At 44.9% G+C, this 67,602-nt stretch overlaps 1 protein-coding gene across 1 annotated transcript; it reads left to right on the top strand.

Moving 5' to 3' along the window:
* The first annotated feature begins 26,443 nt into the window (after positions 1 to 26,443).
* DLEU7 (deleted in lymphocytic leukemia 7) lies at positions 26,444 to 38,005 on the top strand. The gene is made up of 2 exons (XM_075045842.1): positions 26,444 to 26,875; positions 33,743 to 38,005. Exons 1-2 carry the CDS (start codon positions 26,444 to 26,446, stop codon positions 33,947 to 33,949), a joined length of 639 nt encoding a protein of 212 aa, XP_074901943.1. The 3' UTR covers positions 33,950 to 38,005.
* The last annotated feature ends 29,597 nt before the right edge of the window (positions 38,006 to 67,602 follow it).

The raw sequence follows: 67,602 nt of genomic DNA, 5'->3' as shown, positions 1-67,602 counted from the left end.
TAAGCCAACAGTACTTTGGCAGTCTTCATGCTGCACTTTCCTTCCACAGTATCAATAATTAGAAATGTAGTATCTGTAAGGTAAAAAAACCAGAAACCATACCTTTCTACCACAGTTCATACACATGGATACATATACATATATATCTGTGTACACAGATGAAATCATTTAAAAAGTATATAGATATTTTCCATATAAAATATGTCTATGTGTATGTCTATCTGTGTGTTGTTCTGTGTACCAAAATGTTTCAGAAGTCTGTGTGCCAGTCTATTGGACCTGAGGCTTCGTCCCTTTGATATTGAGGAATAGAAGCCTAGATTTCTCAGACAAATCAGTGCTATTTATCCTAGAATGCTATCTATATAGTCCAGAAAATGCCTCTTCTTCTTCTCCTCATCCATCTTTAAACAGCTATAATTCCCTTTGATCTTCTGTGTTCCCATTTTTCCTCTTTGAGGAATTCTCTCTGAACAACCACTGTGTGTTTAATGGTTTAATTTCTGCCAATTTTTTTCCTCCCTGCTTTTTACTAACAGCAATCCTGTTACTAAAGCAACAATTTCATAATTCTAATATTCAGCAATAACTAAGACAGCATTCCATGCTCAGAAATCATTACAGAAGTCCGTCACGGTTAATTATGAAACTTAAATGGTTAACTTCTGCTTGCAGTCATGCAGATGTAAACTAGCAGACTGACCCTCTTGCAGAAAACCCTCCAGGTGGGATCTCAAAGAACAGAACTGTTTATAGCGCTGTCTTCAGAGAGATCCTTCCACACAGGCTCGGTTTCTTTCCTAGCAAATGCAGTGTACCAATCTGCCAGGCACAATTATCACCAAAGATGGTCATTCACGTGCTTCAACCCCCCTGCAGACCCACTGCACTTCTGTCACTGGAGCTGGCACAACAGTCCTCCTCTAGATCGGGTAGAAGGTCTCTGTCCTCTACCATGGACAGGGTGGGATAGGGAACTAACAGCAACAGAAAAATAATTAGGGAAGCTCAGAGTGGTGCTTATAGCCCAGTCTCCTAAGGGAGCAGGGCTTGGGGGAGCCTGTTGTGCGGATGGACGCGTGTCCGAGTCCTCCCTCAGTAAGTGCTCACTGACTTCAGCCACCTTTGATGCAGGCCCATATTTTATGAGAACACACAGCTAGGCTGAGGTGAGAAACCCCCTTTGGGTGACATTCAGCTCCTCCTAAACCAGCTGCCTATCTCTGGACAGCCCAGCAGCTCTCTCAGACCCACGGTGTTTATGACTGCAGGCTTGATTTGGTCGCGGCGTGGGAACACGTGGCCACCCACTTCTGGTCCTGCAGGGACCTGCTCTCCCGTAGGTCTTCTGTCGTATCCTCTAGCTCCATGCACATGTGTCAGATATCTTAAGGTGTCTTAGATGGCATTAGTGACCTTTCTGGAGGAGAAAAGGATTGTGAAATGAAGAAACGCAAATTCTAAATGCCTTAGCCGTGAGTATTTTGATGTTCAGGCCCCACAAGGCAGTGGAGTATCAACATCACAGCCAAGATTTCTCTCTTCTAAGAATTCTTTCCTGTCAAACTATGTGTGAGTATTCCTGAAGGCTTCCCAGCTATGAATGATAGCATATCTAAAATGGCTAACATCTGTATGGATCATCTGATGTCTAATAGGAACGTAAGCTCATGCCACAATTCAAAGGAAAGTTCAGTCAGCTATGGGACACAAATTCATTAGAGACTGGGCTTCACTGGTGAATTTGGAACTGTTGTTTTGTTGTTGTTATTCTAAAAGCCAAATTTATTAGGCGGGCTGATCTGCCTACTCTCTACTTCTATCCCATCTGTGGTTATGCTTAAAAATACCTCCGCAGGGCCAGAAATGTGGGTTGTGCGGTGGTTGTGGGAGAGCTGAACATTGCTTACGGGTGGAGGCAGGGGGATCTGTAAGCAGAGGGCACTTGCTTGAGCAGATTTAGAAATAGCAACCAGGTCTATAGCAGTTTGAGACACCTGAGTTTTAAATGCAAGGAGCCTAATGTAAAGCAGAACACAAACACTGCCCTCGCAGACAAAGAAATGTATTTAAAACAAGTTATTGGTTCCTCATTTGGTTCCATGCAGTTCTGAGGCCAGGATTCAGTATTTCCACTGTCAGAGTGGCCCAGTCCCCCAGGACACAGACTGCTCTGCCTGCCTCTTCCGTAATTCCTGGTTGTGGCTTCTTTGCTGTAACTGCGAGTGACATCAGGAAAAGTAAAATAAACAGGGTTAGAGCATGGCCTCAAACACTGTCCAGAAACTATCTGTATTGTGTAACTGGTAGCAACTCCCGGCACAGTCCTGTGCCAGCTAGTAAGCTCCCAGACATTGCCCCGGCACAATGTAAGGGACAACATGACTGTTCCCAATAGCAGTATGAACAGGGCCACCCTGTTTTGGGGAAAGAGTACAGCGTCAGCATCATGTTTCTTCCCTTGGGGCCATGGAAAGCACCCTGGCCTGATTTATTTACTAGTATAGACACAGCCATGCTTCAGGATGGCTCACAATGTGGCCAGTGAGAATTTTTGCCAAATAGGTCTATTGCAAGCAGGAATTCAAATAATAATTTATATTATATATATATATTTTTATATATATATATATTCAAATAAATCTCACAAGGGTCATCTGTTTCTAGGAGTTGTGGGTGAAGGTTGTATAGAGATGGCCAGTTCATGCACTGTGAGCCTGACATTTCTGGAAGTATAGGGCTTATTGCACATGCAGAAAATATACTGTACATCTGCATCTGTAATGTGTGCAAATAAACTGTATATCAGCTGCAGGCGAGTGCAGGTACTGGTGCATATGCACAGTGGCCATTCGCCCAGAACTGACAGCCCGGGGAAAGCTATTGCCATGGCTCAAAATGGACAGCCAGGCATGCAGGAATCCTTGACAAATGACCATGTTTTTCTTTTTCTGACAATATGAAATTTTGAGGTGGAAAAAGTTTGGGGTTTTCTTCCTGTGGAAATATGCAGATATACCTAAGATTATTTTTTTTTATACCTAAAAATTCAAGGTTTTCAATTGCTTAAGTTAATGGTTTCAGCTCCCACACTATATGAAACTTTTCATTTCACAACAGTTTTCCATTTATCTTTTAAAAGTCTTCTGAATTCATGTGTAAAATGAATCTTACTGGTAATTAGGTATTGGGTGAATTCTTAGCTTGCTGCACATGTTAATCACGTTGAAACTAGCTATATTCTAAGGTTACTTCTAAATCAGACTGAAAATCAGAATTCTCAGTTGAATTGTACATTGGCTTATGAAGTGTTGTGTCTTCACTAATGCAAATAAGTCTATTATTTTGTGAGCACTGCAAAGAGATTATATTGTTACTATACATAAAAATTTATTTCAGCCAAGTTATGTTCTCAAAGGGAATTCTAGAAGGCAAAGGGCCCTTGTTATTTGGAACATCATTAAGAGTATTTTGTGGCCTTCAAAGCAGATCATTAGAAAAATGACTTGTTAAGGTATATGTACCATCCATAGCTTTACTGAAACAAAGGGCCTGTGTGAGATGCTATATCAAAGATTCTGTACAGATCAAGAAGTGTTGTCTTTGACATAACCCTTATCAAGAACATCATACCAGAAATGAAGAATTGGCAATAAAACATCCCCTGTACTGGATTTGGGAAGTAACCAAACTGATTACAAAGAAAGATTGTAAATTGATTTAAAATGTGGAAGGGTAGTATTAAACTTAAAGACTGCTGTACTTGTTCCATATCTTTAGAAGTGACTGGCTGAAGACTGACTTGCCTATAGTCTGAAACAGACTTTTTATCATCTGTCTGCTGGGTGGAACAATAAGGCATGTTTCATTTATTTAGAAAATGGCCAGGGGCCAAAGAAAGATTAAAAATGTAAGCAAGAGTCAGTGCAATGGTTGTTCCTGTAAGAGTTAGGCATTTGGACTGCAATATCAGCAAATCCTCCCACAAAAGATATATTCCTACAACACAGGATTTGCATTTGATGTCCTGGAAAAGCAATTGGTATGGGACAGGCTTACCCGGTACTCCAGCAGTTGAATTTGGAATGCATTTGGCATTTACAAGAGTAAACAAAAGCAATTGACATACTTGAATAAGTTGTTTTGTGAGCAGCAGAACTAACGAATGCAAACAAGTTCTAAAAGGAACAAATGGTTTCTTACAGATTTCTGTCTCTGTTCTTCAGCCTCCCCCATCATAACCCCAGCTCCTCCAGATCTTCATTGATCTATAGGTGCCTAAGCCGGGGTCAAGCCTGCCTACCTGAGGGACCTAACTTGAGCTTAAATTCCAGAGAGCTAGGGAGCCAGCCTTCTTCCAGTGTTTCTGCCCCTACCACAAGGAACAGAAGATCATCGCTGCCTTTCTGAGACGAGGTATGTAAAGTTTGCAGACAAGGTCTGCCTTCAGAGACATCCAAAGGCGTTTACCCGTCTCCACTGACCGTAGAGGGAAACTTTGCTCCAGGAGGGCTTCTTCTCCAGTTCCCTGAAATGTTTGTTCGAATTAGGAACCTAAGATAAGATTCCAGTTTGAGCCTTACTCTTTCAAACTTGATTGAAACTGGCCATGGAGGTCAGGAGAGGAGGACAGACAGCCTGTCCCATTGCAGGAATTATGGGAAACCAGGCTAAAAGTAACAGCAATTAGGGAACATGTGTATTTAATATTGTGATTTATCTGCTTTAACATTGCTAAAGATAATGTAGAAAAATATTGCAAAGAATGCGATAAATATTCATGTAGTTCCATTAAAACTTTTTATGAATAGGTGACTACCGGTCCAAACCTTGTGTCTACCTGGTACAGTTTAATTCAAGAAACATAGAGGGGTTCAGTCCAAGATTTCGTTTCGGGTAACAGAACTGATTCTGCTACATACATCATAAGTGAGTTGAACTGAAGACTAAAACTTTTTGAACTCAAATTTCTGCAGAAAAGCCATACATTACCAGTTGAACTCAGGTTTATTAATATTCCTGAGTCTTCTGCATGTACCCAGACTGGTGGCTGCTGTGATTCCTCAACCTTTCTCCAAAATATGTCTTTAATTTTTCCTTGACACTCAGGTTCAGCAGAGATCCTTTGTTTTATGATTTAACTTCACTCAACTGTTTTGGAACACGTACAGGTCATTACACAAAAAAAGCAGGAGAACAGTTCAAAAGGACAGTAACAGAACTTGAAATAAGTCAATTTGAATAAAGTAAGAAACAGGCTGAGTCCGTATTCAAAAACCTCTCTGATTTCAAGCCGAAATCTTTTTCAGATTTGGATAAACAAAGAATACATTATGAAATTAAGTTTTGTGCCTTCTCGCTCTGTCGGGGTGAAGCCGGAGTGAGGAGGCATTCTGATAGCACTTCCATTGCTGTGCTAGGTCGGCCACAAATGTGACGGGGAAGTGGCTGAAGTCTCATAGAAAGCCTGTTTCAAGCTCAGTTGCACAGACAGAAGTAGTAAGCTGTTTGGGAGTGAGTGTACCTACTTTTGTTCAGGGAATGTCTGAAGACTTTATTAGAAGACCCTGAAATTCACAGTATGGAATGTTTGTCTATTTGTCCACCCATGCTCACTTTTTTTTTTTTTTTTAATTGAGTCCCAGTTTGGCCAGAGTATGCACTCATGAAAAGTGCTAATGAGTCTCTAATCGCCCGGGCTGGCTTTGTCTCAGAGACAGCATCCGCAGCAGCGCAGGACCCTCTTCTAGGAGCAGTGACATTGGCACAACAAAGAGCAGTTGTCCCTGCTACCAAAAACCAACCTCCCTTCAGAGGGCAAGCGGGTGAGTTCCTTTGGCTTCTTCCATTCACATGCAGTCAGCCCTTGCTGCTTCTCTTCTCCGATGTGCAAACATACTCAGAGTCAGCCATGGTCTGGCTCTAGACCCATCTGCAGTCACGTTTCTCTTCACAGAGATGAAATAAAACTTTCCAAGTCAGTTTTGCTTAAGCAGCAGAGGGCTGGGGGACTCAGAGAGAGGTATCTCGACTGAGGCACTAAAGATACCGACGTACTAAAACCATTATCTGAATGTTTCTGAAAAAGAAGAAAACCTAAGTAATATGGAAAACATCCCTGGTTTTATTTGTGCAATATATAATTTGTGAATTGTATAGAACACATCTAGAACAGTATCAATCCTCAGGAGGATGTCTTAGTTCTGCCTCACAGGATTTCCACATCCAATGCACTTAGAAGTAGAGTGGTAAACAAAAGCTAACACCTTTTTTTGTTAAAGACTTTTATGCTCTACTTTCAAGTGATTTAATGTGGAAATTCTGAGGGGCAGAAAGCAAAAGAAGGAAAAAGCAATTGGAAATAAAAACACAAGAAACAAGGCAAAGGAGGATAAAAAGATATGGAAAGAAAAAGAGAAGCGAAATATGTCTAGTGAGAGAGAAATACAAGGTAATTGCAGGGAACACCAGAAATTTCCTACCTGTGGGACCATATCAGTGGTCAGAAGGAAGCAGCTGTACCCAGCAGAGACCCAGATTTGTCAGAGAACCTGGGGCTCTCTTGCCAGAAACTGGGCCCAAATTCCAAATAGCAAGGAAAATGGGTAGAGACAAAGAGAGCTTTTTGCCTTAAATAAAAAGCTTTGCTTTAACTAAAAGCTTTCAAAGGACTGTCCCCCTTTCTCCTCTACTATATGAAAAATAGCAAACTTTAGCAATGGCTGTTGGGCTCTGCTGTCAAGGACTTGGTTCTAATGCCGCTTGGGCAGCCGTGGTGGATGAAGCCAAAGGGTGATACAAATGGAATGACTTTTTTTTGTTGTGTTTTGGTTTTCAGTTTTTATTAGAAAAAAGGCCTTTAGCTTAGGTCCCTATCTACGCTTTTTTCTTAACCTAAATAAAAAACAGTTTGGCTCCATCCTAACTGGCCAGCCAAACTGTGTTATAAGGTCAGGCCATAAACAAATTTAACAACTGTTGTTAATTAAATAGTTATTGTAGTATAGATGGGGTCAAACAAAGGGTATGTGTGGGAGGGGAGGGGAAGAGAGGGCCTAAGTGGCAAAAGGTGGGGGGAATCTTGGCTCCTGATTTAGAAGGCGTGAACAAGCAAGAACCCTGTGGAAAAGACCTCTGGGACATAACAATAATAGTTAACATTTCAAATTTTGTGCAAATATTAAGCAATTAATAGCAAAGGACAGCTCATGTTCCCTCATTCACGCTTTCCTATGCTCTGAAACCATCTTGGTAAGTAAGACTTGGCTTTCGTCAAGCAGAAATCCTTTATCTACCTCTATCAGTGGTATCATTTTAACAGCAGCTCTTTGACATATTAATGCCTCCCTGTGCCAGGATGTTGTCCAAGTTCTAGCTGGTTAAAAGAGTTGTTATGGAATGGGAATTCCAGTTGGAGATTTATAGAAGCGCAACAGGAAAAGAAAAAAGAAAAAAGGATTATATTTAATTTCAATACTCAGAAATGTGCTTTCCTTATCATGAAAGTGGAACCCTGCCTGCGTGTCTGCAGCCCGCCTTGCATACTGATTTTGTGTGTGCCTAGCTGTGATATGATCCGATTTTGACTCTACAGAGGAAGGCAGGAGGAGCAAAATTTATGTTTCAGGTCTGTAAGGCATTTTAAAGTTAATCGGGTCCTTTGGGTCTGATATAATTTGCGTAAGATTGCTGTTGATGATTAGAATAGCTATTTAAGATTTTTGTTAATAGTCTGTTACATGGACCCAGTGGAAAGATTCCAATAGCAGTCTGTTAGTTTTTCCCTGTCACATTCAGGTTACAGACCCTTCACAGATGTTGTAAATAGACATCAATACTAAAAGGGAATATTACACAAATTAAAATCATAAGTGTGCTCAAACTGCCAACACAGACATTTTGTTAAAAACATCTGTCACATAAAAGCAAACATTTAAGGCCATTATATTTATAACAATTGTTTTCATTTTTAATATGTACTACATATTTTTCTTTTCTTCTGTTATTATTGACTTGAATATTTTTTCTTAGACTTCAATACTTATTTTTTCCGACATTACTTATGTTCTTGACCATATAAATAATAATGACTTTTAATGAAAAGAAATAAATCTCAGTGGTTGGAAATTTAATAGATACTTGCACAATGAATGAGTCAACTGAGAATCCAGCACCATGTTCTCCAAAAAATATATAGTTATCAGATATTATAAAGACAAGTATTAAGCTGGATGTCTGTTCAATTACATCCAGTTATTTCATTCTGTTCTGAAATTAATTTCTCAGGTGAAAAGGATAAATTACATATAAATCATAGAATTGTTTAGCTTGGAGAAGACCTTTAAGATCACTGAGTCCAAGCCTTAACCTAGCACTGCCAAGTCCACCTCTAAACCGTGTCCCTAAGTGCCACATCTACACGTCTTTTAAATACCTCCAGGGATGGTGACTCAACCCCTTCCCTGGGCAGCCTGTTCCAGTGCTTGACAACCCTTTTGGTGAAGAAATTTTTCCTAATATCCGATCTAAACCTCCCCTAGTGCAACTTGAGGCCGTTTCCTCTTGTCCTATGTCCTGTTCTGGGCCTTTTTGTTGCACTACTGCTGAAGTAGCTGTTCTGGTCACACCAGCGTTCACCATCACCCTGAAGCTGGACACCCCTGGGGTCCTTTCTTCGAGCACAGCTGCCGTACTGGTATTACCCATCCCTTCCTTCTCCCCTTCCACTGCTGCTTGCAGTTGCTGGGAGATGTCTCACAGTTGCTCTGCGATATCTCTTAGCCCAAGGAGCTCCAGGTTTCTCTCACCAGTGTTGACCTCTTAGGCTGTTTCTACTACAAAGTAAAAGAGGGTTAGGAACCACCAGTGCCCCCACTTACCCTGCTTACAGCTCTTCTCTCTCTCTCATAGGTTTGATTTGGGGAGAACTCCTTGGAGCTAAGGCAGGAAAGGAGCTAACCGTGAAGAAGTGGGGACAACTGAGACCTTGCGCTCAACCTCACATCCTTGTCTCCTGCCAGTAGCAGCAGCCCACCTTCATACTTCCTAACAGCTCAAACATGTCACAAGATTATACAAATTCAATGAATTGTCACGATCAGGAAGACTTTGCTGCTCGCAGAACAACCATTTTGGTCTGGTTAAAATCAATACTTGCTGTTTTCTTTATCATCTGTGTTCTGAAAAACACTTAAATACACGATCAGCTTTAAGTTCACACTTGGCTTTTCCTAAAGTCAGTGAGGTATGCCTTGATACAAGGGCTCCATATAATTAGTCACAGTTGAAGTACAGTTGCAGTCTCTTGAGGCACTGATTTTTGTATGGCACAGAGGGTGTGCTGGACCCTTTACAAATGTAAATAGAGACACAGCCCATGGCCTGGGGAATTGTTGAACAAGCTCAGACTGACACAGAAAAGCCATGAAAAACGTAAATACTGGCTTCTGGTTCAACTCAAGAATGGAGCAGACCTCGTGAAGAGATTAGAAAGATGCTCTGTTGTGTAGGACTGAATAAGCCAGGCCCATAGCATCATAGAAAATTCAGTTGGAAGAGATGTCTGGAGGTTGCCTGCTCATCCAGTCCAACCTCCCTCTCGAAGCAGGACTGCCACCGGTGCTAGAGCAGCCTTTAGTCTGAAGGAACGTTGGGAAATTTTTGTCACTGCTGTGCATCACAGAGTATCATTACCCTTTAAAAATCTTATGTACAGCTTCTCCAGAATTATCCTGCACATCAGGATCAGGCCCAGGTGACTCACTATACACGAAAAAGTGCAATTATGGAGATCAAAGTAAAGCCAAAACGAGAAGTCACTGGGCTTCACTGAGCTGCAAAAACACAGTCAGGAGTCATTGTAGGTAGTAAAGGGTTATCCCTGCAGCATCCCGCTGCTGCTGCAGCAGGGTTCTGGTTTCCCATAAGTCCCATCATAACCGTCTGTCACGTCTGCCAGCCCTGCATAGATGCCTCCTTATGGTACCAGGGAATCTCAACTAGACACCTATATTTAGGCACCTGAATGAGCTCCACCGACTGTACTAAATGGATTTCAGCTGACTACAACAGGAGCTTACACAACATGCCCTCGGATAAACATCTGCATGTAGACACCTATAGGAGCCAAATCCTACCCTGAATGGCAAGTCAGGAGGTTTCTGGAAGAAAAGGAGTTTTGAACACTGCTTTAAAGAGCAGTATATGTTCATCACCCATCTTTATTGCGGAGATACATATCCCATACCCTTCAGGTTTCAAAGGAAGGGATCAGGAGGCCATGCCGTAAGAGCCTGGACTCAGTCTGTGCAGTAAACCAGCCTTACTCAGCCTAAAGCATCAGAATTTAAGCTTCTCTCATATATTCTTCAGGGTTTCTGTGCTAACTAACACTTCACTGTATAATCACTGTATTTCTTTATTTGAGTATTTAATAATATTTGTTCAGTTGCATTCTGTTGTTATTTTTCATGTAACAGAACATACCTGAGAGAAACAATAAGAAAAGATAGTGAACTTGCATAAAACCGATGAGCTATTACAATTTCCCCCACAAAAATGACATGATGTATTTTTAGGCTTTTTTGGTGGGAAAATGGGAACACAATGGGTCACAAATAAAATGTTGCTCTCAGCGTTACTGCTTTTATGAACTGCAAACCAGAACCACCAGGCGTTCCGGCAGCGTGTAGATAAGAACCATCAGCGTCAAGGCACTAAACTGACAGATTCCTCTAAAGCACGTAGCCCCTAGGTATGTGACCTGCATGGGATCCTGCACTGGAAAATAGACAATTCCTGCAAAATGTCAGTTCCTCTGTTTTCTGCTCATCTTAATTTTTGTGTGTATCTTACTTCGAGATCCTTTATTTGCTGTGCTCTGCATTAGTTTAGGCAATCATTGCTCAGTCTGCGTGTGTGCCTAGTTCCTTTATTTCCATTATTTTGCTCTGTGAACATAGTTACTACTGTTCACGGTATGAGTTCTGGTAGCATTGCTCGTCCTTGTTCCTTATGAGCTTAAAAGTGCAGGAATTCAGGCATTTCTTCACTTGTCCTTCTAATTTAATGCCAAATTAAGCTATTCTCTAGAATTTACTAGGTATGTCAGTAGAGATTTCAGAGAGCTGGTTTAGGGTGCAGGTAGATCCAAAATACTTATTTGCAGCTAAAGCAAAGGAGTTTTTCTTTTTGGGGGTGAATGAATTGGCAGGTTTAGCAGGAAACAAAATGTGAGAATCAAACTGCTAGGCTATTTTTTTCAGAAAGAATGAAGCAGTATTCTAAGTTGAGAGGTAGCTGAGGGACGGTGTAATATGTGTAGGGGTTTGGGAGGGATTTTTCCCCTAAGTGATTTTATGTTTAATTGCATTGCAGCTTTGCATTGCAACTAGATTCTGCTCAGACAAAGGTAAACTACCACGGGGAAGAGACAGTGTGCAAATATTAGCTGCAAATCCACTGACACATCAACCCTCAGTAACTCCATGTGCTCTCTTGCCTTGCAGAAAAGCGGTCCTTTGAAATTTCTTGCCTCTCAGTCAAAGACAGGTAGACAGGGCAACAGTCCCTGGGTACCAGCAGGGAAAGGCTCTGCTGGGCCAGCTGCCTGGCAAACCACGCGTGGTAACTGTGTGCAGGACCTGAGACGTCGGGAAAATGCAATCTCTGGTCTTTGGGGCTTGGTCTACGTCCTTCCAAAGCTCGGTAGGAACTTTTCATCGCTTTTTCTGAGTGCTGCCTGAGATAACCTATGCACAGATTTCCACAGTACCCCGTTCAGGTCCTACTTCATGCACTCCCCGAGGAACCTGGTTTTGTAAACACTTCGTAGCACGCTGCTTTGTGCTTAACTGTTGCATCCACGGCTGGTCGCTTCCTTTGAGCATGCAGCTGCACAGGAACCTGTATTTACCCTCGTATTCATTGTGCTTTCAACTGCATTCAGCTCTTACAAGTGTCTTCTATTTATTATTTTTCTGTTGAAGCCTTTGTTCACCTAAATCTTTGATCTCACGTATCCAAATATAAATATTCTCTCAAACACTGTACTCGGACGGCCAGAGGAAGGAAGAGTCTTTGCAAATACGCATTGTGTCAGTATCTCAAAAATCAGGGAAAGTCGCATTCATAAGGCCAAGCTTTATCCTCTGTTTATAAGACAGTAAGAAGTAGGGAAGCTTCTTATCGCTGCACGGAGCAGCTCTCCACGGGAGGGGAGAGGTCCCAGCGAGGGTCAGCCCCGTCCCGGTGCGGCGTTGTGGTGATTCGGAGGGGGTGAACAGAGACGTGGGAGGGCGAGGAATTCATGCAACCCTTTTCTGCTCCAGTCTCTTCCCCAGCAGAAGGCTGAGGTCCCTTACGACCCCCGTGCCGTGGCCTGGGGGTGGAAGCGGAGGGTGAGCCGAGGCCAGCCAGGTGTGCCGGGGAGTGCCGCGTCTCCCAGGTGCTCTGCGTGGTTTCCACAAGGGATGCTCTCAGAGCCAGCAAGGTCTATGGTTTCCCCCACAGGACAGCTCCCGCGTGGAGCTGGAAGGTAGGGATGTGGCTAGTGCCACTTACTTTTGCACTGTAAACTCTCTTAAGTGAGAGACAGACTTACAGTTTGTCTTAAAAATGCCTGGACACCCTGGGAGCTATGTAAGTGGTATGACTGAGCTCCCGTTTCATAGGGGAGGTTCCGAGGATGAGCTATTCCAGCCTCAGGAGTTCTGCTGTGGCACATTTATGCTTTCCAGTAGAGTGTCTCCTACAAAGATGACGTCCCGGTTTCTTTGGAATAAACAGAACATCAAATGTCACTAAAAGCCCACCCCCACAAAACGTTACCTGATTACTTCTGATATGATAATAAATTAAATGTTTGACAAAATTAATATTTGAAGCTTCATGTATGTGGTTTTTCATGCCCAGAAGCATAAGCTGAGATCTGTTTTGTTACAGATGTCTTTAAAATGGCTCAAATTGTAGACCCAGTCCCTCCTCTGGCATGAATCCCCACAGACGCTTATGCAAGCATTTCTGCTTCTATAAACTGTGGATCTGGCCCTGGCGTTTTAAAAGATGTTTTAATTGTGCAGCAATTAGAATATCTGTCCTCTCTGGGGAGATCCTAAATCCCTGGGGTTTATATGTTTTCAACACCTGCAGATTCTTTGTTATCCATGCCCCAGTAAAAGGGGAGAGGGCTCAGCGGCTGTGGTCAGAAGGCAGTGTTTGCAGTAGGCAGATTCTAGTGATTTTAATTTAGTTAAGAAAAAAACCCAAATAAAATATGATTATAATTTGCTTGGTGATGACAGTGACAACGGGCGTTAGAGGAAAAGGACTCTGGTGACCTCCAAGACTTACGGTTGTGGAGGGAATTCCCAAGGCTGTGTGCTTTTCTCCCAGGAGGACATAGCCCCACGTAAGGGACCTGCTGTCTCACGGAGTCTTCCCCAGCCACGACCCAGCACGCATGACCTACGGGGCAGTACCAGTGCACTAGCCGTGAGGAAACCAGTTGTCAAAGAGAAGCAAAATGTGTTTTGGTTAACACTATTCAAATTTTCTAAGTATGGCTGCTACAAAAACGGCTGTCAGCTGCTCGGGAGTTTGTCCCGCAAAGCGGGTAAGAAGTTCAATCTTTATTTTGTGTCAGTGTCCCGAATGAACTGTCTTTCTGCCATTACATATGGGATCCATAGGGGAATATGTTAGGAATCTGCATTGCCTGCCCATGGTGCCTCAACTCCCCTAGAGAATAATTTAATCTCTGTTCTGCCCTTATTCACACACTGCCATTCAGGCTTTCCCTGAGCACCGCAGCAATGGAGGGTAAGTGCAGCGCAGGATTTGGTCCTTTCACTTCAATTTTTACGGTCTGTTCTTATATAAACACATTTCAAGGAGTTTTACAAAAGCTGCATAATTCAAGACAGCTTTTGGCATGCTGATAAGAACTGAAAAGAGAGCAGAAAAGATCCTTTCACTCTGATTTCAAAACGAAGGAGTAAAAAGTGTCCCAGGCATCTGAGATGGGAAGGTCCAGAAAAGACTTCTTAGCAGCCTCCTATCTACAGAAACAGTGAGACAAATGAGCGGTATGAAATGCTGTGAAAAGCCACGGTAACTCCAGCCTGTACTTTTCAGGGTCTCAGAGGCTGAAAAAACCCCACCACTTTTTAAACCTGGAGCTTGTTGGGAATTTTGGTCTTGGGCTGACCTTCCAGACAAGAAAAGGTACTCTTTCCAAAACCAACACTGGAAAACACAGGTTTTTGGGGGGGGGGGGGTGTGTGTGAGAAGAAGACCTTTTCTGTTTGGGAAGTTCTAGTTAAATATTTCATTTGAGGTTATTTATTTAGCCAGTTAAGAGTTATTTAAACTCATTTGGAAAACTTAATTGCAAGTCCCTGTAGAGAAAACAGTGAGGAGTCCAGGTCGCTGCTGAAAGCTAACGGTGCCACGGTGCCTGGGATGTGCTGCTGTATCTCACCTGGTTTCCAGCTGCTGCCCCAGCCAGGCGCTGGGCTGCCGCAGCCCCGTGCCTCGTCTGCCAGCCCGGTGGGATGTCTGCGGTACTTTACAGCACCCCGTCCTCCTCGGAGGCTGCCGCTGACCCGGGCCGTTTCTTCCTTGCCACCTTTTGGAGGCGCAGAACTGGAACTCATTCACCAACGGATGTTCTGGGGAAGGCAAAGGTGAAGTCAGAGAAATCTGGCATCCATCTGGCTGTTCTGTCTGGTTTCCCATTTACCTGCTGAGCTAACTGCCTGGTCTGGATTGGGAGCCCTGTGTAGCTAGCTCTAGCTCTGCCATGAGAATGACCTACAGAATTAGCTTTACATATATTTCACAAGCTCTGGATGGAAAATTCAGAGCAAAAGCAGACAGATACCTGGATGGGGTCCCAGATCTTTGAGAGGGGGAAGGGGGGAAGATTTCTGCGATTTTTTTCTACTTGGGAAGAGATAGACCGGGTATTGTATCCAGTGGACATGTCTTTTTTTACAAATGTTCTTGCATTAAGTAAGTATAACCATCCATAATATAAACTCTAAATAACCCATCACATGGTATGAATCTATGGGTAAGTAAAATTAGAAATGGTTCAAATGAAGTCTGCCAGAACCTAAAGTTTCTTTTTTTTTTTTTTTTTCCTGTAATGGAAAGTAGAAAATTACACCCCTGGACATTTTACTTCTTCCAACTAACTTGCAGTGTGACCATGGGGCATTCAGGTGAGTGAAGATACAGAGGATTCATTGTAGAAGGTCCAATAGCCCATTACAACTTCAAACATGTGTGAGTGAAGACCTACACAGGAAAATTAACCACTTCCTCCAACTATTTAAGAAAATGATAACATCTTGCCTATATGAACAGGGCAAAAACATGTATATGTGTTTTACAACCCTGTTACTACATCTAATAGAACCTGATTCTTTTGGGGCACATTGCCTTAATAGAATCATAGAACAATAATGAGACATTGTGTTTTATCTAAATTTCCACACTAAGGAACTTGGTGCTCTTTGGTCAGGGACATACCTTAACTGTGGCAGTTTAGTTGAGTTACATTTTTTAAATGCTTACCTGCCCCAAACATATTACATTAAACTAACAGAGCATCAAAAAGAAAATTAAATTTGGGTTAATTTTTATGTTATAGTAATGGGATGTTAATTTACAATGACATTAGAAAGTAAATCACCTACAGCAAGCACCAGGAAGTTGTCAGTAATTGAGATTTTTTTTTTTCCATTTCAAGGACTATATCGTGAGGTACTTTGAGGGTCAGATATAGCTCTGATCTGGGTGGGGGCCAGTAAAGCAGCTACACAAATACTCCCATGTCACTCTGCTCCTCTGGCCGGTGTTATCGACAGCAGGACAGCCGTGACATCTTCACCCTTCCTTGGAAGCACATGCCTGACTTCTGCCATCAAACAGATCAACACTCTTGGGGTTTGGGTTTTTTAATTCACATTCTTCAATTTGTCTGTAGAAATCGCACATCTGATTGTCACACATTTGATTGAAAAACGCTGTGTGAGAACAGGTAATGCTAGATTTGGGGAAGGGTTTGCATGCGCTTCCATGGGTCGAGGCCCAGTCCTGCAAACTGCAGGCTTTTACTTAAGAAGCCACACTGAACTGAACTGAACAGCAGTCCACGGCAATGTTTGCAAGATAAGACCATGCACTGCACAAGCTCCTCTTTCTACAGAAATTAGCTTTGTATTTATGGCCTCTGCAAAAAAGCTGTAGTCTTCATTTTTACTTTTGGAAGAAAAAACAAAAACAAAACCTGAACTTCAGTATTTCCAGCAAATCTCCAAGGAAACTCCCGTCTAAATTATGCAAACCATCAAGTTTATGGCTATGGATGTTAAACTCAGTTGCTATCTAATTGTATTCATGCTTCGTCTTGAGCTGTGCGAGAGGGACTGAGCCATATTTTAATGGGATTAAAAATATAGTGTGCCCCGTGTAGAGACCCTGGTCCTCTCCCAGGACTAGATGACAGAGGGATTTGGATGGAAGTGAACAGGCTGTCATCACTTCTTTCTGTACTGAAAAACTAACTGCAAATGTAAGACTTTTCTCCCAGGCTGACCCTATTTTCTCTTTTCTGGAGCTTCCCCAGCTGGGCTGGTTGAGCCCCCCAGCCCTATGCAGCAGTCCCCAGCATCGCCCCAGCGGTAGGGGCTGCCATACGCTCCCAGCACCGACACCGACCCAACTCCGAGGAAACCTGGGGTTCACTTGGAAAGCACCCTAGGCTAAGGGAAGTCCGGGCACCATCTGAAAGTGGGAATAGACGTCACCTTTCCCAGTTCCTGTCGATCTGGACCCCGGCACAAGGTGTAGCTGGATTAATAGTGCCCATTCAGCAGGCACCGCCTGGCTTTCGTCTACGCTGCGTGGGACAAACCTCCTCCTGAGCAAACGGCACCCGTACCCCTCGGCTCAAGGTCTCCCGCAGACCTCGTGTGGTACGCCTTGCCCTCAGGTGTCATCGTTATTCTGTGTAACCTTTTCATTTCAAAGCCTCTAAAAGAGTGCAGGCCAAGGCTGCAGCCCACCAGAGTTATGATTTTACAGCAAGACCGTGAGGTCCATTATTTCACGCCCTGGATCGTGTGACATAGAAACATATGGGGGAGTTTGAGGATGGAAAGCCTGCTGGAATAGCATTAGGGAATGGTATAAGATGGAGAGAAGCAAAGCTGGCACAAGCTTGACTAAAACTATGCTTGGGCACTGTCTTGGACAGAGCTATTTGGAGAGATCCGAAACAGAGCCAGAGAGAAAATAAACCAGTGGATAGTGTGGGTAATAGAGGGTGCAGTACTGGAGCTCACTCCTGGTCCTCCTTTCCTTAGCACCACAGAAATACCCAGCGACGGCATCGCGCAGCTTGGGTCTGCTGCCTGCGCTTAACATCTGCAGGCAAGGACAGTCTGCCTACAAGTGACACTGCGCCAAGTGCTCCACGTCACTGCGAAATTTAAGAGGTACTGCTCGTACGCGGGTATGAAGAGAGCTTACGCTGCCTGCCGAGTGTCCCGTGCTGCCCTCCCAGCTCAGAGCGGTTCTTCAGGAGCACGGGTGGAGGGGCACACAGTAATTTAGCATCTCCCTCTGCCTGAAACTGCGACTGCAAGTAGGGGTGGTTAGTTATCCGCAGGATCCCACCGGTCCACGTTCCCCAGGGCCAGAAGTTCAGGTGTGCACCCGCTTTCTTGCTGCTAAGGCTCCCCAGGGCTTTCCCCAGGGCGCGTCGGCTGCGAGTGCGGACCCCCCTTTCTGGCAGGAGGGCTCGGCAGCAAGTGTGACACAACCCACACCTCCTTGGCTGAGCACCCGGTTAGCTGCTGGTGGTTTTGGTTTTCATCTCTGCTGAGGGCAGCCCTAGGGTCGGAGGGGTGGGCACGGCAGGATTCGGGGGCTTACTGTGTGCGTCTGTGGAGCGATAATCTTCCTTCAACCCGTTTCTGTGGGTTCAGGCAGACACAGCATTTGGGCACTCGCTGCCAACAGCATCACTTTTCTACTGCCTCCCTGTTCCTTCACACGTGTCTTTCTGAAAAGACCGAATGAAATGAATTATATTCCAGTTTTATTAAGTAACTTTGTTTTATGTTAGTATATGCCTCAGGATTGCCAGCATATGTCCCATTTCTGGGTATTTTTAAGCTGGAGTGAACAAGGCCCTATAAAACAAACGTGGGAAACCATCACAGTTAGCAGAAAAGATGTCTCCTGTGAAAAATGGTGACACTGAGTGCTATCAAAACCAGCCTAAAACTGCCTTCAAAAGGGCCAGGATTTTACCTCAATGGTTTGAAGAAACCTTTCCCATTTAAATGTTCTCTGACTCTGTAAATGAGCAATGTTATTCATCTTAGGTCTGTCACATAAAGAAAAAAAATGTACATATGAGTTTAATCCCTTCGTTGGTTTATAACCTTAGAACTCAGGCAGGAGAGTCACAAATCCATGTAGACATCCCCGAGTGCTGACTTTTGCATTTGGATTTCTGATTTAGTTGAAAAATGTATAAAAAAAGTTGCGTAGCCAGACAGCTCCCTATCGGCTACACATCTGTACGGGCTCAAGAGCATCGTATATTTCTGCAAAGATCTGGAATAAATTGTGCTCCACGAATTGGCCCCTCGTATGCTTGTTTCGAACAGCAGACTTGGATGAACTCATGTATCGTGGGAGCTTCAACGGCAAAACAATACCTCTTTGGTCAAATCTAGCGGGAGCTGCCATCATAAATGTGGAAGATGTGTAGATGCAGAAATAAATAATTTAGGGGAGATGGAAATGTACTTACAGATCAATATTAGTGACTGCAAGCTACATTCAGCTTCTCAGGCATCAGTTTTGCATTTTGAAAACTCTATAATGACTCTGAAGGAAAGGAGTTTCTGTGGTTGGGATTCACCCACCTGACCTCGGCCATCTAGACAAGAGGAACCTAGTCTGAGCCATCCACCTAGAAACATCATTTATAGGGAGCTTCGTGGCAGTTTGACGATGGAATATGTCACCCTGTTGTTCCTTTTCCATTCACAAAAGGGAAAATACACAGGACTCCATTTACTGTGGTAGACTTAAGTTTTATCCAGCTAAAATTAGGTATCTGCTGCTAAATGTGTACTCAGTAGACCCCTTACAATACTGACAGCAGATTTATTAGTGGTTTTGTTTATATAGTTCATCCACACCTCACTCCGAAGGCCTGACTCGGCCTCTTTCATTAGATGAACCATGTGTCTTACCCATTTTATTCACCTGACCCGACCTTGGTTCTTTAACAGCAGGATATCTGTACGCCACTTTTCTCCCGCAAACGTAAACAGCTCTCTGTTTGCAATCACTAACTCTTAACCAACAGCCAGTCTCTGGTTCAGCTGAGCGTTCACCCATCTACACTGCTCACGTGTTGCCATGCAGATTTCAAATGTAAAAGTTTGGTTTTCTTTCACGACTGGGACTCCGCGAGAGCGGGTATAAACCGCGCACAGATTTATGAATGCTGCTGTTCACCCAGCCTAATTTTTGGCTCTGCTTCAACCTCTTTCTCTTCCTGTTTTCCCAAGAACGTTCCCCCTTCGGAAGCCAGCTTCGTAAATGCAAAGTTCAAAATTATCCGGAGACTCCCCCCCACCCTCCTGGCCAGCTCGCACCCTCGCTAGGAGCCTTGCAGGTCTGTCCCAGCCAAGCCCGGTTCTTCTCCAGGTCCCTCGGGTCAGAGTCGGTTCCTCCTCCTGCCACCCGGTCGCCTGTCCGCGTGCAGCACGAGCTCGAGTCCCTCAGTGCTTTTGAGCTCGATTTCCTCTCCCTGAACTCCTTGCTGAATTTAGGTGACCCGTAACGTTTCCCAGAAGGTCCAATTATGAGTCATTTACTCTTAACACGTGAACCACCCTCCAGCACACCTGCGAAGTGAGCTGTAGCTCGCACAGGTGAGCCTGAGCCTGTAGCAGCTCCCTTCCGTGCCAAGTAACGTGGATTTAGACTTCCAGAAAAACGTAAACCATTCTCATATCCCCACTTCTCAAGACACAGGACTATATTTATTTGTGGTTTTTAATAAATAAATAACTAGCGCGGCTTACTCCTGGCTAATTATTCATATTGCTACCATTGGGTTAAGTGGTAGCAGTCTGATGAACATTGTAAATTGGGAAAAGTGTTGCTAAGAAAAGTAATCCCTGATCTCCCATCACTTGTTCCTGCCTCACAGCATCCCCCCCCTGTGTGTGCACAGCAGCCTGCATATCTGCAAAACGAGCTTCCCCGGGGAGGGAATCCATCCGAAGATTGGGGTTTTTTGCTGGGTAAGTTTAAACCCTGACCAGCTTCTCACTCCCGTGCTCTGCACAGCTATAAAGGAGGAGGTGATGCAGAAGCGGGAACACGAGGTGAGACTGGGAGAAGGTGGAACTGTGTCTTTCAGCACCAGCACCACTTTATACTGACTTTCAGTGTCCATTGAACTGCAGCTTTAATTAGTTAACCTGACGTTGCCCTTAAGGAAAATGCAAATTGCATCTCTTTCAGAGACCCAGAAAATTTTAAAAAACGATGTCGTTCTGTGGTGGAAACTGTTCTGAGAACAAAACTGTCACTTCAGGTAATTACACTGTCTTCAGTTCCTGTCAGGTTTTACTCCCCAGATTTTATGTGGAGCTCTTAGTGGTTTCAGAATTTTTAAAAAAGAAGTGTGTGTGACTTATAAACTGTCAGAACGCAGTTAGTAGTTAAAAAAAGTGTATACAGCATCTGAAACGGTTAATGCGGAATGATAAAGCTGTGCTTCACTCATCCAGGAAAAATACCAGCCCTTTCTTTACTCCAACATCAACATGTTTACCACTGGGCTGGAGGGAAGACAACACCCTAGGTATACTCTTAAGAATAAAGTTATTTTGACCTGCAGGAATTTTCATTGCTTTTACTCTCACAAATACACTACAGATGTGGATATTAGGAGAAAGCATTTGAACAGCCATAAAACTGCTACTCATTTTATCATCTACTTGTAGTCTCTGTATGATTACCCTGTCTTTAGCTCAGCAGCGCATTAGTCAGCTGTGCTCAGCACTGACACATGGCAGATGAACCGCTCTCTGCGCTGCTCCTGTGGTGCTCTAAAGCTGATAAAACTCAGCAGCTGTTATTTTCACTGGCTTATGCAGCGCGTAGTGGGTGTTCTGGTCACTTTATAAATATCACCTTTACACTTCCAAATGCTTATAAGCCCATTTATTTCTAACGGAGTATCTCCACTTAGGCGCAACGTGTATTTAGCTGGTGTTATATAAAAAGGTCGCTTCTGAGGGCAAAACGTCTCCCCAGACTGACACGTACGAGAGCGAAAATATTTTTGTATTTGTATCCTAGGAACGCACACCTAAATCTGGTGAAGGGAGAGCCACACAGGTGGAAGAGGCTGCAGCACCCGGCCGCGGCGCCTGGCCCTCGGCTGCGGACCCCCAGCCCCGGCGCTGAGCCAGCAGGACCGGCCCCGTGGGCTGGCTCCACCGCGGCCGTGCTGAGCCACCCACGCTAATTCAGGTGTTCGGCGTTTTGTTAGGGAACCGGGCTGACTGTTACGCTTTCAGGACAGGGGACAACCCCAGCTGGCCCTCCGTGGGGACACCAACCTGCAGCAGGAGAATGGGGAGAGGCTGGAAAGGAGCCGTAGGGGAAATGTGATCCTTTTCCCTGGGGGCGACCAGGAATGTGGTCCCCCATGGGCACAATTCAGGCCATTCACAATTCGGGTGAGCTGCCTGTTTTGGGGACAGCCGCAAGGGGAGCACACCCAAAATGCTGGGGATGAGCCTCATTCAGGGAAAACGCCGGGGGTATCCCCTGCTACTTTTGGAGTCAGAATATGGGCTTGGGGTACTCTGATCTAAACCGATACAGCTGTCCTGAGGTTCAACATCCAGCCGAAGCAGTGAGCAATTAAATGGCAGAAATCACACGCCTGTGCTCAAAGCTATGCTCCTGAAAGCCTCTGCTTGTTATCCACGAGCATTTCACATGGGTCTCTGAAAGTTTCTTGAGCATCTGTAATTGCTCAGCACCTGGCTGATGCCTAAGCTCCATTAATATCCACTACCCAGGTATTTCTCTGCCTAAATACCCGTGGGGCTCACCCCCATGGGCAGTTGCACAGCAGCAAAGCACCCCCCAGCACCTCCATGCTGGGCAGCAGTAGCTTTCACCCTCTTTTGTATGATGATGCTAGCTACCAGGAGAAAACCAGCAGCTTTTTGGGTGGTTTTACAGCAGAGCTAAGAAAAAAGGTGTAATCAGGACAAGTTCAATTTAGATCAACACATTCCGGGAACACACGTAGCGTGTTTCCTGGACACGCGGTCTCTCCCGAGCCTGGGTGCTCCCTAAGGTCCTGCTCCACCGGAGCCATCCCACCAGCACTGTAACGTGCAGACAGCAACAGCAGCAACCGACAGCAGTGCAGAACCCAGCCATCCCTGGTAAATCCCACTATCACCAGCTGGGGACGAAGGCTTACGGACCCACTGCCACTCCAGCTTTTAAAAAATATTGATCAGGTTCGATTGGGCGTTGGAGAGAACCGCTGCAAGATCTCAGGCTTCCCTTCCCCTCTCGCAGCCCCGACACTCGAGGGCAGCGAGAGCATCCCAAATCTGCGCCACCCAACGCTCCAGCTCTGTGTCCGCGAGGCCTCATCGTCCCGATACCATCGGCGGGTGCCAACTCAAACAAGAAACAGTCGGCACGGTGCAAGCGGGGGAAATGGGCTTCTCCCCCCACGCCGATGGAGACGGAGCAGCACGTGGCACCGGCCCCGCAGCCCCCCCTTCCCCCAGAGGCACCGGGCTGGGACGGCAGGCGGCTGCAGGTGCAGAAAAGACACGGAGCTCCAGTCTCCCCGCAGATTTCCTATGTTCCTTCCAAAGTCACAGTATTTTAATTGATATTTCTTGTGAGAATTCAACAGGTGCAACATAAATCCCACGGATTGTGCTGAATCCCACGAAACCTTGACTTTCCTTTTGGAAGGAGGAGGGGGGGAAGAGGAGTTTTCTTGCTCTTTGGGTTTTTAGCCTTGAGCTACATGAGACAGAAAAAATGCTGTATTTTCTCAAAGTGCTGCCAGATTAAAATAAGCAGCTATTCATCTTACTTTTCTGAAAGGATGGTTAACTCATTGAGAAAAACTCGTTGACCTTAAAAATACATTCATTTATAGCAGAAGTACAGTAGGGACAAACTTACCTTTTCCTTATACATCCTGGAGTGGGGAGCAAAGGCTCCTACATCCATTTCTGCCCCTTCAGACACACTCGGCAAAGCAGATGGGACAGCAGCAGTGTCAGGAAGAGAACCTCTGGATTTATGGATGCACACAAGAACGCTGTTAAAAACAGTTAACAGACCCATTCGGCCGTGGTTTTAGTTATGAGGTGAGAGGTACTAGCGGTAATGAAGGTAGATGTCACAGCATATGGTTTCTTTAGCATTAAGTCGTGATATATCTCCTCTTGGTTTACTCTCTACTTGACCGATGACTCAGTATCTTCAGGGCTCCACATGGTACATAGATAAACAATGAGCAGATAGGGAGGCAGATGTTGGAAATAAAGACAGACTTCCACTTCTCATTTTTGCAATTGTCCATGTATAATATTTCTCTAAGAAAATTCCTGATAAGGGTTTGTTAGAGGGTTTGGAGGTTTTTATGTTTTTGTAGAAAAAAAAGTTTTATAAAATGTTAATCCACCCCAAAACTTCAGACCACCTAAGAAGACCAAATCTCTAGCACTTAGAAAGTGAGCTAGCTGATAGACTGCAAATCTGTGTGTTCTTCTCCACACTCCTGTACCCACTTCTTACCTCTTTTACCTCATTTGCAGTTCGGTTTGAGTGCCTGGCACAGGTTCTGCGCTGATGCCAGGCTAGTCTGACAGTCCCCTATAGGAAGGAACAGAGGTCTGTCTGCTGACAGATGTCTATCAACTGATGGATGAGGTTTACACCTTTAGGAAAAAGGCTTATTTCTTTTAAAATCAATACTAATGATCAGCACCACAGCAGCAACAATAAAACTGCTGGTAGCAGTAATATAATGCTAACACTGATAATAATAACAAAGAACTTTACTGAGAACTTACTGAAGATCTTTAAAACCTGTAATACTAATTTATTTCACCTTGCACAGTGAGACATGTCATTTTTAAAGCAGAAATAACAAACTACGTAGAGGGGACAATCCCCCCATTCTTTCCATTATAGGTACCAAAGGGGAAGAAATGGCCCTTTATTTTCCCACAGAAAATCTGAGATTTTTCACTGAGGATGAAAAGTTGAAATCTCAAAAATTTTTGTAAATTAAAATCTAAACCAACCCAAAACACAAAATAAGGATAAACACAAGCAAAACACTTATCTTACTCCTCCTTGGTGCCTTTTGTCTATACCTTGGTTTAAAAGCAGACTGAAAAAAATTGCATTAAAAAACCCCCGCTTTAAAATATATGCTTACGTGTTTAAATGCATTATTCTGACTTTCTAAACATTTTTTCCTGGTTTTTAAACAAAACCTGATGAAAATGGATGTTCTCCAACAGGCAGTGCATGTTCATGAGTCCAGAATTTTTGACAAAAAGGTAATTTGGGGGAAATTCCTGCTTAATTCTAAGTCTCCTTTGCCCTCTTCTAAAAGCCCAAGGAACTCTAATGCCTGGCTCTTTTACTGTACGGGTCCCAAAACACATCACCATGGGAGTCAGCATCGTTATCCTCATCCCCCATAGTGGAAGCCTGAGGGACTTACCCCAGGACAAGCAGCAGACCAGCCATGGACCCCAAACGAGAACTCCCCCCCCAGCTCGGTGCTCTTTGGTCTTTGCTGTGTGACCGAAAAACGGGTCTCTGAACCGACAGTTTATCTCTCATTTATCGCGGACGGGATGGATACGCCGGCTTTCGGAAGGGATGGTGACAGCACAGCCCTGCTCTGCGGAGCAGGAGACAGACCAGCGCTTCTCCAGAGGGAATCGCTGAGAGATGTTCTGCCGAGTGACCGAGGCGATGTGGGGGGATCCAAAGAGGGAGGGACCAGGCACGGCCATCCTCAATTCCCCCTAAGAAAGCAGATTTTTCTACATTGATAAAGAATACAAAGCCGAGAGAATGCCACCTCAAGTTTAACTAGGGAGCAAGTGGAAAGTTTAGATAAAAGTCTTTCAAGGAAAAATAATGAGCAGAATTACAGTAGAAACAGTTGCTATATGGATAGGGCGAAATATTTGACAAGGAAAACATCTCTGAGAAGAAAGCACAAGGCTAGAGCTATTATAGCCTCTGAGGCCTTTTCCCTCAGACTTCTTATTTTATACCATATTTCTAAAACACAACACCCACAACTGTTTTTCTTCATCTATCAAAGCATAAAATTGCCAGTCCTTTGACCTAACTTAAATGAAGGAAGTAGCAATGTTAGGTTTAATTAAAAACAGCAAATATTTGTACAGCTGTCCCTGGTTTCACAGCACAGAAATAGGTTTAGCATCAAATCTTACAGTTTTAAATCCTCTGGGAACCATATACAAAAACATATAGGATCCTTCTTGCTCACTTGCCAAAGCCAGAAATGCCTTTTTTTGGAGTTATTTCAGGTGGGGCTCATTCAGCCTTCCCGTTTCCAACCCACTGTTTTCCTACTTGAGATTTTTTTTTTCTTTTTTCCATGCTCCAAACACGGTACTGTCAGCTTGGCAGGTTTGGATGCGTTTGATGCATTTTGGGGTTGTGATTAATAATAATAGTAATAGTAATAAAACTGAGGCTAGGCTGAGAAGTTTTGACTTAGCAGCCGCCGTAGCTTTTGGGTGGAAACCCCGAGGGCTGGACCCGCCTGGGCGTTTCCAGGGGTGTCTGCCTCTCGGTGTGGGTGCCACTGGGAGGCACCCGCTGCGGGATGCAGGAGCATCGACCAGATCCGCGCCGAACATCCCCGAAACCGGGAGGGCTTCGGAACGAAAGGGTTCGCTCCTGGCCCTTGCTCTCCTTTTAAATTACGCATTGAAACACGTTGTAAAACCCTTCAGCGCCGAGCTTTATAACGCAGCCTCTGGGGGGCTGACTCCACGAGCATCCCACCCCCTCGAACGGGCCAGCCTTGGCAAGCCCGCTCCCGGCAGGGACCACGGGAGGATTTACACCGCCTGGTGCGAAAGGCTCGGCGGTCCCGAGCCCTGCACCCACCCACCCACCCGTCCCTCCCCGGTGACCCCCAGGTTTCAACCTGCCGATGCCAGCCCCGGGGTGGGCTGGAGAGGCGGGTGGGCTGGGTGGCCACCCACCGCGGGGCCGGAGATAAGAGGGAGGGAAGGGGCCAAATCGGGTTTTAAAAGCTGCGAGGGAGGTGGGAACGCCGATGGCCGGTCCGGCCGCTCTGCTTGTGTCCATCGGGCACCAGGCAGGGGCTCTCCGCACCCTCCGGGCTGCCGCAGCCCCCCATCCTCCCCGCAGCCCCCCGCAGCCTTCCCACACCGAAACCTCCGGCACCGGCGGGTCTGGCCCGGTTTGGCGCAGCCCGGGAGAGGAGACGGAGATGAGCGAGCCTGGTGGGGCTGAGGAGCCGGAGGAAGAGAGAAAAGCCGCAGGGAAAAGCCGTAAGGAGGGAGAAGAGAGCGGAGACCCGTCTCCTCCCAGCCCCGAGCGGCTGGTGAGGCGCGGGACCCTCCGGGAGACGGCTCTGCGCAGCAAGATGTCCCGACTAGTGGAAGCGACTTCCCGGCTTGTACAAGTAGAAGAGACTCTCCTGCTCCCTCTCCTACAGCAGCATCCTCTTCCTCTCCTCCCAAAAGTAAGTAAGAGAGACAGAGGTACACTTATCTCTGGCTTTTGGCAGAAGGGCAGTGGACTGCACCCATACCTGCACGTGCTGGGTCTTGCCACGAGCACTGGAAGAGTTTCATTTACATTAATTTCCAGTTAAGTAATTTAAGCCTACAGCCTGCAAAACAGAAGGCTACTGACAGTTCAGTGTAGCTGCATCACAGGGGTTCGGGGGATAAAAACACTTTTTGGCAGAATGAAGGCTTACTGACATGCTGAGGAGCCTGGAAAGATTATTTAGGGCTTTTTCAGAAGCCAGCTTTGTATGTGTAAATTTCTATAAATGCACATAAAGTCTTAAATTATAAAGCTATTCTCCAGTTCTAAAAGAGCTGAAAAAGAACACCAGATGCAGAGATGACTGGTACCCTGCAAGTGAAACATGACTGACCCACAGAGCCCACGGCTGCTCCAGATTGACACACTGTATATCTAACACAGCAGACCCAATGAACATATACCTGAAAAAATCCTCAATTTTCCTATAAATACGATGGCTACCCCAGGAAGAAGTCTGAGAAAAAGCCTAGGTAGGGGCTTGCAATTCATGGGCAGTTCGTATCCAATTTTTAGGACCAGAGGTGCATGCCACAGAAACCCCATTAGTAGTAGACACCAGTTGCTGGGCCAGCGGAGCTAAAACTAGAATCTGCTCTTTTATGCCAACCTTCCCAGCACAGACCAGCACAATGTGGGAAGCTGGGGGATACTGAAGCCAGCAAAGATGTAACCACTTAAAGTCTCATCTGGTGGATGAATATTTGTGAACAAATTTTTGCTATGACTTCTGGTTTCTCAGTATCTTGGTGATGAATTTGAGGTATTGCAAGATACTGTTTTCAGGTGTGCTAGATCAATGTACTGAGTCCAGCTGGCTTTGTGATTGTTCACAATTTGCTAAAAATCAAATCCAAGCTATCTCAAGTCAAGATACTCATAAACTCAGTCACCAAGAATCAGAAGCAACCTTTGAACATCTGGGTCCAAATATTTTCAGTCTCCAGGAATATCCATCTAAGAGTCCACTAGGAATAAATACACCTAGAGATGGAAGGAGCAATACTGGAGTCTATGCATGACGTAAAAAGAGTGTGTTAAAAATCAAATGAAAATATTAGACATTATTCTTCAAAAATGAGAGTACAGTGACAGGTTGGACTTCTGCAATACCAATTTTCCAATAAGACTTCTTCATTGGCTCGTAATTTAAAATAAACAAGGCTAATGACATTTGGGATTTTTAAAAACAAATGCTAGCTTGATGAAATACAGCCACTTCAATGAAGGTTTTATTTTATCCCTCTGCTTTCCCAGAACTACTTTAATATCTACTTGTATGAAAGCATGTGTTTAGATACCACTGGGAATACAGTGTACTTTGGATTCTGATTTTCCTATTCTACTTGAAGCTAAGTTAGGTCCTTTTTCCACTGAAAACCCATTATCATGACCCACTGAGCTCTGGGACTTTCTCCCCCTTCCCTTCTACAATGAGGTTACATAAATTCTGCACTCGCTTTCCTCAGAACCTGCGTCACGGATAACCGACCCCTTTAATTGCGAGTAGTTTCACTGCTGCAGATTTGATTTTGAAATAAATTGGATTCCAAGGGATCCATTTATATTACAACCTGTCCATAAATTCAGATGAACAAGCCCTTAAAAATAAGCTCTAAGCCAATGAGTTGGCCCAAGTCCCTTCAAAATGGCAGCCCTTGGTAACATGTTCCTTCCACTCTCCGTTTTTGAAGGAAAGCTCTGGGTTTATGCCTCAGAGACACTCACTCATGCTAGTAGTCAGTATTTGATACTTCTCATTTATTGCTATGGTTATGCCTCTTTCAGTTCCTTCCTGACAATCCTGACTTTCCTGTTTTCCATTTGGTTTGGGGTTGTTCCTTGTTTTCCTTTTATTGGATTATGTTCTCTGTATTGGTTTATCAGCTGAACGGGTCCAAAAAATCACTCTATAAAATGGTCCCAAACCAGATAGGCATAGGCTTGAAGGAAAAACAGATTCAAGAGTTGGAAGGACAACACTGAAATAGCTCATCCCCTGTCGGTACTGGGAACAACGCTTTCTGCTGTGCCCCAGTGCCCGTTAGACAACGCTAGTCCCCAGCAATTAAAAGGTGGGTGTCAATTTCCGATGAAAAGCGACACCCTCACAAGAATCTGAAGCAAATCCTTTGCTAGCGACAGCAAGCGCGTTGCTGCTGATTTTGCCTGCGGCACGGCTGCAAAGAGGCCGCTGGGCCAAAGGGTCTGCGTGAAGGTGGGGAAGGGCAAGGGGCATCTTTCCCCCCGTCCCCGACCCCGTCGCCCCCGTCGCCCCGCTGCCCAGCCCGCTGTTTACTGCCATCGCACCCACAAGCGAACTCCTCACGCCTTCTGCCTCCATTAAGACACCCTGTAATAATGTCCGCATTTTCCCTCTCCCGTAATTACACACTGCCAAGGTGAACGGAACGGCCTTTTTTTTTTTTTTTTTTCTTTTAACAGAAATTCTGTATTTTAAGCAGCGATGCGAGTGCATTTGAAAAGGAAAAATACAAGGCATAAAAGCTTCCCGAAATAGCAGCGTGCGGCTTGCCCTGGCCGTGCTCAGGTGCAGCTACGCGTTACTCCGGCTTTTTGATAACATCCTGCCTCCCGCGCCGAAGTTACCGAGGGGTCGCGAGGACGGTACTAAATCAGAAACGTGTCGCGGATTGGACTGGGCCAACCTCGACAGCAGCCAGCGGGGAATGGAACATAAATCACGCTAAGAAGTTAAAATAGCCACCCCGTTCGCAAAACAGTCATGGTATTTTCTTTAAGGGGGGAAAGAAAATAGCGTCCTTAAAAGGCGCCAGATTGGCAGGGCGGGATAATAATAAAAAAACTTCTGACTGTGCAAGTTTCTCCTGCCCTTGTGCTCCGGTGCGGAGGAGGGCGGTCGGGGCGGCAGCTCCTCGCTCCGGTCCCGCTCCTCAGGAGAAGAGCAGCCAGGGCTGGCGCAGCCGGGCTCGGCACGGCGTTATCCCAGGGGTCTTCACCCTGGGGGATTTGCACATTTTGGGGGAGGAATATGGAACGGGTGTCTGTTGCTAGATGACATTTCTAATGGTAGCTAATAAGATTGTTTCCTGGTTGCCGATTTCCTGACACAAATCAGAGGTTGGTTCTCAGCACCGAAGTGACTCGTTCTTCCTTGTGCGAGAGATCTGAAGACTGATTCATAAATAATGGCTTAGGGGTGACGGAAACGAAATAAATTGCTTTCATTAGAATTCGCATAAAACAGCAGCAGAGTCCCTGCTCGCCACCGCGGATTGAACAAATGTGCCAGCATGCACATTTTTCATTTTGCAGCCACTGATATTATGGAGTTGTTCCTGGACCTAATAGCTTTGAATGTTCATTTTTTAAAGTAATTAATATGAAGAGTGATCCTGGAAAAAATTGCCTCACCCTCCATAAAGTTATTTGCAAGCTGTAGGCATCAGTACTCGTTTGTGTGGATATTTTTTAAATACTGACAAATGGACAATTTGAAGTTCTTCAAGTGAGGAATTGCCTCCAAGATCTTTCTGGAAGCTCAGAGGAAATACGCTTAGGTGGTTCCACTTTATTAATAGGATAGTGCTGCACTCCGCATGCACCTGCACCTGCTGTGTTAGAGAGAGGCTTTGCAGCAGCAAACCGCAGAATGAACTACACTAGGGGCTTGGGGGATTTTTCTTTCCACAGGAATAGTGACTTTACAAGAAATTATTAACAACTCCACCATTCTCGGTGGTGTATGTCCTAGGAGATACCTTGCAAATGCAACTGTTTTAGAAAACAGCAGGTGAGAGATGGATGCAGGCTTGAGGTGGGGTTTATCTGCCCCACAGCGGTTTCCCGAAGACTGAGCTGCTCAAGCCGTGTTCCCTTTAGGGTCATCAGAGAGAAAGACGGTCCAGATTCAGTCCACCCTCTAACAACCACCTAAAATGGGTCAGATAAACCATTCCTGTTGCTCCCCACTGACCATACGCAGAGCCTCTGGGAAAAAACTCTGGCTTAGACTTCCATGTGCCCACAGGAATCGCTTTCTGAAATGACCGTTTTACTCCTCCAGAAGTTGAGCAATCCTGAGAATTTATACTGGAAAAACATAAAATAGGTCAGTGGGGGTGGAGGCGCTGGATTCCCAGGAATGGACATCAGGGCTCTGGCCCTCCAGCCCTGACTGCTGGGTTTTGGCCGGCCGATGATGGAGAGCACCCGGCCCCTGGGCCAGGGCACCGCCGCTGCCGCTCGGCCTTCAGTGGAAATTTTGTCTACTAGGGTGCATGGAGATCAAGAAAAAATGTTGAGGGTTGGCAGCGGGCCGGGGTCTAAAACCTGAGCTAAAAAGGCAGCTGTCTGTAAGAGCCAGCTGTAGGAATCTGTTTGATGGGTCAGGTTGGCATCTCTGAGTAAATTAAAAGGCGGAAGAAAGCAGTTTGTGTCTTCTCTAAGGAGGTCTTTATAAAAGCGGCCTCTTCATAAACGCAAAGCAACTTGGTGGCTACTACCAATTTTATCTTAAGGTTCAAAAATAAAAGCTGGGCCACCAGAAACACCCTGAAACTTCAGCCTGCCACTGAGTGACAACTGCATGAAACAGACCCAGGGCAGTGGAAAATTTTAAGCCGTAAATTAGAGAGCCTTGAAACTAGTAGGCCATGCTGTTTTTATTCTGGGGGAGGTTCTTTATGAACTCATCTGTCTAAATGTATGGATCTTGACAAATGAAAGCTGCAGGGATGATCTGCTCCCGTCCTGCAATTGAAAACACTTAAAGTCAAATCACTGCAAATATTCCTGTTACCTTCTCTTAAATGGCAAAGTACCGCAGGAGCTCTTGCTCTCTATCAGTTCAACTCACAAGGGCCCTATTTCCTGAGTTAAAACAGAAAGAATTTTTAGTCTGAAACTTTTTCTTTTCCTTCACTTAGTTGCTGCCCACTTTTACTGAAAAGAGAGAGATAAGTCAAGTTTTTATTCTCTGTCATGTATCCTAAAGCTCCCATGTGCTGGACACCTGCAAAAGCTGGCAAAGCTAGCTTGTTTACTTAGTGCAATTTATTTGACCTTTTAATATATTTGAGTAAGGATTTTATACCTAAGGCAACTTTACAGAACAGATTTGAAAGGTGACCTTCAAAGGAAACATCAAAACCTTTCTGAAAAAGGAAACTTTGGAAATATATGTGAAAAAGGCTGCTTTTCAGCTAACCTCCTGACTCAGGACTCCCTGGCTTTTCGGCACAGGGGTGTGCCAGAGCAATGAGTTCACCGTGCCCACAGCAGACCCACGACCACTACCGTACAACACCTAAGGGCCCGAGAATGGTGTTGGATGGCTAGTTTTGGTATTTCCATAGTGAATGCCTTCTATTTGCTGGGTGGGACAGTCATTCAGCACTGGTTTTGATGTTAACCCGCATTTTAGTCCTCCAACTGCAAATCCTTTTTGCTGTTACCATTATGAAGCTGGGATTGTCTAGGTGAAGGTGAAATGGAGTTTTTGAAACTGGTTTCTTTGTTGTTTTTAATAACAAAGGTAAACCCCACAATAAGTCTGAACCTTCATGCTTATAAGAATAACATTAAAACTAAATTTCCTCTCAGCTAAAAGCACAGGCTGCTACTAACTAGAAGAGTAAATACATCAAGTGAAGGAGGTGAGAGGTGCCAAAATCTGGTGTGCACCGCATGCTACAGGAGAAGGTTCCCCCGTCCCCTGCAGCTTGTCCTGGAGCGTTCATTGCGCGTGAGACCTCACGAAGGCATAGGCTGTGACTGAGACCTTGCTTGCACGTAAATTTGGGGACGACAGAAGCTGATCCTGCTGCCAGAAGATGATGTCTTGTCTTCTTCACCTCCAGATGCTCACTCCCAGCACCCAGATGCTCCTCTCTTTGTGCTGACACAGCCCTCTCCTAGAGCAAACCAGGCTGGGGAACCATTGCAAGTTAAAGCTCTGCTTCTACCAGCTGCTCCTACCCCTCTTTTAGGGAGAGATAGGAGCAGATGGGGGTCAGGGGAATGTTTTCTTTTAGTAGTTGTGTAAATGTGCGTAGTAGATGTGCACTCCCTTACAGGTCTCACAGACCTAGGCTGGCCCAGCTCAATGGTAGGCAGAAGGTTGCCCCTGCTGTAGGCAAGGTCCTCCAGCCAGCAGCGCTACCGGTCCTTAGGGGAAAACTGGCTCCCCTTAGCTTTTTTCTAAACACAGGGGTTTCCACGAGCTGCAAGATAAGATGTTGGTTTGGCCGGGTTAAGGAATGCGTTGGCCCCGTGCAGAGCATTTCCCTCGCAGGGGCCGGTGTCAGAGCAGCACTTCTCCTGCTGCGGGCCATGCTGCACCTGAGGGACTGGGAAGTCTTCATCATGCGTGGAAGTGATGCTTCAGCCAGGGTTGCTGTCACACAGCCCCCTCCGGAGCCACCGGGAGCTCTCCAGAGGCATCTGGACGTAACATTTCCCTGAGGTCCTGTGGGGTAGGGGGAGTTGAATTGCCTGAGGACTGCTACAAAAGGTCTGTCTGGTAGAAACAGAATTAAAAAACAATACGTTGCTGATGCCTGGGGAAGAAACTGCCCCTTAAAAGTGAGTTGGTGAAACTGGTACCCAAGGCTTCCTGCCAAGACAGCTTGCAGCAGTATTTAATGGTTACACTACATGCATCTCAGAACTGAAGATGTTTTCCACTAAATCAGAGATGAACATTCATGATTAGGAAGTTTCCACTTAGAAAATCATACCTAGAAAACTTGGGGAGCACGATTTTTCACTCACTTCTTTTTGCTTTTGCTTTTAGGATAGCATTGAGTTTAGAAACATCTGTAGTCATATGGCTTTACAAAGAGAGGGGCAACAATTTGAGAGAGACTTACATGAAGCCCACCAGTGTTTGAAGACCATCATTGAGAAACTCATCTGTTCATTGGCAGTTTTCCCCTCAGATTCGTATATCCCGGTCCAATCTGCTCTGAGACAAATCCTGCAAAATCTCCTGGCAGTGTGAAACAGCAGGCTGCTTGGCCGAGGAGCGAGTAAGGCCTATGAGCTGTAATGGTCCTATAAAAATAACAGGTAACTTGAAAGGTGAATCCCGGAGATTTTACTGTAGCAAGAGTTCCTGCTGACTTTACATCAGTGAAGAAGTCCCAGTGGAGATGGTGCTCCTGCAAAGTACTGAATAGCCTTCTCATATCACGCTCATACCAAAGTCATGTTAATGGGAGCTGGGAACATCTCCAGAAGTTGCTCTGGAGGAACAGGAATTCATCCTTAACTAATATTCTCAAAATGAATACAGAAAGGTGGAGGCTGAGAAGACAACCATCAGAAATCTCTCTTCTCATCACTGCTCAGGAAAATGTGTTTTCATGTAATGCTTTATGAAGTAGACACTTGAGAGAGACAGAGAAAATACCATGCTTAACTATGGACTCTTTCATGAGAAGGTATACAGCCTGATTATGCTGTGAATAAAGACAGCCTGCTAAATCTTTACTGCTTTTTACCAACAAACCAATGGAAAGGTGAAGGTGCAGTATCTTCCGTTGAGAAAAGAGAAAAAAAAGAAGAAAAATATGTGGGACCAGTGGGATCAATCACTTTAAAGCAATAAAAGGTCTTGGTAGATGATTCAGTGGAGGTGAATGGAAAGCAAAGCAAGAGAGGCATTAACACCGCGAAGCAAAGGTATTTATAAACTGAGGTGAAACATTTGTGAAGATTGCTTTGCAGGGCTTTCTCAGCCCCCGTGACTGTGCAGCAGACAGCATAAAACTCTGCTCTTCTACTGCCAAATCAGGAGGGTTTATGAAGTCACTTACTTCTGTCAAACAGCTGCAGCTGTAATGCTGAGAAGAGGCATTCCCCCCCTCTTTTTGCAATAAGATTTAATGTCTGTGTGATTGCTGAGCAGGAATAACGGCTTGTAAAACTTTTTTTTTTTTTTCAAAGGGATAAATTAAGCTCCTTTTAACAGTGATTTGGGTAGTAGGTGAGGGAATTTTGTAGACCATGAGATAGAAAAGTATCTCTTTCCATTGGCTGGAGGAGTGAATTTCCACATGTGATTTTTTTTCTTTTTTTTTTTTTTTCTTTTTTTTATATGTGATCGTGAACATCATCAGCTGAATACTTTCCGAGTGTGGTTCCATACTCTGATTGATTTGCCATATTTTATGTTCACACTTTAAATGTTACACTGGTATCATTCTCACAGCTATAATTAAGGCTACCTCAAGACACTTATTCACTGGTTCTTGGTGTGAATGCAGACAACTGCCCTGGGTTGAAATTTTGCATGGGATGTCTCAGCTTAGAATTCATTTAGAAATGGGAAGAAAAACCACAGAGGTCAGGCCAGCACCAGACATCTCCTATCTTTTTCTTTTATGTGTGACTCCCTCCCTCAAGGGAAGAGGGAAAAAGGCTCCGCTGGGAGCAGAACACGCTGGTGTTTGCCAAAATGTTGTGATCTCCAGGGCAACGCTGAGCATAACGGCAGGCAGCACGCAAACAGAGGGGATGCACACAAAGGTGTTATACACATCCCTACACAGGTACTAGTGAGGGTGTCGCTATTGTCGTTGGCACCACCCTGCCCAGCGAAGGGATGGGGGCCTGAAAAAACCCTGAGAAATGAGTCTTTTGGCTATTTTCTAATGTTATCCCCTCGGAGGAGAGATACGTGGGCAGCGGAGGGGCCAGGGGAGGAAACCTGGGTGAAGGCAGCTGCAGCCCTGAGGTCTCCCCCGCTTTGCAGAGCTCAAAGCGGTGCCATCGCCTTCCCCCCCTTCGGTGTGACAGCCACCCACCGCGGCCCAGACCCCTCTGGCCCTGGCTGCGAGGGGCTGCGTCTTTATTTCCAACCATTTAGGCAGGTCGCTCCCTGGCTTTCTATGGCCGTTTCTATCAGTTCACTCAATCTGCTCTCACACACGAGCACCCTATTACAAGGTCCGTGTTCCAATTCCTTCAGCAGGGCATTAGTCCCAAGCACAAATGGTTTTATCTCCAGTTTCATTAAAAAGTCATTTAAAAGAAAAGCTTCCCCGAGGGCTCTCTACACCCCTCACTTGTATCCAGCTCAGTGCACTGAAATCCTGGTCTGAAGATCAATAGCAAGATCCCGTTGACTTCACCAGGGCCAGAATCTGAGCTATGCTCTCCAGGTCAAAGCTCACATCATCAGCGTTGCTGACAGGGTCGGCATCATGAAGGCTGTGAAAAAAAAAACACCCAACAGGCTGATTTCAATCTCTTTGCCTAGTCACATGCATGTGCGCACAAAATTAATGACCAAGTACGGGGGAATGAAAGCATTTGGCAAGTAATTTTCTCTTCAAGCTTCTAAGAAAATAGCAAGCGCTACAGATTAAAAGTACATTACATCTAAAAAAATACTCCGGCCACAGTCCCACAAATTGGACAGGTTCCCTTCTGGATAGCTCTAGGCCTGCAGAGATCCCTAGCAGGTAAGAAACACAAGACCCAGAGACTTAGGGGAAATTTAGGCATCCTGAATACGACCCTTCATGTTTTTTTTACAAGAATTAGCATTTATGCTGAAAATTTCCAGAACTCTTTCTTTCTCAAACATTCCCACTTCAAATGAATATTTTGATTCAAGATCGTTTAAAAAGAAAACATTATTAAATTCTTTGAAATTCTGGCTAGAAATTTAAGAATCCCTTGGGAAACTTCATCTTGCATCGGACTATGCAGCACAGGTTTTCAATCCCTCTCCTTGTCCTCGAGACGACGGTGCAACAGAATGGGAGGGTGATGGGTTCTCAGGCCCTGAGTCTGCAAGCACTTTGGGTATGGTTTCACGACTCAAAGTGCTCACATTACTGTGGTTTAATAAGTTACCACCCATCAGCTGAGCTGCAGCAACTGCCTGGGCACATACAATTAGCTCACCCTAATTGCAAAATGTGCAACTCACCCCCTTTCAGGAGATGGGTGCAGCTGCACGTTTATATCAAATTACCCCTTGGCACGTTTGAGGCTCAAGGCCCCGTCTCATCATACCTTAATCGAGATGAAGCGTGGTAGAAGATATGAGCATCCAACGTGCCCCCGGGGTGGGGATTCACAGCTCGCCCGGCCCCGTGGCCTCGGTGGGCTGGCGGACCCCCGCCACGGCGAGCAGCCCTTGAGCTGGGGTGTGAGCTGCCCTCTGCAGTGTGTTGGAGAAAATCACCTGAAATGTGCCTTCCCACCTCCGACATGGGCAGCAAGGATGGTGCAAGGGAACCTGCTGCCCCGAAGCAGCTGCCCTCGCTCAGCGGTGGCTATGTCACCGGCTCGTGCGTCACACGTACTGCCGCCGCACCTAAAAAAGCTGACTTTTTTTATGCTACGATACTCCACTTTGGGTTCAGATGGAGAACGAACACCGTTTGCACCTCTGTGATTTCATATACCCACCCCAACATCCTGCTCCGGAGCATCTGTGTTTCAGAGCTTTCCATATGCATCTTCTCTTTTCTGTTGTGCTTCCCAAATAACACCACCCAATTTAGCACAACTGCTGTGCATATGATCCACAAAATCAGCCTGTTCGTCTGGGTTATGTATCTACATCTCCTGCTACCAGGCATTTGATGAAACAGCTTCCTCCTCCTTACCAGTGCTTTTGGGCTTTGATGACTCAAATCCTTACTCCCGTGAGCAGCCCGCGATTGAACACATACTCTCTTGTTTCAACGGGGTCTTCCTACAGCAGCGTCTAAAGGATCAGGATGTTCCCCACCAGCATCCCAAAGAAGCCCTGAGCATGAACGTATCAACGATTCTATCTGATAAAAGTATTCTCCTATTATACTTGGCACATGAGGCTCAGGTTAACAAATGGGGTAAAGTAGTGCAGGAAAATAGAAAATGTGTATAGTAACACAGTAAACATGTACACACGCACCCTTTTTATTGCGTGTGTAGAACTACTGGGATTTTATTTCCAAAATCTAAATATCGATGAAATTTCAAGACTGAAAAAATAAATTAGAAAAAAACATTAATGATTTCTCAGTAAATATTTTTTCCTAGATAAATTTCATGCTAACAGCCCTGCATTTTATTTTAGCTGCTTGAAATAGTTTGAGATGTAAATCGGAAAAGAAGTCTGGAACACTTTTTTCCAGAAGGTGTTAGTTTTTGCTTTGACCGGTCCTATCATCTAGGTAACCTTTTTACATCCCTGTAATAAATTTCATCTGTCTTTCACCTTTGAGCACTGCACCTGCGCTCGTGAATCCCTATTCTGGGACTGCTTTAGCCTTCCAGGCTGCTGACCAGCTTCAAACAAGCACAGCGGCTTGTTTGTCAAACATTGAAGTGAGTTTCCTTCACAGCCAACTCCAAATACTTGGTCCTAGATCGATGCCAGGCTCAATGTGCACTATCCGACGGACAACCACAGCTAGAAATTGAGTATTTTTAACAACTTTAAGCTGAGTATCCCATTGCTTAGAAGTAACAGTCACTTTGAGCCTATCCAGACAATTCAGAGGTTGCTAAATTTGTGTTTAGTTATGTGCAAATTTGCATGTGCTACAAATACGTCATGCAAAGCATCCAAAGCTGCTCTAGGAAAACTCCTTTTATAATTGCACCCTGCCACAGCATGTTCTGGTTTCTCTTAGCTTTTTTTGTGGCCACTACAGAAGGCCAGCACGCAAAGAGCGCCGTTACAATAGCGGCATCAAGCAAGCAGTGGGAAGAAAAGTTGTCAGAGTCAAGTTTTCCTGCCAGCCCTTCGATTCACTCCCTTTTGCAGAAGCACAACGTGAAAGTTTTTAATTCCATGATTACAAACTCCTCAGGCGAAGGCTCCCGCTCCACGGCGTGCACAGAGCGGACAGCGTTCCCCCAGCGAGCAGCGGCGTGATATTTAGCTCAGCATGCAGCTCGGCGTTTGCTGCCCGCTGCTCTGCGCCGGGGAGGCGGTGGGAGGCTTTGCTGTTTTTGCGGAGGAGGAGCTGCGGCACGCAGGGACGACAGCCCAGAGCTGCCAACCGTTTGGTGGGCCCAGCCGGAGAGCACCTCAGCTGCCAGAACGCTCGGTGCCTCCCGTGGTCCTTGCTGAGCCCCTGTGGTCTTCGCCGAGCTCCCGTGGTCCTTGCTGAGCTTCTGTGGTCCTCGCTGAGCCCCCGTGGTCCTCGCCAAGCTCCCATGGTCCTCGCTGATCTCCTGTGGTCCTCGCTGAGCTCCCATGGTCCTTGCTGAGCCCCTGTGGTCCTTGCTGAGCCCCTGTGGTCCTCGCTGAGCCCCTGAGGTCCTTGCTGATCTCCTGTGGTCCTTGCTGAGCTCCCGTGGTCCTTGCTGAGCCCCTGAGGTCCTCACTGAGCTCCTGTGGTCCTCACTGAGCCCCCATGGTCCTCACTGAGCTCCTGTGGTCCTCACTGAGCCCCTGTGGTCCTTGCTGAGCTCCCATGGTCCTCACTGATCTCCTGTGGTCCTCGCTGAGCCCCCGTGGTCCTCGCCAAGCTCCCGTGGTCCTTGCTGAGCTCCCATGGTCCTTGCTGAGCTCCTGTGGTCCTCGCCGAGCTCCCGTGGTCCTTGCTGAGCTCCCGTGGTCCTTGCTGAGCTCCTGTGGTCCTCACTGAGCCCCCGTGGTCCTCACTGAGCTCCTGTGGTCCTCACTGAGCTCCCGTGGTCCTCGCCGAGCTCCTGTGGTGCTTGCTGAGCTCCCCTGGTCCTCACTGAGCCCCCGTGGTCCTTGTTAAGCCCCTGAGGTCCTTGCTGATCTCCTGTGGTCTTTGCTGAGCCCCCATGTTCCTCGCTGAGCCCCCGTGGTCCTCGTTGATCTCCCATGGCCTTCGCCGAGCCCCCGTGGTCCTCGCTGAGCCCCCCGCCCTGCTGCGTCCCCGAGGCTGATGTCTCCTGTGGGTGAGGCTGGTCCTGGGCTCAGCCACCCCACAGGAACAGCCCGCCCGGGAAGGCCCTCGGGAGGCGACCGAAACAAGACGGCCGCGGGGGCTCCTCCCGACCCTCACCCCCAGCCCACCTCAGAGCGGGACCAGGGGGTGGAGCCCTCCAGTCGCGTGGGGCTGGGGGGGGCGGGGCTGGGGGGGCGGGGCTTGTGGGGCGGGGCTTGCGCAGGTGGGCGGGGTGGCAGCAGAAGGTTGTCGGGGGGGGGGAGCGTGGGTGGGGGCGGTGTAGAAATTGAGAAATTGGGGGTGGATGATGAGAAAGTGGGAGGAATTAACAGCGGAAAAAGTGATGCGGGCTCGGGGCTCGGCATTGGGGGGGGGAGGTGGAGGAGGGAGGGAGGGAGGAGGCAGGGGGTGAAGGGGGGAGAGAGAGAAAAAAAAAATAAAAGGAAGAAACTTCTCCACGTTTCCCCCCCAAAAAACTTTTTCAGAAGATCAAAATAATTAAGTCAACTGTTGTTTTTTTTTTTTTTATGGCTATTAAATTCCCGCCCACTTCCACGCTATCTGCTGGGATTGAAAGTGGAGGAACTCGAATACTACAGGAAGGCTATTTTCAAATACAGTGTTTGCAAAACTCCCAGAGCACTGGAAATCTCTGGAAGGGGTTGTCTGAGGCTTTCGGCCCCATTTCTGAATTTTGCCCCCTCTATAAATAGGATTTTTTTAACCACTATAACTATGTCAAGAGACGTGTTTCTTTTTTTAATCACATCATTACTTTGGTGACACCGCAAGTGTAGCTCTGCCTTCACCAGTGGTCATATGTACCGGTATAGCACCTGCTTCTCCCAAGGAGGGAAGAATTACACCAGCGAAGAAAAGCCTTACAACTGGTGCAAACCTGCAGGCTCGTCAGCAGGACTATGCCACTTCTACTGTCCCACGACATCCGACAAGTAAGTTTTGTGTTGACGGTCACACTAAGGGGCCCAACACTTCTCAGCAGTATGAGACCACACAAAATGGAATATTTTTCAGTCTTGCTCATTTTAAACAGCAGTTCTGGAAATGCTGGAAGTTTTCTACATAGAATCAGATGAAGGAAAGATGCTTAGTGCTACAACAATAGTCTTTAACCCAATGACTTTACTTGCTTGGTGTTTCTTGGTTTTGGGGGGAGGGGGGTGTTGTTTGTTTGTTTGTTTTTCCCCCAGAAATCACATTTGCCAGCTTTTTTTCTATTTCCTTGCATTGTCCCTTGGAAGGTTGTTAGCATTGCGATGCCCGAGCCCTGGGTTTCGTTTGGCCCCTGCCCATTGCGCACCAGCGAGGATGGGCACAGTAGTGCCAGGAGACACATGGCAATACCCGTGTGCACATGGAGGAAAGCTAGAATAGCCCACTTTCCAAAAGGAGCTGCTAATCATTTTTGTTTTTCCTTTTAAAATAACTGGCTGGTGAGTCAGTCATGACATGGTTCCCGCAATCTTCACAGATAATTAAGCAATTCATACCTTGTGTCTGTAGGTAGACACTGCTGTCAAAACTCAGGCCCATTCTGGAAGCGGCTGAAGTGCTTTCTTTGGGAAAAAAACCCCACCCCACAACCTCTTGCTTTCTCCCACCTTTGATTAAATAATCTTAAATACCAAGACTGTGTAGCAGGGAAATTTGCTTGTGTGGGCCATTGCTTTTGAAGCTGAGGCGACAGCTTGTTGCACGATTCTTCTCTGTATACATTCTTCTGCTTCCCCGGGAGGAATGCGAGAGATGAGCAGAGCAAGAAGCTTTTGATTTTTGTGACTATAAGTTGACAAAATACAGCTTCCTCAGTTCTGATGTTACACTGAGAGCCAGTGTAAGCAAGAGCAAGAGAAGTCTTGCTGCCTGCGCGGGCTGCCATTTACCTGCGTTAACAGGATATTCTGAGTATTCTTCAGTTTCCTGAACCTTTTTGGGTGGACGGGGTTGTCCCAAACACCTGCGTCACCAAGGAGCCCTGCAGGGACCTCAGGACATCTGGACTCTGAGAGAGCAATAGGAAACTCATGCTGGGGGTGAAACAGGCTGCAGCGTCGAACCAGACGTTTAAAAGAGATCCAGATTCGGCAACACAAAGACATAAATTAAAAGGCAAAACCCAAGGTTAGACTCATGGAATCCTCAGTTAGAGGTGAAAAACGGTCTTCATCCTCCTCTTCCCTCCCAGTGAAATAGGACGATTTCTTTCATAACTGCACCGTCCAAACCACTTCTTAGTTTCATGGTTTATTTCCATTATTTTAGCAAAGGTGTGTCTCAGTCTGCATGTAATATTTGAAATAGGGGGGACCCTCTAGCACTTCCCGGGTTGGCTAGTCCATAGCCACATAGAATAGTACCATGGAAGAACAAGTCCTCAGTCTCATGCAAAGGGAGGAAAACTTGCATACAGTTAAGAAAATGCAGATGCGACCCAAATACTGGGAGGATTTTTCCAATCGCTGGATGTTGCAGATGGTGGAAGAGTTGCTCCAAAAAATATTGGTTCACCCTTCATCCTGGCACATGCTGAACTCATCTGAACAAAGCAACAGCAGACACCAGAATTAGTCAAGGAATCAAACAGGTTTTGATAGGAAATCTCACAGACCATTTCTAGGTATTTCTCCCCCCACCCCTTTTTTTCTTTTTTAAATGAGAAAAGCAGTTGTGTTAAAAACATCATGGGGAGTAATTCTGAACTGGCAGAGAGATGGGATAGATGATTGAATAGATTCTTTCCATCTCCACATTTTGTGATCTATGAACTCACCTTTGGGAAACTTTTCTCATTTCAGACCGAGTTTCACTCTCCCAGAGTTGTCTGAAGAAGGCGAGGTATTTAACCTGAGCAGCATTAACACTACCACTGTGCTTTGGCTTTAGAAGTTAGTAAGATGTTTCAGCACTAAGAAACTTCGTCGCAGAGTGACTTTTCTCTGATTCGCTTTCTTCCTGCAGGCCTCCCCGTAATATTTTCTGCTGGTGCTTCACACTGCAAGCCAGAGATACTGCTGTTAGCTGGAGGTGCTGGAGACCGAACCTGCTCTGCAGCCAGCCCGACATTTGCTGCACCAAGTCCTCTGTGATTTCCTTTTTTTCCCGTCCCGTTCCTCGCAGGCAGAAAGCTCATATGAGGGACACCACTGAAATACGGTGTCCAATGCAATTTCTAAGGAAAAGCCCATCTTTCTGGCCCCCGGTGGATGGTCCCCCTGCCAAAAAGACTGTCGAGTTACTTGGAAACCCTGAGAAGTCCCGCAGCTCCGTGCTGCTGCGAACACCAGATTAGTGCTTAGTAAGCGTGGCTGTGTCCTTAGCCAGTAATCCCACTTAATGGGGCTCATCGTAATGCAGGGTAACTGGGTGGCAAGCGTCCAAGTCATTCTTTTTAATTAAGGGATCTGCAGAGAAGTTCACATGGGATCTAATGACTCACAACACAGTGTTTCTGCAGAGCGCAAACAGCAAATTGGGAGACAGCCTTCAAAGCATGAACGGTCTGGAGGAGGGGACTAGTGTCCCCCAAAAGCAGCCCGAGGCGTTTGATCGGGCGCCTGGGAGTAAGGGTCGAGAAGAGTTTGTAGGAGCGACAGCCTGGGGGTGTGTGGCCATGACCCCCAGCCCTGCAGAAGGCTCAGGGAGGTCCCCAGCCGTGGAGCGACCGGTTTTTCTCTGGGTTCACTCCCATGCAAGCCACTTCCATCACAGCATACAAGCGTTGCTTCGTCTGGGTTGGTTTCTCCTGGACACTTGATTTTTCTCCAAGCAACTGCGTTTATAGCCAAACGCCTGGGACCCAGAAGAATGTCTAATTTATTTTGCAGCTCAGAGGATGTAAGGAGGAAGGAGTGTGGATATCAGTTCAGGAAAAAACAATAACCTGGAAAAAGAGGCAGAAGAGGGCATTCACCCATTGCAGCTCCACAGAACAGTGTGTCATCACGTGGTGCTAAGGGGTCAACATCAGCCTGAGACTCCAGTGGTCTACAGCTGTTCTTCTTATTGAACCTTCCAAATTAGAGACAGTGCAAATTTATGTCAATAGCAGTGTGTAACATATAATTCTTCTTGGTGCAAAACTGACTTCTGGAGCCAAGAAACAAGAAACTTCTAAAATTTGAAAAAAAAACCCAAACCAAACCCCAACCCAGAAAAGTCTCGTTACATTTATATTTATTTTCAGACTGGAGCTTTGTGGCTCGGGGAAAGGATGCACCGACCTTTCGCGTGTGTGCTCTTCAGCTCCCGCTCTGCCACAGGCAAGTGAGTGCAAGTGAGCTTAGTGGTCCTCCCCGAACCCCGACACACGCAGGCTCCAGTGATCAGGAGCCTGTGCTGGTCTTGCCACAGATTTCCTGTGCGGTCTTGGATAGGAAGGTGTCTGTGTGCCTCAGTTTTTCCATCTGTAAAATAAGAATGATGTTACACTGCTTCACCAGCGCAGCTAAATTTTCTGCTTAAAAAGTAGTCTGTGACCTTTGGATGAATGGTGGTAATGAGCTGTTTGCCTTATTTATAAGTATCATTTGGTGCGATATAAATATTTTTTTGTATTGTACATACTGTGTTTATTTTGTGGAAGTGAATGTAGTCCCAATGAAAGCGAGAGACCGAATATTTTGCTTTCCCACATAACTCGAGCAGCGTTCCCGAGTCCTGATCTCTAACACCTCTGCTATTGCAGTCCTGGGCCTCTCTTGAGCAGAAACTGCTGATCGTGCCAAATTCTCTGGTGTTTTGTAATGTGGGCTAACATGCGCCGGGGTTTGGATGAGACCAATAGGCTCATTTTCACTTCAGGCCTGCAGCGGCGCTGGAGCTGGAGAGCACCGAAGTGAAAGGTCGGTCTATCCCTTCCCTGAGCCACACGGCTCCTGTTTGAAAACAAATAAAAATATCATGTGACTGTTACGATTTTTAAAAAATTTTAATAGCTTTATGGCCTTTCTTCCTCCAGAAAGTCAACTTTACGCCACAAGAAAAGTTAGATGCTGTTACTTTTGTACATTTGCATTGTTCCTTACTTGGAAGGTTTCCTTGGAATAAGAAGAAAAAACTGTAGACCTACTACTTCTCTCCTTTTTCTGATTTTGTGTGTCTCAGGCTATGTGTATAGTGTTAGCCAATATTTAAATGGCTTTCTGGAACAAAGTTGGTGAATATGACCATGCACTTTGAGAAATTAAGGTCCGAATAGACACTGAGAAGCGATTAAGTTACCACAGCCTAATGAGTGTCTCTAGAGAATGATTAGAGTGAGCGCTTAACTCGGGTGGGCTGGGAACATGTGCACAATCAATTACAATGGCTTGGTAGATGATGAATAAATTGTTAAACCATAATAAATTGACAGTTTGCCGTGTCCATGCCCTGAAGGACTTGACGGCCCTTTTCCACTTCCAAAGGGTGGTCTCGGCTGCTTTTCTAGGTTCCCTCTGGAGTCAAACGGAGAGGCAGGCACTCCCACGGGGGGAGATGATCCCACCTACTTTGTGCACCTCTTTTGGAAGGGTAGAAATCAAACTCTTTGACGGCTAAAGTTGATGAGATGAACCCCCCACAAAATACTTAAAATGGTATTATTATCAGAACTCCTCCTTTTCTCAAAGAGGGGTAGCCACTGAGTACTAGATCCCCCAGATCCGGCTTACCAGTGGTTAAGTGAAAAGCCAGAGAAGGAGATACAGTGATCCTAAACTTCAGTAACTACCAGTAGCAATGAGGACGATGGACAACTCTCTGCTGCTACTGACTAAAAGAAAGTCAAGAATGATCCTATGTTCCTCCTTACCTTAGAGTTGAACAAAAACCTCAAGTTACTTCCCAAAGAACTGTAAAAAAGCTATACAACCTGGAATCTCTTCCACTATTGTTCTTCTATTAAAGAGCCACAAATTAGGGAATCCTGGCAGGCTGATAATATCTGACAAGGGGATTGGTACTGAAGAGTTACCGGGTTCATCAGAACCATCTCCAACACTCCTTGTTGACTAAATACCTTCTAGTAATACCTTTCTGCAAGCCACAACAGACTTCTGCCATAGAAGGCATCATGCAAACCACCTCTACATCAATACTCCTCTGGCTATGGGGTATATCACTAGCTTGTAAATCAACAATCCAGATCATGATAGCATCAACACTCAACTTGAATATTCTTGAGTGGGACCGATATACAGCATATTGGCCTGAAGGTAGTGGCAACCTTATTTACTTTATCCTCACTCACAATTTTACTTTCAACAGCCCACATTTCCTCCAGAATATGAGTAGAGACATGAGAGTTAAAAAGACCTGCAACATGCCAGCCTTTTCATGGGACTATCGTAGAAGGATTTCTAAGCAAGTTTAGAAACTCTGTCACCAAGCCCAACCTGTACCTAAGATGTCATATTTATCATTTGAGTTGGAAACCTGGATTTCCATAGCAATTCCTACTGCAAATTTGATAATCATTACCCTGCTACTGCTCTATCTCTGGGATAGTCTATTCAAGTATCATTTTCCTGGACATTATGGATAACATCAAAAAAGGTAATCCCCAGAACAGAATGTGCGTGTCTATACACATACACACACATTATACATAATATGTATATATAAAGCCTACAGACCAGGTTAACAACTCAGTGTACCCATCAAACATCTGAGAAAGTTGGTAATGCAGCCAAGCCCTCATATATCACTGCCACCAACCACCGCATTTGCTCTGAGAAGAATGCTGTTGTGGACAACCTGATGATCTAAGAAGGACTGTTTCTCAACAAGTATACCACTTGAGGCAGCCGTGTCATGTTTTTGAAGGAGCCATCCAATCACCACAGAAGGAATTACTTCAGTACCAAAAGACATCCCACATGGGCATTTTATCTCCAGTTATTACATACCATCACACCCTGGAACCTACGTAGAAAATCACTGCGTAATTGTAGCTTAAGCTTCTGTCTAGCTATAAACTTAGTGCTGCCTTCCAAACCCTTTTCCAAGACCTGATACCAAGCTCACTGAAATCAATGCAATACGAAATTGGTGGGCATTAAAGGAGATGCTGTATGGAATGTGTTGCATGGCATTGCCTCACCATGAGCAGCATGGTATAAAAAGGGTATCTCGGTCTGTGGCAAGGTATACAAATCAAATCCCAGAAACAGTGATTAGCAAAGAAGGGTGAATCTCCAGAAGTCTGAGGCAAGCAGTCGCTGAAAGCATTGAGGACAGCTGAGACATTTATGAAAAACATCAGAAAAGACTCTGATGAGATTACTCATCTCTAGTTACACCAGAAAGACTGAAAAAAAAAAAGTTTCATGTTAGTCACTGGGACTTCTTCTACAGGTACTCATTACAATGAGAAATGAGAAGATGCTTAAGAAGGAAAAATGCTGTTGTTCAGCTTCTGTGAAACTTCCAGCCTATTTGACTGAGATCAGGAGTGCAAGTTAACCCTTGTATCAGAAGCCAACCTACTACATTATAGTCTGCCTGCCTAACGTTGCTCTTATTTGTGGTGGCTAGGGTCTTTCACTGAAACAGAAATACGGAGCTGCTGAAGCTATTGTTGCCCTGGGTATAACATCTCACCCTACAGCAGTTGCCTTCTGATTGAAATGAGGTTTTGACCTGACAGAATTTATAACAAGCCAAATTCGAGCAGCTACAGCCCCAGGTCCCTTGATCACCTTACAGAGAGAGGGCAGAAGAACAGGAAAGGTCCACGGTGGTGACCGAAGAGCTGGATGGGGAGCCTGGCTGACAGCCCCCTGCACTCACCCTTCATCAGAACTCGACAAAGGCTTGCAGGGAACAAGCAGGCAATCCCTTCCCTACTCAGCACAGTGTATTTGCATATGGTGAAGAATTAGGTGGATTCATATTGTGCTGTAATTGAGGAAAAACCTGGATATATACTTTACTCTATAGGTGTAATGGCATAATGGCAACAGGGCCCCCACCTTTCCCCTCCTTTCTGGATATAAATTGCTCTAAAAATATAAGGGAAGGCATTAAAAGGTATCAGTAGAAAAAAGAAAGTTAGTTCTTTACTGAAGAAAGCAAAGCAAATGAGCAGGCGTGGATTTATCAATGTGAGGGGAGGAAAAGGGAGTGAGAACACGAAGGAAGGAGAGGGGAGCACATGGAAAGAAGTGGCACTTGTCTGCTGGGAGGAAGGTTGTCTTTTCCCAGAGATGAAATGAATCACTCCATCTCCTACAACAATTTCTGTCTTGAACAAAATGAAGTGGCAAAGCCCACAGAACTTCTCCAGAAGCAGCCTTAATGGAAACAGGTGAAAACTCTGTGGGCTGCAACTCGAGTGTCCATCAAAGATGTTGAGAAGGAGGAGAAAGAGTCCGCAGTCCAGCACGCTGAGCCGGGGGGAGGTTGGACTGCTACAGTCGTGGCCATGGAGGAAAGCCTGGAACAAGCAGTCACGGACAGAGCTCAGATCTGGTGACCTCTATGATCAGGCCATGCATCATAAGCTAAAGTGTGTCCGTTATCAAAACCTCATAACTTGTTTGCTAAAACTTTACTCAAAGGCATTTTAAAATGGAGAAGGGACATCTGTGCTCCATGGCCTTTTCCAGGGTTGTCCAGGGAGGAAGTTCCTCTGCCCCAAATCTCTCTTCAGAGATACTTGGGCTAGCTCAAAGTATCACTACAGAACTGCGTTTGTCATCTATGGGTCACTTCAATTTATGCCCACTTTGGCAGCCTATGCAAAAATTCAGTATGGTGCTCTCACCGAAAGTACCCTTTTCTTATTTTGTCCCTACAAGAACTGCTACTGGTGTACCAAGTCAGCGAGGGAACATGCCAGTTCTTAGCTCCTACTGGAAAGCAGTTATTAGACATGAACAGTGGTTTGAGTTAAATTGACTGGGAGCAAATTATTTACAAAAATGCTTGTCTTCAATACAAAAGGAAGGCTGGATAATTTTAATACACATGAACACCTTAATTATTTCAAAGATTCTAGCATACATTAAACTTTGTTGTCTTCACTGTTTCATATCCTCGTGCTGGTTGACACACCTATGTGTAGTATTTTAATCTTCTATCAATATAATCTCTCATATTTTATGTTACTTTTATTCTACTTTTCAAAGTTACCTTTGCAGAAAACTTAATAAAAGCCCAAATTTTGGTACCACTGAAATTATGATAAATGCGTTCATGAGCTGTATCTCATTAAGGGCAAATATAAAAACAAAATGGAAAAATTTTAGTGTAAGCAGTTTTCAACTTCTAAATGAACAAGGAAATGTTTGAAGATTTTTAAAAAGTAAAATATCTCCATGTTTTCAAATCTCCTTACTTAAAAAAAGGCTTATCAGATCAGCCTTAGACTTTCCAAAAATATTCTTCTTTGCCAAGAGACCACACGTGAAGTTCCAGGTGGGAAAAAATTTGGCTTAAAAAAGAAGAAGAAAAAACTATAGGGCCTTAGAATAAAAATCAACATGGAACTGCTACTGTAGTTCCATTATAAAGACTCATAAAAAACATTTCCAGTTGCTCTCCAGTAGGTCTGATTTCCATAAGTAAAGCCCCACTTTATTTCTTCCACAGTTCCTTATAGGTCTTTAAGGAGCTATGAAAACTCTCTTGCCAACAGGGAATTTCTTGCAGAAATAAAATATCTTAGGAAACATTTTTTTATAGATCTGGAAACATATTAATGATGAAAGGCCTGATCCTTCAGAGCTGAGTGTTTGCAGTTTCCATTGGCTTCTGTGGGAATGACAGATGCTGGGCACCTTTTCATATTAGATATAATATCTGCATACCTCAACTCTGTGATTGCACCAGGCTTGTGAAAAACCTTAGTGCTTGCCCTCCAAACCGCACAGGGCAGGCTCCCATTTTCAAACCCAAGAGTTTCAAATTCATGATTCTGTTCCTTAAGATCATGGGACAGACTTAAAATTCATGAGCTTTTTCAGTTTTTATGTGATTTGTGAATTTAAACCCTTTTTTTTTTAAAGCAAGTTTCTTGCCTTTTAGGTTTTCTCTGCAGGAATATGGGCTGGAAATTCTCTTTTGCTTAGAGTAGAACAAAGGTTTTTCTTTCTGCCGCCTGTCTTCTGCAGCTGGGACTAAAGAAAACTTTAGTTTTCTAAAGGACTTGGTGTCGGACTCCAGGAGGTGGCCGTGGCGAGGCAAACTCATCCTCTATCTTGCAGGTCTGGTGCCGCGCTCCCGCTGGTCTCGTCCCGTCCCGTCCCAGCCCGCGGTGCCACCCGTGCTTTCTCAGCGCTTAGCTGGGGACACGGGATCGGAGCAGAAAAAATCTGTGGGAGGCAGAGCTGCAGCTGCTGGAGGAGCTTATTTTATCTGTCAGCAACTGCACATGAACCCTCTCTACTGCAGGATAAAATCTGACAGGGAGGCATAAGTCCTGACAGAGAAAGTTTTATGTACATTGAAGTCCCCATCAACCTGTCAATGCATAAATGGCCATATGCAGTGTAAGTGATGATTAAAAGTGATCCAGAAGAAAGCATTTACAAACCAAATGAACCTATCCACTACACCAGATCTACACCAAAGCTTCTTGATAAGTTAAACTGTTTTTAAGTCGCAGAGATCAGCAACAAAAGGTCTGACTGCCAAAAGGCGTTTTAGACATTCAGCAGATTTCCTATTAAAATGTAAGATAAGAAACCATCAAAAAGTACTTAAAAAAGACCCCAGTCAACTGTGTAAAATTTCTTGAGGAATCAAGGAAAGCGTGTCCAGTTTGTGGGACTGCTTCCAGGGCCTTCTCCCTCTCCTTCAGCTTTTGTGCTTTTGTATTTAGGGCAAAAACAGTTTACAGTTGGAACAGCTACACTCAGCCTGCAGCCCAATAGCAGCTCCTCTTGGAAGGATATTTATTATTCCTGCTGCCTTTAATTGCCTGGCTAATCTGTGTAACCAACAGCTGTAATCCATGTAATCCCATGGCCCTTTCACTTGTCCTTTATTGACCAGGCAGGTATTTGTTATGCTGCTTGTTGTGTCCTTCCCTCCAAGCAGCCTGTCAGCGCTTCACGGACGAGGATTTCCCACCACACTACGTGTTTGCACAGCGCTGGCACGACGGAGCTGCCTGCCCGAAGCTTCCAAGGGCTGCTGGATAAAAACCCCAAATACCCCTGAAGCCACCCCAGCGATTTGCCGAGGTCCATTTGCCCATTTATGTCATTAAAGCTGGCAGATGACAGGGGACTGAGGAGAAAAGTGATATTTTGTTTAAAAAAGAAAAAGTACATAAAATCAGCCATTGTGAGGAACCAGTCTCCATCTTCCTCATAGCGCTCTCTGACCTCTGGGTAGTGTCCTTCTGGGGAAGTTCTGGAAATAAGCCCTAATTTTTTGAAGATGTAAAACAGCTTTATGTGTTCTGTAAGGCAATGACAATTAAGTCAATGTCTTATATTTCCCCAGAACCTTTCCATCAATATAAGACACTGACTTAATTGTGTCACTCAAATCACTCTGTAATTGTGAGTCAAAAATGTCATTCTTGATTTACCTGCATTTCTATAGTGAGGTCAACAGATGTACCTACTCTAGTGATACGTCCGTATGAATGTATGCTCTAGACCCACACACCAAATAAATGGCTGTGGATATTTGTCAGGCTGCTGCTAGGAGCGGCCTCATATTTTTTTGGATAAGCTTCAGAAAAAAGTCTAAACATCTGGATACTTATAAAAATCATCCAGAGCTCCTGGATGTCAAGGCTTTTTTCTCATTCATTTGGACGTGTGTGTGAAATTGTCAGCGGGCACAGAAGTGCTGTAATGCGCGGGGTGATCAGCCAATGGACAGAAATAGGAATCAGATGTCTTTCAAATAAAACTCGCCTCTCCACCAGCGATCACCCAGCGAATCTCCCACACCTGTGGATGAGGGCTTACGCTGCTGTTACTGCCATTCAGAACTCTTTTAATGCTGGACGTATTTTTAAAAGACAGCTCTTGCAGCTTATAAAGCAAGGTTTTGGCTTCGGCTAATGAAAAGCATTAATGTACTGTGGGAGGTGGAGAGAGAGAAAGATTATAATTAAATCTCTGCACTCCTCTCCCGTCTCTAAGGGCTTGGATAAGAAACAGTTCTGCTGGGCAGCTGAACTTGAGCTAAATAAGATAGCTGGGGGAGGGAGCCTTCTTGGTGGTTTCATGTAGGCTTGCACATGTGGTAGGGCCAGGGAACATTTCTGATGAAAATAAAATTGCTCTGGGCTTGATCCAGCTGAAAATACCGACAGCCTGCCGGGCCCTGCAACTTTCATAAGGTTGCAGATCCTGGCTCCTCGCAGGAAGCTTGGCCTGGCTGCCGTGGAAGGCCCAGCAAGCAAAACAATAGTTTTACGCCTGAAAGTTGCACATCCACTTGGGAGAGGCAGGAGGACTTGCGCCAACGCGCTCCATCTCTCCCAACGCTGCCAAGGCTGGGCTCCTTCTTACACCTTCCATCCCCCTGACCCACACCCTGCGAGCGCGGCCAAGAAGTTGCTTTGGGAGCCCAAAGTTGGAGGCGGTTTCTCCTCTGCTCGTAAAAAAGGGCTGGTGGGTCTTGGTATCTCACAGGCTGGTGGTGATAACTGGTAATGGCCTCCTGCGGGTTGAACATGATTCTCCCCCTCATCCCTCTGTGGGTTTTTTTTTTTTTTTTTTTTTACTATCCACCTCCCTGGAGTCTGATTTAGCCTCGAAGAGCAAATGTTTTGTTGAAATGATTTACAGCTTACGTTAATTTACATAGTGCCCTTTACTTACATCACAGGCAGGTCCTTCTAACAAGTAAGTTTGAAACCGTGTAGGTGCCACATGCCAACAAAATACAAGTATTGAGAACAGAGGACTAAAAGACCCCAAACAACATTTTAAAGCTTCTGAGCCTATTTGATATAAAAACATTTTAGAGGGTGGAGGGGGGTGTTGGATTCCACAGCTTTGGATTGCCAAGAGATGTGTTTCATGCAATCTCAGGCTGAGACAGGAGACTGAGCCTATGGTGGACAAGGAAAAGTAAGCTCATAAGCTTGGTCAGCTGTTGGAGATGCAGGCAACAAAAATACCTTAAACCCAGTGCTATAGAAGTAATTCCTGCAGCTGTCTGGATCAGAGTCTCAGCTCTGCATCCTCTCAGCTTTTGCATCTCATCGCCCTAAAATCACTGGTGGGCCGTAACTTCTCACATCATGACGAGATGGGCTGTTCCAGGAGCAGAAATAGGGGCAAAATGAGCAGAGTCGGTTCGCCTTTCTGAAACACAATCAAATCCAGCTCCAAAATTGTGCTCTAAGCTTCTTTTAAAGGGGAAAAAGAAAAGTTCCTACCAATACACAATCCTGATCCTGGCAACTCTGTGCCTTCCTCAGGGTTTTATCGATTTAAACTGCTCCAGAGGAATAAAAAAGCCCATGGCCACACTGATGACACCTATGGAAAGTTCAAAAACCTGCAAGGAGTGATCACAGGCACAGAAAACATGGAATGGAATGAAAATGAAAAATGATGTTGAAGTAAAACCAGGCTGTTAGTCACTGCCCCTTACCGTCTCCTTAATCACTCATTAAGCCCTCGTACCCACAGCCATTTCATGTGATTTAAACCGGCAGTAATTAGTCCCCGTCCAAAAGAGCAGTTGAACACCTACCTTGACTGGAAGTATCTGAAGATCTCTGCTGAAGTCACTGTGAGGACTGACACCCTGAGGTGCTGCCCACACGCTTGCACGCTGGACCGAAGCCCACATTTTCCCTTTCCTGAGCTGGAACGGCGCTTTTTCCTGCGACTGGGGAGTTAACTTGAAAATTCGCCCCCACACAGACAGCCTGCCACTCTTTTTTTCTGCTCCAGTGAAGCTTACTCAAATATTTCAGCTGCGGTTGCAGAGCAGGCCTGATTCCGTACTTGGGAAGTCACAGAGAATTTTGCTCCTGATTTCAGTGTATTTGGGATCAGGCCTCAGCAAGCACTAGAAATCTAGTAAGTATGTGTGTGGCCTGTCTTTTCAGAGGTTCTCGGCATCTTGGGACTACCGGACCAGTCTGCTTTTGGACGCATGGATTTGAAGAGTATGTAAATGCCATTTATATATGTACATACATACACTCACTCCATACATGCATATACATATTATTACTATTTCACCAGAATTGTGCAAGCCTGTTATCTGATCAAAGCAAGAGCCAGTATTCTTTGAACAGTGGAAACCTTTGCTTTTCTGGGCGGTTGTCTTTGCTGAACTAAGCCGAGACAACACTTTCATCAGAAATATATGCAGACATGTAATCCAACTGACACGGAGCCCTGTTAAGCACAGAGAAGGATTTTGCTCTTGGTTATACCAATGTAACTTCTGTTCAAGACAAAAGACATCTCTCTGATCTTACACCAGGCAGATGTACTGCTTCTGAGCAAAAGACGTAAGACACCTCTCAGAACTTGTGCTCCTCAGTGGGATTTATATCCCTGTAAGTGGGCCCGTTTGAGTTGAAGGTGTATGTGTGTACACTCATAATGGGAGCTATTCTTCCTCCCCTAAGTGCAACATATGGCTGTGGACATGACCGCATTATGTATAAAAATGTAATAAAATGTTTTGCCTGCGAACATGCAATAAAACACTTACACTTCATTTTATGGGAGGATATTTGCGTGTAATCTGATTCTTACATTATAACATGTTTCCTATTTAGTATAAATGCACTCTCACTTCGAAGTGATAGTCTGCATAGCAGGATCGTTCAGGGGATAAGACAAGAGCCCTTTGCTCTTACAAATACAATCTGAAAATAAGCTGGAGCTCTCTGAAGAAATGCGTGGATGGGTTCAGACTGGGGGCTGACTGGTTTGCACAGCGCTCCGCAGGATCTTAATAGCATCGCTTGGGAAAGACCCAGGACCAAGGTCCAGGAGGTCGATGGCCCCCTGGAAGAACAAGCCACCTTGCAGCTTGGTCCATAATGTGTAGAAGTTCTGTGGGATGTGTTCCACCTGTCGAAATGGCACCTCCCCATCTTTGACCCGCTGTCTCGGGAAGGGACGGCCAGTTTCAAGCAGCCGCTGCGGGAAGGTCACCTCTCCCTCCACGTCCCATCAAAAGCTGATGTTTTCGCTGCAGCGCCTGCCTCCGTGCGTCACACCGGCAGGCAAATTGTTGTCTCCAGACGGTCCTGAGAAGGCTCTGAGAGTCCCTCTGCCTCGGGGCAGGGCAGCCGGCAGCATTTCGGACCAAATAAAAGCTGCCACATGATGGAGTCAGGGCTGTTTGTAAAAGGATGCGAGCGCAGTGCAGCGGGACGGGGATGCGATAGGCGCAGGGAGGGACAAGGCGAGACGGGAGGGGAGCGGCGAGACGGCGCGGACACCACGTACCCGGAGTAAGTCCTGGGTAGAAGGACACATCTTCTCACAGGGAGGGAGGTTAATCCTTCAGCAACGTCTCAGGCAGCCTCTCGGAGCGGGCATGGTGGTTCTCGCTGTACATACGCATAGAAATGCATGTCACAGCATTAATGAGACTTCCATGGAGGCGCAAAAGGGCTTGCTTTTTCCATCTTAAAAATAATTTCCTTATTGTTATGATGGTACACAATGACACTGTTCTCTCAGTATTTAGGTATTGAATTCCCCTTTTTCAGAGGATACTTAAACTTGAGTGACCTGCGGTCCCACCATCTATGTACTGAGCCCTCTTTGTTATTTGTGCATTTTGGAGAGATTATGCTCCCATGATTTATATAAAGAGGCTGCCTTCTTAGAGGGGATTTCATATGACCCCATGATCCCATTATTTAAGTACTAAGATCCTCCTTGTTAGAGGTTACTTTAACCACCATTTACACACTCGGCTCCACAGAATAGGGCTTTCCCCACCAGTGTCAATAAAGTTAGCTTTTGTTCGAGTGCTCTTCCTCTCTGCAATTAAATCACACTTGAGAGGCAACACTCCTGTTTTTTACAGCACGCTCGCAGGCCGGCTGCATCCTCCCACGCCAGTGGCATGTTAAGCAATGCCCAAACCCCAGAGTGGACGTGACGGCGGGTCGTGCAGCCGCGGCTGTGGCTCTGAGTCCCACCAGCCAGCACAGGGGGACAGGACTGGGCACACAGGGGTGACGGCATCCTAAATGACGGCGCCGGGTTCCTTAAATGATACCTGCTCAGGCAACGACCAAAATCATCACCGCTGAAAACTGATGGAAACATGATGGAAAGAATTAACTTTGAAATGACCATGTCCTTCTCGTACCTTGCCTTTATACCTCAAGCATTTCACATTTGTGAACTCTGTGTGCTTTGTATGCAGTTATGCTAGTGGTATAGGATAAAAAGCTCTGGTTTAGGGTGTTCAGGCATATGATGCTTAATATAACTCTACACAGAATAAATACTAGGACAGTTTTAACTATGTGTGGAGACAGGTTCTTGCAGACTTCACAGATCGGAAAGAAAAGCCAGAAAAAAGCATAGTGAGAAATAAAGCTTTTTAGGAGACATTTACTGCATGGAACATAGCACTTCAATTCCACAAACAAGAAAGGGAAGGAGAAAGGTAACTAGGAATTAAACAACAACAGTGACAATATATAAGATGTGGCAGGGAAAAGATGATGTACACACAAAGTATGGCAGTGAGGAAAAGCAATAAGGAAAGTAAATGCATAAGGAAATAAATGGGTCTATTAAATACCTGTCTTTCCACTCTAGAACTGTATAGATGGATGATGAGAGAAAAAGAGTCCTGTGAGTGCCATGGGAATTTCAGTGTTTAGAGAAGGCAAAATTTCTAATAAAGACATAGCCAGTGATGTTTGAAATAAATCATTCCACGAGACACTTCATAAGCAGCAGAAGGAGGCACATGCTGCTCACATGAGTATTACAGAGCAATTTACCTACAGAGTCTATTAAAAATCACCTGCTCCAGAGGAAGATACATCTGAGGTGACCTTTGGCATATTGGCTTTATATTTAAGAGGTGCTTAAGAGATTTGAGTGTATCAGGAGAACTTCAGATAACTGAGGAGATGTTGACTTTGTGCCAGGATTCATGAAATCAAATAGGTAATTGTAAACAAACATAATGAGGGATTCTTTTGTCTGACAGAAATTTTAGGGAAAAAATGGAGAAGACAAAAAGACATTCATCAATAAAGGAAGCAGATGTGTGAATAAAAGTCTTTCCTAATCCATTTGCAATTCCATTCTTTAAATCATTCTAGATTGATGAGACTTTCAAAAAAAGCCAAAAAAAAAAAAGATTGAAGAAATTGCTTTATTTGACCCAAAAAGAAATATTTAATTTGGTATTCAAGTATAAAATGCTCTTACAATAAAGCCAAAGCAAATTTTGAAATTAAATATTTCAGACTGAAAAATTCAAATATTCCATTTTTAAAATGCCAACCCAATATTTTTCAGCTCTTTTTTCCAGGTTCTCCTTCTACCCATACATGTATAAACACACTTGTTTTCAGCTGAAATAATTTGAGAAAATTGACATGATTTCAGAAAACATATTGGTCTACTTCAATTTGCATGTTTCAGTGGGAAAAAGAAGGTTTAAAGAAACTTTCCACTCAACTGTAATACGGAAATGACAGGTCAGAAAATATTGCCAGTCAAGATGGTTTAAAGAAAAACAAACCACGTTAAACAAATGGGTTTCATTGTCTCATGATGGCTGCCCTGGTTTAATTAGAGGAGCAACAAGTGGAAATGCAGATGTAATTTTACCTTTGTACATAGCTGCAGGGACACAGATGTTGGAGCATTATGTACAGTTCTGGTCATCCCATATTTATAAAAAGATGTTGAAAAACTGAAGAAGATGCAAAAAAATGAGCCAGGAAAAATATTCCAATGCTGGAAAAAAAAGTTCTGCACAGTGCAAGACCTAAAGACCTGATCAAAAAGAGGAAGAATAGGTAACTTGAATATGCCGTGAGTACTTTAATCACAAGACACTACTCTGGGACTAAAGTGGAGAAAGCTACTGTGATGAACAATGGAGAGTAAAAATAAAACAAATTCACAGGAGAAATAAGGCATATGTTTTGAAAAGCCAAAGTAATTTAAGTTATTGGCCCAAAAGTCTTTACCTCAAGACTAGATGCCTATATGGAAGACTGTGATCCAGAGAAACTCCAGGTAGACAACATGATATGCAAGTAACTCGATTTAAAAAAAAAAAAACAACAACAAAAAAAAGACAAACAAAACCATGGCCTATTTTATCCTGGGAAATCAGTCCTGATGATCTCATAGCCTTTCTGGGCACATCTGTATGACTCTTCTCTTTCTATGGATATCACTTTGTGGAGCAGACCCAAGTCTTCCTGCACATCCAATTTACCTTTTTGGCAGAGAACTGAGAGGAGAGATAGTTGTGTAGCTCTTGCCAAAGCTAACAAGAAGCATATATTATGCAAGACAAAGCCCTGCTTGCAGAGAAATTTAAGCCAAAGAGATGTATAACTGCAAGCAAACAGTGAAGTCATAAACACCCTGGAGCTGATTTTGCCTTCAATTCCTCGCTGCTGTTGCATGGTTTTAAATGATGGTTGAATTTGTTCAGGGCTGCTGTTGCTCTCCACATGCACCTCTGTGCCCTGGCATTTCTAATGCTTCATGGTATTGGGGAGGTAAAAGTTCTGTGGTGCTCTTGTCCCCCTTCTATAACGAAGCCACTAACCCTAAGAGCTCATTTAAAACTGTACCCCTGCGGGATCCTCTCCATCGATTCCTACAGGCTTTAGCCAGCGTGTTTGAAAGGGACCCAGCAACAACCTCGCGCAGCCTGAAATTTTTCCCGCAGTGGTTTGCTGTACCCAGATCTCCCGGCACAGTTTGAGTTCCTGTCTTCAGAGAGGCCAGAGCCTTCGAAGGGTTTTATTTCTTACCCCTATGCTTCCTAGCTTGGAGTCTTGAACACAATTTATGCAAACCAACAACGCAGAAAAGAATTTGGTGATCATGTCCAAAATGATTCAGAATTTGACCCTCAAAAATCCTTACCCATTAGAGGGTTGGAATTTTCCTTTTCTTAAGAAAACAGTCAGCCCTCATTTCTTTTTTAAAAAAGTCCAAATATCCTGGAAAGCATCAGTTATGTGCTTTAATTACAAACCAATGTTGATTGTACAGACACCTGTGCATAGTGCTCCATCCTGATACTCACCTAACATGAACACTCAGATAAGCAGCCCTGTGAAGGTCAGTGGGAAAACTTGCCTGCAGAGGGTAAAGTTTGCAGGATCAGATCCTCTGCAGAAAGTTTCTTTTTTTCCAGAGATATTTTGTGCTTCACTAAGTAAAAAATGTCATCATATTTCAAAGTAAAATTTTGCAGGCCATTGATCTAGAATGTGAGCTAGTTCCTTTGGGTATTTTTGAAGATCAGAAACAACATATTTATTTAATTTAGAAAAATTACTTCCGTCCAAGGCTGTTTCTCAAGAAACATTCATGACAGCCTACAACTTGCAAACTCGCTACATATACGTGCCAGGCAGAGCATAAAGATAAATAGCTCAGTACTGTGTGATATGAAATCTCCCTGAACAAGTATTTCATATTGGATTGTAACAGATCTTAAAAGACCTTCCAGTGTCCTGGAAAAATAATCATAGTTTTAAAGGGCTAGTAAATACATATCTTCACATGCTAGTTAGCAAATGTTTCAATAAACTGTAAAGATTCCTTCTAACAATTTTCATACTTAGTCCCAGAATGATTAATCATGGTGCCTTTTTTAAGGTTTACATTAAAACAATAAGAAAGAAACCTTCCAAAATAGTAAAACATTGTGGCTCTCATGCCAATAGGGAAAGCCAAGGACATTAAAAATTAAATATGACATCTCCAATCTAGATCTCAACCCCAGCTAAGTAATTTTCATTCTTCTGGCATCTCTTGGTCCTGAGAAAAATGGATTAAACCCTTCTCCCAAAAGCTGAGGGTACACCTGACCTAAATTCTTCCAGATACAGACTTAAAGAGCAGAAATCCAGGTCTGTAAGTTATGCTTGGTTATCCAATGGCATTTGTATTGTTACATAGGGCAGGGTACACTTTGCAGAAATAACGAAGTGAATTATGGACAAAGTGTTAGTCTGAAAAGAAAAAAGAGCATTTGGTCCTGTTACTGCCTGCTTTAAAGGAGTTTGACAGAAGTTTCTCTCCTATGCTTCATTATTTTCTCCTTCATGCTTTTAAGATATATCCCAGACTTGAAATTTAATAAAGGTTTATTTTTTCCTCTAAAAAATATAATCTTTTGTAACAAAACTCTCCAAATATTGGTTTTGTTGTTTTGGTTTGGTTTGTTCTTTTTCCTCCTGAAAAAGATAAGGATAAAACAAACATGCAGAAAGTGCTCAGGTGGAAACAAAATTTTGCTACTAGTCAGAAACCCCACTCCCTACGTCCCTGGGAACATAAAATCAAAGAAGCATTTTGCCCTGAACCAGGCTCCTGTACCAAACATCAAACAGCAAACAAATGCTGATTCTTCACCAGAATATTCTTGTAGTCCTCAAGGAGTCATGGCTCAGAGACTTTCCGTGCTGGGGTTGGTGTCCTTGTGCGTAGTAGCACTCATAAGATTTGTCCCCCGAACTTTTAGCATCTTCTTTGTGAAGGCCATCCTTAGCTGAAACACACTCCAAAGGGCTTCCTTTTGCTTGCTTTCAGCCTGGTGTCTGCTGGAGGCATTTGTCTCCCTCTTCCCTCCTGGTTCTTGTCCCGGGAAAGAGGGGTCCTTAATCACCTTCTCCTCCTCTGTCATTCGGAGATTCAGCATTCCCATTCAAAACTCAGGGGGTTTCATGGTGTAGACCAGAATGGAATAATTTATGGACAGTTCAATAAAGCTAAAATTAAATGTTATGTTTACAGTTAAGTGCCAAAGTTTCAGTAAGATGCTTGTGAAACATTTCCATTTTGTCCAATCGAACAACCTTTTCTGACAGAAAACCTGTCTTCTGGAAAAATTTCAAGCTTCTCTGAGAGTTATGCTACATTTTTGGCTCAAGAAGCTCAGTAAGGGCTCTTTATTTTTATTTTAATACAGGGTGTCAAAATTAATTATCAGAAGTTTCACTGACGTAAAGGAAAATACTTGGGCCAGGCCATTCATTGTTATAAAGACTAAATTACCAAAATTTTCACACTGCAGTCATAACCACATATTCATGTAGACTAGCTAAATAAAATACAGATTTCAAGCAAACAAGGGTAGAATTTTTGGCTAATACACACAAGGCAATATCTTTTCTGGAGTTTGACTTTTATCAGTTCAGGTTGTTCAGCCCTAACTACAGATACTTTGGACACTTAACTGTCTGCTCATAAAAAGAAGTTTGCTCAGAAACGAGGGAGGCCAGAGGCCTGCCAGAGATTTTGCCATCTCTCTTATGGAGCAATCTCAAGAAAGCCGTGGCAAAAAGGCAATTTTGTGTTTGGTAGCTGTACCCTGCCTAAGCTCCATTTCATGTGCCTGACTCCTCCAGAAGACTATCAGGTTGCTGAGGCATGTTTTCTCCTTCACCGGGGAAAGTCATTGTCTTGTCCTTAATATGTTTGGAAATGGCTTCCAGGAGGATTTGTTCTATCACCTTCCCACAGATTGGGTTGAGGCTGACTGGCTTGTAGTTCCCTGGATCCTCCTTCCTGGTCTTCTTGAAGATAGGAGTGACATTTGCTTTCCTCCAGTCCTAATGAGCCTCCTGCAACCCCCATGACTTTTCAAAGATCATCAGGAGTGGCCTCGCCATGACATCCGCCAGCTCCCTCATCACTCATGGGTGGATCTCGCCAGGTCCCATGGGCTTGGGTACGTTCGGTTTGTTGAAACGTTCCCTAACCTCATCCTTCTCCACCAAGGGAAGGTCTTCCTTGCTCCAGCCTTTTCCACCGGTCTCAGGGGCCTGGGATTCCTGAAGGCAGTTCTTACCAGTAAAGAAAAGGAGAGATTTGAGTACCTTGACCTTTTTCCATGCCCTTTGTCACCAGCTCCCCTGCCTCATTCAGCAGTGAGCCCACATTTTCCCTGGTCTTCCTTTTGCTCCTGATAGGTACTACCAGTGGAAGCCTTTCCTCATCACCCTTCGGCTGGGCGCTGGCTTTCCTAACTCCGGTCCTGCACGCTCAGACAGTATCTCTGTATTCCTCCTGGGTCGCCTGTCTCTGCTTCTACTTCTTTAATTAAAGTTTAAACTTCAAGCTTCTTTTAAACATTGTAGGAAAACATTGTAGAGAGGAAAGAATGCGTCTGAGAAGTTTATGGTAGGTCACACTGCTGAAAAGGCACATGGACCACGGTTCCTGAGTGCTGATGGCTCCTGTCGTTTACCACGTTGTCCAGCTGAGGACTGACAAAGGTATAAAAAAACTGAGGCCTGATTTTAGCCCAGCAACATCATTCAAAGATGCTTCTGTAGGCGGGCTGGGAGACTGCAAGGACTCCAAGGCTTCACTAAAACAGTGGCCTGAGCTGGGCGAATACGTGTGATACGTCAAACACGAGATCACGAAACCTTGGAATCTTTTATAGGGATATGGGCTGGGAAATGTGCACTATTCCTAAAAGGTTTGGCATTAAAAGTGACGTCCATTATTGTGACTCTAGCTCATGAATATGGCAAGAATTGTTCGTAACACGTATTATTAGGTATGTAAGCTAATCAGGAGGAAAACTGAACCCTGTATGGGAATACCGAATATTGGTTTGTTCTCCTTGAAGCTGCTGGATAAAGAAAGGAAATAAAGGGGATACAGTGAGAATGTTGTTTCACTAAAAAGGGGGGGGGGGTGTTCTAAATCCTTATTCCAGTGCATTGCAAACCCAATTTTTTCAGAACTATTCAGAGGGAGACACAGGTTTTACTGCCTGCTTAATGCACACTGGAATAGCTGTGGACAAAAGTTCCCACCTTGCTCCGAGGCTGGGTGTCTTCAGAGCCTGGAGGTGCTCAGGAAGGCGGAGGGTTCTCCACGCAAGTGGAGAGGGCCCGTCATCACGTGGGACTGCACGGCACCCACGGGAGATGCAATGACAGGGATGAGCTCGAGTCAGGGCTTTTTTGGCTTTTTTTTTTTTTTTTGGTAGTCATCTGGAACTGCCCAGAGCTCATTTGTGTTTGAACACAGTTTGGAGGGGAAGACTGTTAGTCTCCTTCGGTTGTTGTCCTGTCCTGAAGGCTTGGGGAAACAGAGAGGAATATGGGAGTGTGGCCTGGTGAAACTTCTCCAGAAGAACAGCTACCTATCCAAATGATTAAGTGAAAGTTGGCTTTTCTACAGAAGCCCAGGTCTGGACATGTACATGCTGATGGAATAGCAAATTCCTGTTTTGCAATTGCATCCTAGAAAGAGAAATGTTTTCCATTTGCTGCCTCCTCTCCCACTCATCCAGTCTGGGATAAGGGTCTTATTCAGTTCAACCTGACAGATGGAGGTTTGGGGGGATAACAAGAGTTTCACAGGTGAAAAGAAAGAGACGGGAGTGTGAGGTGAAAGGGGGAAGAGGGAAGGAGGTAAGAATCCTGGCACAAATATTTAAGCATTCAAACTGTTGCAAAACTGGGCTTTGCAGGAATAAAAGCCTCGTGCGATGGAAGTACAGTCTCTGGGATGATTATTTCTGCTGCCTGTGAAGCTAGGAGGTTGAAGCAGGGAAATGATAAGTGAAGAAGAGTTATGAGCAGCGAAGGCAGAGGCGGTCCAGGCGCTGGTACACACACATGCACCGGGCAGTTGGCCTGGGACCATTGCTGAGCCAGGACCCTGGCCAATTTTCCTTCATTTTTTTTTTTCCCCTTCTTGGAAAAAAAGGAGCGAGGTTAAGCTGACCGGAGAAAGCAAAGCTACCACAGCCTTTTGTGGCCTGTAAAGCCGAGTACAGACTGTCATTGTCAGGCCGTGTAACACAGTCCATTTCTGTTGTTTACTTGCAGCAGCGGGTGGAAGGAACTGCTCTAAATTATGTTGGGTGACGGGGAGCCAGGAGAAGGGCTGTCGTGGGAGGAGGCTCCGCCGTCTTCCTGAACTTTCACTTTTGATTTTCAGCTAAGCTGGAAAGAGGATGCCTTATTGTTACTTTATTTTAATGCCTGGACCTAAGGCCAGATCCTCAGCTGGGATAAATCAGCTCTGCTTGCCTGTAGCCAAGGAAGGTAGGAGGATGCACAGCGGTTCAGGATACAACCCGCTTCGTTTGGAGACCGGAGCGCTTCTTTTCCGTGGTAAAAATCAGACCACCACATTCATGTGCTCAATCATCAAGTACGTGAACATTTTTCAAAAGCACAACTTCCCAATGACCCAGAGTGCCTTTAAATAAAGAAGTGCTATTGGACCTCGGTAGTGTGAAAGAAGCGGTTGAAATCCCTGTCTTTCCCAGCTGTTAAACCTGTGTTTGATTTCTGAAAAACCTATAGAGAAAAAGGGTTAAAGGAGACCATACAAGAAGTAGAAGAAATAAATTGAATGCACATGTGCAATCATTATTCATACTAACGTTCCCTGTATTACTTCATAACACAGCTGTATACACAAAAAAACAGTCCAGTTTGGTTTCTTCCTATTCGAATCTTATTAATTTCTATTTAATGGAACACAAATGTTTGCGCTCTTCATTTTGACGAATGCAGCCTCGTAGCGTATTTGTTAAGCATTAGCTAGCGCAGTTGTGACCATCTAATACAAATGTCTCTGGGCCTTTCATGGCTCCTGACAGGACATCTTTTGAGCATGACAGTTGCCATGGGGACGGGTGCAATGCCTATTTGGAAGGAAAATTGGGAGCAATGCTCATTACGTCAAAAACTACATCGGGGCGGGGGGGGGGGGAAGGAGAATGTTTGCTTCTTGTGCTGACACTTAGCTGCTTGTTTTACCCGCCACCCACACACTTCCATCAAACAATATCTCTTTCAAACGCAGAAGTCAAAGTTTGCATCTCCTATCGTTCCAGCTGGAACAGGCAGGGTCTGTGTGAAATGAATATCATCGCGCGCAGGGCCGGGGCACTGCCTGGCTGGCTCTATCTGTCACTTCATAACACGGCAACACTGAGCCCTCTCAGTTTTCCCTTCTCCTGCCCTCGGCCGAACGCTTCGCCCGGCTCCTCAGGGCACCGCGGGGATGCCGTGGCGAGGGGAGGGGGCAGCCGGCTAAATCTAACCCCCTCGCTCCAAAACAGCAGATTTTTTGCGGGTTTACGCTGGCGAGAGCAGGATCGGCGTCTGCGCGTATCACAGTTTCCACAGATAGGGAAGGTGGCCGTAACAAGCGCGAAGGTCTGCGTAGGCTCCCCGTCCCCCCAGACCGCTGTGAGAAGTCAAGGGAAAACAGCCCTTTTTGTAGAAAAAGAGTCCTAGACCCTTCTGTTTTGAGCTGTCTCTTGCCATATATTCTGCTAAAGTCTGCACGTTTCTTCCATTAGAAATTAGCCACCGTTATATTTTTCACTGAGTTCTTCTGTTGACTTAGGCTTTCAAAAAAAAAAACCCCAAACCCACACCGAAATAAACCCAAAGCCCCCCAAAAACTGGATACTAGCCAAACAGTCGAAGGAAGAGACGCAGCAGACCCGCCACGAGGCCCGGGTTTTGGCGAGGGGGGCAGTTTGCAAAGCGCTCAAAAGTCTGGCTTTGGGTGCTGGGGTAATATACGAAATCTTCTCGGTGGAATAGGTACAGGAGGTGGCCGCAACGCCTTGCTGATAGCGCGGGATGCCCACGCTGAACGGTCGGGGCCAGCCAGGTGCTTGGTCCCTGAGACACCTCGATCCTGAATAATTGCCCTCGCAGTCCTGCTTTGCTTTCTGTGTTTTTTCAGGGGCGTGATGCCCACGGCGGTTTGCATTCCCCCTGCCCTTAGGATCATACAGGTGATCCAGAACCTGCTGAGTCCATGTGCTAGACGTCTTGGAAATAACGACAACTTACCCAGCATCTGGATAAACTCAAATTATCTCACATATGGAACGGGGACAGGGTGGTGGAGTTGGCCTCTGCCTTGCAGGGAGGCGTGACTTTGGGGTTTTTACATGCTGTCAGAGCACTTTTTCATTCTCCTGACTGTAAGGTTGCGGACGTGAAACGTGGTGCAGAGAAAGAGGCAGCCTTGACACACTTGCAAGTTTCCTGGCTATGATCAGTCTGCGGTGTTTCTCGCTGGGGCCTCTTTGCACCAGAAAGGCTCCTCGACCGGCTCCTTCTAACACACTGCCCTGACTGCAGGCAGCAATTAATTTCTAAGGTTTTATTTAAATGAAAAAAAACCCCCAACCTTCAACCCCCCCGCCCCGAAATAAATACCATTCTGTGCAGCTGTACAGTTCTCCCTCCCCCGCCGTTCAGTCGTGCATCGACAGCTGCCTTTAAACTGGAACTTTCTCTGCTCCTGCACAGCCTGCTACCACTTGAACGGCTTGACTAATATCATCATTTAGCAGCAGCAGCAGCAGATGTTATCTCCTCTGGGGAGAGAGGTTTCCCGGTCTGAATGCCAGAGCTGCGGTGGGGGCTCATACGTTCCCCATGGAGCCGTAAAGCTGATTTTGCGTAGAGGTGACCACGGGAGCCCAGGTAGTGCCCGGACCTTGGTCCTCTCCTCTCTCCCCTCCTTTTCTTCTCGTGGCATTCAGCAAAGCCAAGAGGCCACGTCTGTCGCTTGGCTCACCTTGCCCAGCACTTGATCACCGCTTTTGCGTTTAGCCCCATTAGATGGTTCTTTTTCTTCATTAAGGTGACACGTGTGGAAGTTCAGCTTCTCTTCGCTCTTCTGCACGCCCAGGTGCTACCCTCCAGATGAAGCCATCACAAACTTTTGAATTTTGTTTGTTTAAATACTGACGTGTTTTACACTAGTTCATTGTATGCTACATCAAAACATGCAATCAATTCAATATTTATGCTTATAAAATAATAATACCAATACATATTTTATTTCTACACCAGTTTCCCTCTTGGTAGATACAGCTAAGAGGAATTATAACACATGAAAAACTAGCATCGCAGCAAGCTTCAGAGTTAACCTGTGGTATGTATTTGCCTATGGCAAACATGAGGCAATTTGAATTAATTTAGCCATCCCTGCCTAGTCACATCTTCCATCCCAATAATTTATCTGGCTATCTGATCATTTTGTTTTGTTCAAACTTTAGGCCCAATTCTTTCTCCAGATTTATGCATGCAATGGCATGCACGCCTCTTAGGTTTAGTGGGAATTACGAGTCTGTCTCTAAAGGGAGAGCTCTAGATCAAAGGTCTATATGTTTGAACAAAATTTGTATGAAAAGTACACTGGAGAAGAGCATTCTATAATAGACCTGTGTGAATTTATTCCCAGTCTTGCTTTTTGTACTGTCTGAAAGTGGTATTTTCATAAAAATCTGAACTTAGTTGAAAAAACCTAGATTTTCATACTATTATTCGTAATAATATTTTCATACTATAAATTTACTGGTTTATCACTTTTACAATGGAAAAAATATTTTCAGAATTTCATTATCCAGTGTTGAAAGAATTTGATGTTTAAGTTTTAATTTTATTATTTGTACACAATTCCATGGCATTTATGCCAGCATCAAAAAATCACAAGAATTAGAAAAGAAGATAAAACTTTTAAACATGCTAAATAACACTTGCCTCTCTATGTTTTTTAAAGATAATTAAAATAATAGAATACTTCAATTAAGTAATTACATGCTATCACTAGTTGCACATAGTAAAATACTGTAAGTA

Source organism: Buteo buteo, chromosome 14 (assembly GCF_964188355.1).
Source record: "Buteo buteo chromosome 14, bButBut1.hap1.1, whole genome shotgun sequence".
Classification (NCBI taxonomy): domain Eukaryota; kingdom Metazoa; phylum Chordata; class Aves; order Accipitriformes; family Accipitridae; genus Buteo; species Buteo buteo.
This window is presented reverse-complemented; position numbering and strand designations above follow the sequence as displayed.

Bases quoted from the DNA above. Each gene is read 5' to 3' on its own strand.
- DLEU7 (XM_075045842.1), top strand. From the start codon at position 26,444: ATGGCCGGTCCGGCCGCTCTGCTTGTGTCCATCGGGCACCAGGCAGGG. The intron at 26,876-33,742 runs GTAAGTAAGAGA...TTTTGCTTTTAG, and splicing joins CTCTTCCTCTCCTCCCAAAA to GATAGCATTGAGTTTAGAAA.